The sequence below is a fragment of the Rhinoderma darwinii genome, chromosome 5, assembly GCF_050947455.1.
Source record: "Rhinoderma darwinii isolate aRhiDar2 chromosome 5, aRhiDar2.hap1, whole genome shotgun sequence".
NCBI classification, from domain to species: domain Eukaryota; kingdom Metazoa; phylum Chordata; class Amphibia; order Anura; family Rhinodermatidae; genus Rhinoderma; species Rhinoderma darwinii.
The window spans coordinates 153,494,512-153,560,722 of record NC_134691.1 but is presented as its reverse complement, the minus strand read 5'-3'; the positions used below and the strand labels follow the sequence as shown (position 1 = coordinate 153,560,722).

The 66,211-nt window shown below is 41.3% G+C and overlaps 1 protein-coding gene across 1 annotated transcript; it reads right to left on the bottom strand.

Annotated features, from left to right (window-relative positions):
* Positions 1 to 6,283: 6,283 nt before the first annotated feature.
* On the bottom strand, positions 6,284 to 21,946 carry EEF1E1 (eukaryotic translation elongation factor 1 epsilon 1). The gene is made up of 4 exons (XM_075828440.1): positions 21,777 to 21,946; positions 18,597 to 18,797; positions 12,699 to 12,794; positions 6,284 to 6,927 (listed from the first exon to the last, which is right to left on the bottom strand). The coding sequence occupies exons 1-4, from the start codon at positions 21,873 to 21,875 to the stop codon at positions 6,787 to 6,789; spliced, it is 537 nt and encodes a 178-aa protein (XP_075684555.1). The 5' UTR covers positions 21,876 to 21,946; the 3' UTR covers positions 6,284 to 6,786.
* Positions 21,947 to 66,211: the final 44,265 nt, after the last annotated feature.

Genomic DNA, 66,211 nt, shown 5'->3' with positions numbered 1-66,211 from the left:
TGATTGATCATGTGGGGACCTTGAGAAAACCCTCTATTAGATACAGCAAATATAATATGACCATCCATAATGTATGGAGGCCTTATATTTATATAGTAAATAAATGAAATGCCTTTTAAAGTAGTTTTATGTCATTGGCCTTCCTGGAAAGCTAAATTTTTTTTGAGATGCATGGAAAGAATTTCTATTTAGGGAACCTATGGGAGACATAAAAGGAAAGACAGATTTTCTGAACCCAGAGGCAAGATTTGTATGAACTGCAGTATATCCTAATTACTTACGCATTGTGGCAGATAGAAGGTCTTGCATTTGAACATCTGCGTATTTCTGCACAGTGAAAATCATATAGAATCTTTTAAATTAGCAATAAGGAATGTAACAACCATGAAATACGCAGGTGTTTTTACATATATCTGAAATATTTAAAGGGACATTTAACGTAAAGTTATCTTCTCTATGGAATCTATTGTTGGCTGTAAGCAGTTATTACAGGTGTAAAATGTCCTTCAATGGGTTTACTTTCTGGAAGTCCTCAAAGAAACGCCTGTTGTATGGTGACTATCCCTGCCACTCCTGTTGTCTCCTTTCTGGCTATAGCGATGTTACTGCTGCAGCTAGTGAACATCATCTTTTTTTTTTTTAATACCCAAACAAAACATTATTGTGGACTAAGGGTCTGTTCACATTGCACATGCAGCGCTATTTTGTCCTGCAAAATTACTGAAACCATGACGGAAACCCGGCAAAAAACATTAAAGTCAATGTATTCCGTCAGATGCCGTTGGTATACGTCACTTGACAGATCCGCCGCTTCCGTTTTATTCGTTATTCTGTTCCTATGATCGAACAGAATAACGGAAATTCGACTGCAAATATGAACAGCGCCTAAGAGAATACATGCTGATTGTTCCTTAAAATGTAGACACTGTGCAAATTCAAAAAAATAAACAAAAAGTAAATAGCTTTTGTCTGGATCAATTTTCCTAGACACCCTCAAAGTTTCTGTCACTGCACGGTGCCGTTGACCTGGTGCGGACCACGTATACATACTAGACCGGAGCTTCTCAAGTGAGATCTAATCGAGATCGTGGCTCTCCTGTGGTATTTAAAGGTCAGATCCTGGCTGTTGCACCTGGCTTTATTTTCTGGTGAAGAAGTAGATCACTTTATATGTTCCTGTCTTGGTCTAATGTTTCCTACGAGCCTGTTGTCTACTGTCTGTTGACAGATTACTCACACTTTTATTGTGAATAATTTTCCTCCATCAGCAGTTTCCCATGGACCTAAAGCTAGCCGTCCAGACAGTTTCACTTACCTATTTGCTATTAATCCACAGAATATCGCCAGCACCTTCTTGCAGTAGATGTCAGAGAACATCTGGAATTCCATATAGAAATGTATTCTCTTTGTGTGCATGGTTAATTCTTGTACTGCCTCAGGAATCCAGTAAATTAAATCACTAAGCATGCCAAATGGGTTTGGGTTTCTAATTTTGTAAACTGCTGGTGGTTTGACGTCACCAATGTGACCCGCTGACATGCTGGTATGATATCAGAATATCACTTTTGGGTGGATTTCCCCTTTACTATGAATTTAAAATAAACTTGGAAGCGGATGATAAGAAAGAAAAAGAGTTTCTCTGTGAACAGCTTAAGGGCTCATGCACACGACCGTAGCCATGTGCACGGCCGTGATTTTCGGGTCGGCCGTCAGCAGACTGTCAGCCGCGAGCCGCCCACAAATCGCGGGCCATGCACATGGCCACGGCCATTATTTTCAATGAGCCCGGACCACAGAAGACGGCCGTAATAAGACATGTCTGTTCTTTCTGTGGTGCGGGCTCCCGGGCCATGCACGGACCGTAAAAACTACAGTCGTGTGCATGGCCCTATAGAAATGAGTGGGGCCGCAATTCTCCCATGGATTTTCGGGGGAATTGCGGCCGCAAAAGCACGTTCGTGTGCATGGGGCCTAAGACATAGGTGGCCAGATATATATTTTTTTGCCATATTGTATGTGAGAAGCCCTTTATCTTCACGTGTATGGATGATCTCTGATCATGTTTTTCTGCAGATCAGGTCAATATTTAAAATGTCATAATTTATGGGATGTATATAAACGTCCTGTAAGATAATGGCTCTATAAAATAAATAATAAAAATAAAATGATGATGGTAAGGTTACCAAAATAATATATAAAGATACATTCTCATACATTGCTAAACCAAATTAACTTATACTTAATTATAATAGGTTAGCACTGCCTTGAATTAAAGTAGATAGCAAAATGTTTATCTCCATAGCCACTAATATAAGAATATTTATGTTAAGTTGAGAGTGTAAGGAACAACGCTCCATTCCATTGGGTTTCTATTGCTTTTTGTGCCAAGAATACCAATGTGCAGTGAAATTCTTGCCATAAAAAAATGGGGAAAAAAAAACAGAAAACAGACTAATCTATTATACACTATATGGCCTATAAGCATGTGGACATCTGACCATCACACCTATATGAGATTATTAGACATCCCTTTTCTAAACCATGGGCATTAATATGGAGTTGGGCCCCCTTTTGCAGATATAACATACTCCATTCTTCGGGCACTGATGTTGGACCAGAACGTCTGACTATAAATCGCCATTCCGGTTCATCCCAAAGGTATTTGATAGGGTCGAGATCAGAGCTCTGTGCTAATTCTGTTCTATTACTAGGTCATACATCGAGCAGGGAGCATACTGGGTGACACAGTTGCTCAGGGGCGGACACAGACTGCCCCTGTGCAAGAACAGTATATGGGTCCCTTGCTCTCCAGGGTCTCATCATAGTGCAACCCCATTGTGTCTCTCTAGTAATCTACCAAAAATGTAAGCTAGTGTCATTAGCTCAGTCCCTTTCATGTAATCTAAGACAGTAGGAAGCAGCTTTTCAGGTGGTAGTGGGCCAGCTGCACAAGTGGCACATAGAGTATGTCCTCCCCTGCAGTTGCTAAGGAAATTGTATGAAGCCTGGAGAGTCCTGTGCGAGGTCCTATTATAATCGATAGGACCTTGGCAACGGCTTCTCGCGTCTTCCCATGCATTCCATTGACGAACGGGATTAAAAGGGGTTGTCTCATGAAGACAACCCCTTATCGCCTGAGTAAGCAGCAGTTAGCCACATGTTTTCCCTACAATCCTTCTAATGCAGGGGTGGGCCGAGTCTGCCAGAGCGGGACCCCCCCCCCCTTTATGACGTCCATAAGCCTAATAAGGCATATGAACAGGGGTTGTCCTGATGGGATAACCCATATAAAAGGGTTCATCTTTAGAAGCAAAGTATTGTTCTATCTCTTATATGCTTATGTCAAGCGATTGTACTTTCCCCTGGAATAGATACTGTATGACAGGAAATTCCAAGATGTAAATGTATTTCACAAATATTTGCACCACTAAATTGTTCTAATTCTGTGAAATTGCCATACTTTTGTGTGATATATAGGATTCATACATAATATTACTAAAATATGCAATTATTATTATATACATCACAAAGCGTTCTTTAAGAGTGGAAGCGTTTAGCCTTGAACAATAGCATATGTCTTTATTGTGCATTTTCCTTTGATGGTATATCGAAGACTTGTCACTTTTGCGTTGTCGTGGACTGCAAACGATAGGATAACTATGCCACGTGCAGTTAGCATTTACTAGGCTCCGTACGGCAGCGCTTTCAGCCTTTGCTACCAAACCATGTCATTTTTCCACAGGCTGCTCAACAATGGTAATCCACTACAGCACTACTTCATCCAACTGGCGCAAATCCAAGTGAAACGCCGGCAATAGGCAGGGAGACCCAAACCTGTTGAGGCATTCTCTTCCTGGCAAAAGGAGATTAGGCTGACAGTTATTACAATAAAGATGTGGGGGAGGGAGAGCAACGCAACTTGTGTGAGCAGAATAAGTCCATAGGCTGCGTCTCTGATGGAAGATCAGGGCTGCTGCAGTCATGATAGCTAGAAGTTGTTGGGATGTTATGCTGATCTTGGTCAAAGCCGGCCCCGGGCTGCTATGTTTGGAATGGTGCCTTTTTTGATTATCCGTATGGCTACTGTGTTTGATGCCCAAACCGGACAGACAGGCCTGGCAGGCAGAAACTGCTCAGGCAGATGATGTCAGAGAAGACAAAAATTGTTTAGTGCAAGTCTAAGAAGACAGATGACACCCAGCAGGAACAGCAAGCCAAATCTGTAGAATACACAATACAGCTGGCTAGCCCCAGGGGGGATGCCTTTTTGGAGTGGAATAGACATCACCAATGAACTGTCAAATTAGCTCATAAGGCTGAAAAGTCTGCAGAGATTGAGTTCCTCCAACGGAGAAATAGTTTAATAGATAAAGAGTATACTAAATAGCTATGGTGTATAAAAAAAAAAAAAAAGGAAGAACGAGCTTGAAATATCTAGTAATCCAAAGGATTTTTTTTTTTTTTTATCAACATTTTTTTAGATTCCGAAACAAGGCAAGCCTGTAGGACAGTGAGCAACAAGTAATACTTTCATAGACGTATTTAATCTAATCTGCAATAAGATTCGGTATAACCCTAGAGCTTGACTTAAATTGCAATGGGTTAGTGTAATAAATCCAAGTTGTGAGACCAGAATTAGAAGGTACCTGTCTATCCAAAGGCTCAGTGCAACACTCAGATATATGGTCACATATTCGCCTCATCATTTTTGCTATAAAATCCACCTTCTGCCTGAAGAACTCTATAAATAAGTTTTAATAAATCAAGAATAACATTAGGCAAGGACAATATAGAGAAATGTTCCCTGGTAGAATTTATGGTATTTAGAGTTTTGTAATAAAGAGAAGAAGTCAGAATGTCTAAAAACAAATAGTGACAAATATTTGTCACGGAGGGTAGAAAAGTTAGGTTGCAAACGTGTACATATAAATAGATTATTAGGTTTGTATTTTGGTTTCACATGTTAAATTTAATTTTCAAGGCCAATTAGCCTTTTCACGGCGGTCATTAATGGGCTTTATTCCACGGCGCTGCGTTAGAATAAAGTAAACAGAGAAGGGAGCTGTCAAATCTCCCTGCTCTCAGCTGCCAAAGGCAGCTGAGGGCTGGGGGCGTCCCTGCTCTGCCGGGTGAGATCGATATTAGTATCGATCTCACCCGTTTAACCCCTCAGATGCGGTGCTGAATAGCGTGCACCGCATCTGAGTGGTTTTGGAGAGAGGGAGGGAGCTCCCTCTCTCTCCCACCGACACCCGGCGATAAGATCGCCGAGTGTCAGTGTCTCCGATGGCAGCCGGGGGCCTAATAAAGGCCCCCAGGTCTGCCTGTAATGAATGCCTGCTAGGCTATGCCAGAGGCATGACCTAGCAGATGCCTGTCCGTTTTAAACGGACAGGCAGTAATACACTGCAATACAAAAGTATTGCAGTGTATTATAATAGCGATCGGAGGATCGCATAGTGAAGTCCCCTAGTATGACAAGTAAAAAAAAAAGTTTAATAAAGTAAATTAAAAAAAAATGAAAAACACACTTTTTCCCCTTACAAAATGCTTTACTATTAAAAAAACACAATAAAGCAAAAAAGTTACACATATTTGGTATCGCCGCGTCCGTAACGACCCAGATTATAAAGCAGTTACATTATTTAACCCGCACGGTGAACTCTGTAACAATAAAATAAAAAACAATGGAAAAATTGCTGTTTTCTGTTAATCCTGACTTTAAAAAAAATGTGATAAAAAGTGATCAAAAAGTCTCATCTACTCCAAAATGGTACCAATAAAAACTACAAGTCTTCCCGCAAAAAACAAGCCCTCATACAACTGCATCGGCGGAATAATAAAATAGTTATAGCTCTTCGAATGGGACGATGGAAAAACTTAAAAAATGGCTTGGTCATTAGGGCCCAGAATGCAAGCAGGGGGAAGGGGTTAAAAATCACTGTGCCTTTGCTGTGATGCACCGACTTCCTGGTGAGCTTGTAATAGACTTGTGTTTACACCACAGACAATCTGAAGAGGCATAGCTGCAGTAGGGAGGGACAGAGCAGCAATCTTAACCAATGAGGAGGCAGGAGGTGTGTTTCAAACTACCTCAAACTCCATGTATGCACAGGAGCGAAGATCTAGTTATATATCGCAGCTTGGCAATAATGGAGTCGAGCTAGAAAGCAGCCTGGCACGGAGAAATAAAAAAGAAATATAGGATAGCATGATAGGATCTCTCTAGTGAGATCATGTCGTTTTTAAGAAAAAAAACCAAAAAAAAACACTCACCAACAGACATCTTTGCCTCTCTTTATTGGCACAGTGTTTTATAAAAACAGACAAAAACTGCAACACTAAAACAAATTGTTACATCATCTAGGTTAAACATAATACAACGATGAAGTATATTTTTTTTCTGCATTCTGTTGAATTTACAGAAGCTAAACGGTTTAAAATAAATAAGAAAATGGTGTTGTGGTCTTAAATGTTTTAAAAATACTTCAGGCTTTGTTCACATAGGAGTTCCGGTTTCCGTTGTTCTGCTACGTCACAGGGGCAGAACGGAAAAAACATAAGTGCCAGATCCATTGCATGACAGACACCAACGAAACCCATTGACTTTAATGGGTACCCTTGGTTTTTCATCATGGTGTCAATCTTTTTTCCAGCATTTTGGACTGGAACAGAGCCCCCGGCGCAGATGTGAACTGAGCCTTACGCTTGCCATATACAAATGAGGTATGGACATAAATGAGGAAGGGGAAAACACATCTGTGCCTGCAGTTGGGAGCTGATTAGCTAGTGGATATTATTATAGATTCTGTTCTTAATGAAGACCAGGCTTGGGAGATGCTGACGAACGCCTGGGTAATGCTGTATATGACTGAACCAACGAGACACATTGATGTAATTCTCCTTTTCCTGGATTGAAAGGTCAGCCTGGAAATAAAAAAAATAAAAAATAAAATATGAACTCCGCCAAGAAAGTTGTGCACTACATTAAAAGGCGGACTCCATTTGTAAAACCATGCTTTTTACAAGGCTATTTACACTAGCATTATGGCTTCTAATAATGACCGAGGTATGAGGAACCGGTTTTCAAAAGGATTCCAGCGAAATCTGATGGTTCAATATGACTTATGCTGGAATCCCAACTGACACCCAATGGACTTTTACATTTAATAGCAAGAAGAGCGCTGTTAAATATACCTGATATAGCGCTAATGGCAAGAAGAGCGCTGTTAAATATACCTGATATAGCGCGAATGGCAAGAAGAGCGCTGTTAAATATACCTGCTATAGCGCTAATGGCAAGAAGAGCGCTGTTACATATACCTGCTATAGCGCTAATGGCAAGAAGAGCGCTGTTAAATATACCTGATATAGCGCTAATGGCAAGAAGAGCGCTGTTAAATATACCTGATATAGCGCGAATGGCAAGAAGAGCGCTGTTAAATATACCTGCTATAGCGCTAATGGCAAGAAGAGCGCTGTTACATATACCTGCTATAGCGCTAATGGCAAGAAGAGCGCTGTTAAATATACCTGATATAGCGCTAATGGCAAGAAGAGCGCTGTTACATATACCTGCTATAGCGCTAATGGCAAGAAGAGCGCTGTTAAATATACCTGATATAGCGCTAATGGCAAGAAGAGCGCTGTTACATATACCTGCTATAGCGCTAATGGCAAGAAGAGCGCTGTTAAATATACCTGCTATAGCGCTAATGGCAAGAAGAGCGCTGTTAAATATACCTGCTATAGCGCTAATGGCAAGAAGAGCGCTGTTAAATATACCTGATATAGCGCGAATGGCAAGAAGAGCGCTGTTAAATATACCTGCTATAGCGCTAATGGCAAGAAGAGAGCTGTTAAATATACCTGATATAGCGCGAATGGCAAGAAGAGCGCTGTTAAATATACCTGCTATAGCGCTAATGGCAAGAAGAGCGCTGTTACATATACCCGATATAGCGCTAATGGCAAGAAGAGCGCTGTTAAATATACCTGCTATAGCGCTAATGGCAAGAAGAGCGCTGTTACATATACCTGCTATAGCGCTAATGGCAAGAAGAGCGCTGTTAAATATACCTGATATAGCGCGAATGGCAAGAAGAGCGCTGTTAAATATACCTGCTATAGCGCTAATGGCAAGAAGAGCGCTGTTACATATACCTGCTATAGCGCTAATGGCAAGAAGAGCGCTGTTAAATATACCTGCTATAGCGCTAATGGCAAGAAGAGCGCTGTTAAATATACCTGATATAGCGCGAATGGCAAGAAGAGCGCTGTTAAATATACCTGCTATAGCGCTAATGGCAAGAAGAGCGCTGTTAAATATACCTGATATAGCGCGAATGGCAAGAAGAGCGCTGTTAAATATACCTGCTATAGCGCTAATGGCAAGAAGAGCGCTGTTACATATACCCGATATAGCGCTAATGGCAAGAAGAGCGCTGTTAAATATACCTGCTATAGCGCTAATGGCAAGAAGAGCGCTGTTACATATACCCGATATAGCGCTAATGGCAAGAAGAGCGCTGTTACATATACCCGATATAGCGCTAATGGCAAGAAGAGCGCTGTTAAATATACCTGCTATAGCGCTAATGGCAAGAAGAGCGCTGTTACATATACCCGATATAGCGCTAATGGCAAGAAGAGCGCTGTTAAATATACCTGATATAGCGCTAATGGCAAGAAGAGCGCTGTTAAATATACCTGATATAGCGCTAATGGCAAGAAGAGCGCTGTTACATATACCCGATATAGCGCTAATGGCAAGAAGAGCGCTGTTACATATACCCGATATAGCGCTAATGGCAAGAAGAGCGCTGTTACATATACCCGATATAGCGCTAATGGCAAGAAGAGCGCTGTTACATATACCCGATATAGCGCTAATGGCAAGAAGAGCGCTGTTAAATGTACCTGATATAGCGCTAATGACAAGAAGAGCGCTGTTACATATACCCGATATAGCGCTAATGGCAAGAAGAGCGCTGTTACATATACCCGATATAGCGCTAATGGCAAGAAGAGCGCTGTTAAATATACCTGCTATAGCGCTAATGGCAAGAAGAGCGCTGTTAAATATACCTGCTATAGCGCTAATGGCAAGAAGAGCGCTGTTAAATATACCCGATATAGCGCTAATGGCAAGAAGAGCGCTGTTAAATATACCTGCTATAGCGCTAATGGCAAGAAGAGCGCTGTTACATATACCCGATATAGCGCTAATGGCAAGAAGAGCGCTGTTACATATACCCGATATAGCGCTAATGGCAAGAAGAGCGCTGTTAAATGTACCTGATATAGCGCTAATGACAAGAAGAGCGCTGTTACATATACCCGATATAGCGCTAATGGCAAGAAGAGCGCTGTTACATATACCCGATATAGCGCTAATGGCAAGAAGAGCGCTGTTAAATATACCTGCTATAGCGCTAATGGCAAGAAGAGCGCTGTTAAATATACCTGCTATAGCGCTAATGGCAAGAAGAGCGCTGTTAAATATACCTGCTATAGCGCTAATGGCAAGTGGAAACCTTAACAGTAAACAGAGCTAAATGACAAAACGTTGCTGTACATTTACCGCTCAGATCCCCCTATTTGCGTGTTCTAATGCCTCTTCTCCCCAGCTGTCAATGGCTTCCTGTATCGTGACCATGCTGTTCATCAATGTAATAGGCACAATAGCTCTGTTCACTGATAGTTATGCAGACCAGCCCAGAGGACCATAAGGGACATGGGCAGGGACGGACTGCACATCTGGCAAATGTCACCCAGCTTTTGCAATCTCCCCTTTTGTTCCTACTCGGTAGACTCCTCCAGCACCCCCCACCCCCACGTGACCTCTCTCTCTGCATGCTGAGGTGTGCGCTGACTGATGGGAGAGATGGCCACTCTATATCCCACCCTGAAGTCCATCCCCAGCGCAGTCAAGCTGCTGAGAAATCCTGAAGTCTGCCCTCCTCTACCGCCTACTCCGGTGACCATACATCTGCCCTAGGCTAGGGGAGTCCTGCGGTTCTACTCTGCATTTATTCATCAATAGGTTATGCTGGGACTTGTAGTTAGGAGTGGGATTCGGCTGGTCTCTCCAGTTCTTCCAAACTGGTTGTTAAAATAATAGTCGGCTCTGCGAACTGGGGAGGATCCCAACTTAATTTCCCCCGGATTTAATTGTATCCACGTCCTTATGTAGGCGTTGTTTGCACCCTGCAGGAGCCAGCAGAGGAGGCCAGGCTGCCATCTCTAGATGGCAGAGCGGGAACAGGTTCGTATCTTTTACTTGGGTGGGGACACTCATTTTAAGGGGGCACTGTGTATAGATTTTTTTTATTTCATGTATGGTGTTTATTTCAGGGGGCACCGTGTAGTATATTATTTATTTTAGAAGGCACAGTGTATCGTATTATTTTTTTTCTAGGGGCACCATTTATAGAATTATTTCAGCAGCCACGGTGTATTGTATTATTCTTTAACGGGCACAGTGTATTTTATCATTTATTTATGGGGCACAGTGTATAGTATTTATTTCAATGGGCAGAGTGTATACAATTATTTATTTCATTGGGCAGAGTGTATGGTACTAATCTATTCCAGGGCACATTATATAATATTTATTTCACGAGAACCACGTATAGTATTATTTATTCCAGGGGGAACCGTGTATTGTGCTACTTATTTTAGTGGTATCAGCGTTATTAATTTCACGGGGCATAGTGTATTGTATTATTATTGATGGGGGGGGGGTTATGCCATGCATTATTTTGTCTTTGTAACAATGCACCTCGGTACTGTCTATTAAAAGTGCCTAAAATACATTTTAGAATTACATTCAAATTCCAATAAATTTTGATTGCCATTTACAGCAGACAGGGCCATATTTGTAATCCTCCACCTGGGGAAGTGGGTGTGGGGAGGCAGCATGTGCTCGATTGTTCTTTGACAGGATGGAATAGAGACCATAGGGATCTCAATTAGAAATATAGCCCTGCCTCCTGTCAAGAGCAATCAAAATTTTTATGGAGGGAAATTCAAGTTTCACATGGTATTACCCTGGTTTTGTCTACAGATGACGGAGTGCAGTTTGTATTCTGTAAATGTGATAAACATCCTGATCATCTATGAGCCACAAGCACAGAAACATATTTTACATTCACCATACAAGTAAGCCGGTGTGCTTTCAAATTCCAAGACTGAATATGAGTCCCAGTCCTAGGGGTGCTCGGGTCATTGCATTAGCTGGGAGGACAGGTACTGAAGGTAGGCAGGAGAAGAATTAGTTAAAAAGTTAGGTTTAAATGCCATGGACACAATGGTGCGGATTTATTAATACGGTCTTAAAGTTATACAGCTAAGAACTAGACTACATTTTTATCACAGTAGCTCATCTTTAGACACCTCTTACTTAGTTTACTTTAGACCAACTTTTTGCGCCAATGTTGCACATTTTAGGCCATACCTACTTTTCATCTAAAATATGCCCCGTTTATCGAGCGAGGTGCAAAATATGCCTCAAACAGTTACCAAATGTGGAGCACGACATGTAACTTTTGAATGGTAAATCGGCCCCTATGTTCCTAAGGGCTTATTTAGACAAACGTGATATACGTCCATGCAATGCGCGTGATTTTCACGCGCCTCGCACGGACCTATGTTAGCCAATGGGGCTGTTCAGACAGTCAGTGATTTTTACGCAGCATGTGTCCGCTGCGTAAAACTCACGACATGTCCTATATTTGTGCGTTTCTCGCGCATCACGCACCCATTGAAGTCAATGGGTGTGTGAAAATCACGCGCAGCACACGGAACCACTTCCGTGTGACGCGCCTGATTCGCGCAACAGCAGTATAAACTATGAATGAAAACAGAAAAGCACCACGCGCTTTTCTGTTTACAAACAGAGTGTCATAATGATGGCGGCTGCACGAAAATCACGCAGCCGCACATCATATGCTGCTGACACACGGAGCTGTTATGTACGCTTGTGTGAATCCGGCCCAACGCTGATGTTTCCACGTGCCAATAGGAGGCCTTTACAGTTATGTTTACTAAGGTCATGTTTACACGGCGTAATTTGGAGGCTGAAAAAAATTATTCATAATACACGTCAAAAGCGCATCCTTTAAACATTGTTTTTGAATACGTGGATTTTGATTTGTTTTTGGACGCATTTATTTCATGAGTTCAACGGGAGGCAGAAGACGCAAAAGAATACACGATACATAAAACAAGTCAAGAATTGACAGGCCGCTTTTACACTATTCTTACTTCAGTTACACACGTGTAAAGAAAAAATAAATAAAATGCAGCGTATGTACGAAAGGCGTATTTTCCCATTGAGGTCAATTGGAAGCTTTAGACAGGCGTTTTTAGCGTGTGTTTTGGCACGTAAAGCATGCGGAAATACACGCTGAAGTAACGACACGTGACTGGGGCCCAATGCCGATTTAACATTCCTCAAGATGGCACTTTGGGTCCCGAGGCTGACGAGCAGCAATGGAGGTTATTCAGCTACAAAAGACCCACTACCCGGCAAGGTAAGCTAATTCTTGGCCTATTCTACTTGCTACGTAAATGTACAACGCAAACTTTGAACTGCAAAATGTGATAACTTTATTAAATTAAAACTAGCACAAACATTTTTAAAAAATAGGTGACAGGTTTACTTTAAATAAGATTTTTTCTTGAAAAATACTTACTATAATCGGATGCAACCCGTAATAAGTTAAGATATCAGCCAAAGTGATTTTATTTCCTGCCATGTATACTTTATCCTCCAAATAGGAATTTAGATCCTAGAAAACAAAATATAGTAACAGAGAAATCAATAATGAGCACCTAATAATCGCACATTGAACAATCACATATTACATAAACACACCTTATCTACAGGTAGCAAAAGAAAGTCAAAGGCTATGTACACCTTTCATGGGCATTTTTTTTTTTTTTAATAAACAGGTCAGTGTGTTTGGTGTAACTTTTTACTTAGTTTTTATTTAAAATGAATCTTACTTTTTTAGATGGAGCTGCTCTGTATACAGAGCAGCTGTATGTAGCACTAAATCCTGTTCCAGTCAGGTCCGCAAAGTTCACTGGTTCAGTGCCAGCGGGTCCTGCGTGTCTCTGACATGCAGGTTCCACTTGTTATTCATCACATCTAAGGTTCACAACATAGATGTGATAGATTACAGGTGGATCCCCACTGACACTGTACCCGTCAGGTCCACGGGACTGATGGATGCAGGTCTTTTTTACAATTTTTGCTGTATTTTTATTTTCTTCCATATGGTATAATTTGACATGTTTTCCTATGTTGGCAACCAGAGGGAGCACTTCCCAGAATTACAGGAAGGTGAATAAGGCAAAGCAACCGTAAATGTGGGAGGGAATCTCACCCCCCCCCCCCCCTACAAGCCAGGAAAAGGTGTCTTCAAATTGCTAAGCAGTGTCCGGCTGCCATTTTGGGTGTGATTGTTGAAATGCAGCTGGCAGAAGCTATAGGACACACCAAAAGGCTAAGGCCGGATTCACACTGACATGTCCGTTTTGCACGCGCAAAAGTTCCGTATGTCATCAGCATATGGTGCGCGGCTGCGTGATTTTCGCGCAGCCGGCATCATGATGACACTCTGGTTTTATGTTTCCAAACAGAAAAGCACGTGGTGCTTTTCTGTTTTCATTCATTTATTTTACTGCTGTTGCGTGAATCACGCGCGGCACCCGGAAGTGCTTCCGTGTGCCGAGCGCGATTTGCACGCACCCATTGACTTCAATGGGTGCGTGCAGCGCGAAACACGGGCAAATATAGGACATGTCATGAGTTTCAAGCAGCGGACATACGCCGAATGAAATTCACTGACAGTCTGAACGGCCCCATTCATTAACACAGGTCCATGCGACGTGCGTGAAAATCACACGTGTAGCACGGACGTATTATACGTTCGTGTGAATAAGGCCTAAGGGTATGTTACCACAAAATTTTAAACATATTTGCTGTTAAAGCAAACAAAAGCCCTATTTTACGGCTAGCTGCATTAGTGTAGGCTAAAATATAACTTTTATTAATTATTCCTAAAAGGACAATGCAAGGAAAACACACACACTTTTAAAAGTTCGCCAATGTTCACTGACAGTGAGAGGACGGATTGACACGTTGCTATAAAGCACTCGCTCAGTGCGGACTAAGTGTCAGAGTGAGGACAGCGCCTGCAGAAACGCTGTATTGTTACAGTTAAACAGGAGGTATCACTGACTGCCGATGGAACATTGAATTAAAAATTGAAGAGAAGCCCCCCCCGACATGTTTCGCTACGAACGTAGCGTCCTCAGGGGTTCAAATGGGGCTACTGGCCAGAAGGGTCTTTCTGGCTTTAGTAAGGGTATGTTCACACGCTTACTAAACAAAAAGGGAAAACAGCTCCTGATTTTCAGCCATTTTTTTAATCCAACTCGCGTTTTTTACGGCCGTTTTTGGAGCTGTTTTTCTATAGAGAATGTAAAACCGCTCCAAAAACGTCCCAAGAAGTGATATGCACTTCTTTTTGGCGGGCGTCTTTTTACGTGCCGTTTTTGGAAAATGGGCGCGTAAAAAATGGTCCCGTCAGAACAGAACGCCGTAGTTCCCATTGAAACGGGCAGACGTTTGTAGACTTTCTGCTTCCGATTTTTCAGCCGTTTTTCGGGACGTTTACGGCCCGAAAAACGGCTGAAAACACTGCGTGCGAACATACCCTTAGAATGATGAAAGTGAAGTGAATGACTTTTCAGTTCACAGGTTCACATGGCGTGTATTTGACACGTTTTTTTTTGCACATTATACATGCCTCTCCTGCCTGCTAAATGTCTTTATCCCTCCATCCTGCTCACAGTCTCCTCCAGCGTCACCATACAATCTTGCTGACAGTCTCCTCCGCAGTGGAGGAGACTGTCACACCACTCTGTGATAAGAATAACCATCTGCTGCTGACAGTCTCCTACCCGACCTCCTGCTAACGGATACCTCACCTCCTCACCCGATCACAGTCCGCACACACAATACATCTAGCGTCGGGGGGGGGGGGGGGGGGTCACGAGAGCGGGCGTCTGTGAGAGAGAGGGACAGACAGACACAGACACACCTTACCTGCAGTGCAGCCAGTCCTCATAATGGCGCCTGCTATCTCCCTACAAAGCAGCTTCCCTGCTGTGTGACTCTGAACTGCGGCTGCACAGTACAGAGCCAGGTGCAATGAACGGCTCACGTTCATTGTGTCCTATGCCCTGTAGCTGCCGTATTCCATCTGTGTATGTGTCGTTAAGAGACACATACACACATGAAATAAAACATGGCAGCCCCCAGTACAGTAAGAAAGTGTCAAAAAAAACAAAACTTTGTGTGTGAAAAATGTAATAGTCAATATATTTTATTAAATAAAAAAACATTAATTAAAAAAAATAAAAATAAATGACACTGTTCCTTTAAACACAATGAATTACTAGAATGTTATGTTACCACACAATACCTTTCACTACTTGTAGAAATCATTTTGTAAATAAAACAATTGGTTTCTTTGCGGCTATTGGTATGAAAATCTATTTGATTTGTATTTCAACAGTTCCAAATGCAACTTACTCCTTCAACCACAGCCAATGAATTCATTGAAAACAAGTCAACAGTTAAAGGGGTTGTTTGCTTAAAAGGGTCCCCCAACAATTAGATGATCACAGGGTATACCCCCCCCCCCCCCCAGCAGTCTGCTGTAATCTGCAGTGGAACCTGGCAGCAAGTGTTGAATTCTCCTTCAGTGCCATCACAGAGAAAAATTAAATGGTCACTAACTCTTCAGCAATAGTCATTAATCAATAGTACAAGCGAATAATATTTTTTTTAAATGTATCTTTAGAGAAAAAAAGCCTTGTTCTCCAATTATTAGGCTCCTATCCTCTCCCTCCTAACAACTGAGGGTATGTGCACACGTAGTGACCAAAAACGTCTGAAAATACGGAGCTGTTTTCAAGGGAAAACAGCCCCTGATTTTCAGACGTTTTTTGAGCAACTCACATTTTTCGCGGCGTTTTTTACGTCTGTTTTTGGAGCTCTTTTCATTGGAGTCTATGAGAAAACGGCTCTAAAAACGTCCAAAGAAGTGTCCTGCACTTCTTTTGACGAGGCTGTATTTTTACGCGTCGTCGTTTTACAGCTGTCAAACGACGACACGTAAATTACAGGTTGTCTGCACAGTACGTCGGCAAACCCATTCAAATGAATGGGCAGATGTTTGCCGACGTATTGTAGCCCTATTTTCAGGCGTAAAACGAGGCATAATACGCCTCGTATACGTCTGAAAATAGGTTGTGTGAACCCAGCCTAACTCATACTAAATTTACTGCTAAAATCCGTCTCCTCAAGACAAGACTGACTCCGCTCACTGAAGGATCAGGTTACAACTGCCCATAGAAGTCTATGGAATGGTAAGTGAAGGAGGAGGAAGGAGCAGGGATAGAGAGAGCTGCAGCAACTTTTAGCAAGGAGCCCCACACACGAGCGTGTTCAGTCCGTGATATACGGTCCGTATGTCGGCCGCATTTCCCGAACTGAACACACTGCAGGGAGCCGGGCTCCTAGCATCATAGTTATCTATGACGCTACGTGTCACTGCCTTGCTGCGGAAAACTGTCCCGTACTGAAAACAGGATTACAGTACAGGACAGTTTTCCCGCAACGAGGCAGGGACTCGTAGCGTCATAGATAACTATGATGCTAGGAGCCCGGCTCCCTGCAGTGTGTTCAGTCCGGGAAATGCGGCCGACATACGGACCGTATATCACGGACTGAACACGCTTGTGTGAATCCGGCTTTAGTGTTACATTTTACCCCAGTGCTGGATTCACAGCTGCGCATTACTGCCCCACCCAGTAGCTCAGGGTAAACGAAACCGCGAGACAGCCGTTAAAACAACGGCCACCACACGGACACATTTATTTCAATGGGTCCGTTCACAAGCCCGTTGTTTTAATGGACCGTGTGAAGCAGCCGTTGAAAAATAGAACATGTCCTATTTTCTTCTGTTTTCATGGATCCCCTGATAGACTATGAGGGATCCGTGAAAACGGGTCCCGCACAGGTGCAACTCGGACGTGAAAAACTGCCATTTTTCATGTCCGAGTTTGCACTCATTCGTCTGAATAAGCTCTTAGAGATCGAGCCTGCAGAAGGGAAAACTGCTAAAAAAAAATAAAAAAATGCAGAATACAAAATCATATAATGACCAGAAACAGTTAGTTATTCCTTAAGTACTCTCGTACGCTTATTCTAAAAAGCCACCTGAAAAATTAGGTACATTTTAAAGACTACGCACACTTCTTTTTAGCAAATATTTTTTATTAAATGAATGTATTTAGTCTGTCTACCCGTTTCCCTTAGTTCACCTAAGTTAACTTTGAGAGAACTGAAAGTGTACATAACTTTTCAGGTGACTTCAGAATAAGCTAAAAAAGAAAATATTTGAAGCAGCACAAATCCTGATATCAGGAGCGGTGTCACGCTGTAAGATCAGACAAACCCAGTCTGACGTAATGTAATCTTCAGAAAAAGCGTGGTGAACAGCAGCCTTGGGAGACGTGTGCTGCTGTTCACCATGCTTTTTCAGAATAAGCTGTCATATGTGTGTACATGAGTAAGAATTTCTGACCATTATAAGACTTGTATTCTGCATTTTTTTTTCAGCAGCTTTCCCCATAGCAGGCTCTAATTCTCACTTGTCTCCGAGCTACTGGGTGAAACCTGACAGACAACTTCTAGTTACAAACTACACACAAAAAAAAAAGTTCGATTTTTTTTTTTTTTTTTTTATATACACTTCTTTATGCATCTAGTACTGTTCTTGATGTACCACCCAAATTCACAATTCTGATAGTTGCTATAGGAAACAGTCGACAGGCAGATCCTATAATGCAATGCTTCTTGCTGCACTGCATTCTGGGAGAGCGAGTTTTCCTTACTAGTTTTATTCGATAACTGCACAGTGCTTCATAAAATTCCCAAAATGCAAGTCACCACAGCAAGCTCTGTGTCAACATATACATTATACATTATATATACAAGATCGCTCAGCAGAGGCACTAGTAAAGCAGCATTATGGACTGCTTGGCTACAGGAGCATGTTTAGCCTTTCAGAAAATAGAATTAGTACCCCTTCCTCAATTTTAACATGAGACGGTGGCACTAGCCCCACATAACAAGGGTTTTCAGAGGTAAGCAACGTTCTACTCTGGTCACATATATAAAACCACCTCCATGGTCAAGCCCTCAGAAGACTTCCGTAGTCGCTAGTGTGTCAGACTCATTGTAAAGCCCATAGTAAAACGCAACATACTTACCTGTTCCTTGTATTAGCAGCTGTTGTATTGTATTATATTGTATTGTATTATATTGTATTGTATTGGCACATAAAGAAGATCCCTCCACTATTAGGTAACCAAAGCTTCAACTAAATGACCCCAATTGAGGTGTCTGAAATTCTTTATCCGCTTCCATTTATACAAGCAACAAAAACCCAATGGACGGACAATTCTAATAGAACACAAAACATAACATGAAATAAATTCTCATTTCTGACCTTGAGTGCAGTTCTGACCTCTTCCCTGGAGGTTAATCTGTCGATGTGTGTGGTTCGGTATTCCAGCCATTGCTGCACAATTGCCTTCTCTTCAATAGAAACACCCAAGAGTTCCTCTTTCTTGGCCTGCGTAGCTAAATGGGAAGCAATGGTGGCAAGGCCTGCAAAGATGGGACCCTTATTGGTCTGAAGGACAGGAATCTGCCGAGAAATAAAAAGAAAAATACGTTTATAATAAAATCTGAAAGATGGCCTACCAAGGAGAAACCTATGGGCGGGCTCACGAGACTGCTGTTAGGCCTCATGCACGCGACCGTAGATTTTGTCCGTAATTCATTTTTATGGTCGACGGACACCTTCCCGTATATTTACGGGAAGGTGTTCGTGCCGTAGAAACCTTCTGCAAAAAACAGGACGTCCTATTTTATAATTTTACGGACCGTGCTACCAGCAAGGCCCGCAAATGCAGACGGCTGTCCGTGCCCGTAGTCATGGACCGTGATTACTGACACGATCGTGTGCCCCATGCCTTACTCCTGCCTGCAGAAGATTGAAGGGTGTGGATGCAGCCACGGACAAGGGATTTGTCTGGTGACAGATGGCCTTTAGAAAAATTTGTCCGCCCTTGAACAAAAGAGGAGGAAACGCGGTGGAAAGCTGGCCTTTGTGTCAGGGTTGCCAACCGTCCGTAAATTTACAGACAGTTCGTAAAAAACTAGTGTGTTTTTTTTCTGCCATCCGTAGTGTCCGGCAGAAAAAAACACCGTTCGGGATTTTTTTTCACTTCCCCTGAATCCCCACAGAAAATGTGCACTGCACATGCACCATAATTTACATGCGCACTTGCGCAGTGCAATGGGGAAAGGCTCTCTGTCTGACTGAGGTCGGGTGGGGACCGGTCACCTTACCTCACAATAGGCCGAGACCAGTGGGGGACCTGGTAGGGGTGGAGGGAGTGTGTGGGACTCCCCAATAACAGCCCCGCTAGCAGCACTCCCGCTCTAAATGGGAAAGCTGCAAGCGGGGCTGTGATTGGCGAGTCCCACCACAAGCAGCAGCCAGAAGTGGAGTGTTCACCTGGCGGTACCTGACCCGCAACCAACACCGTGACCGACTGTCTCTTTCTGGCTCGAGCCGGTGGGAGACAAAGGCCTAATTCACACGACCGTGTTTGGTCCGTGATATACGGTCCGCATGTCTTTAGTATTTCCCGGCCCGAACACAGTGCAGAAAGGAACAGTACTAGCATCATAGTTATGTACGATGCCAGAAGTCCCTGCCTCGCTGCGGGAAAACTGTCCCGTACTGTAATCATGTTTTTAGCACGAGACAGTAAGTAGTTCCGCGGAGAGGCAGGGACACCTAGCGTTATACACGACTATGATGCTAGGAACTTGGCCCCCTGCAAGGTTTTTGGCCCTGGAAATACTGCCGACATGCGGACTGTATATCAATGACCGAACACGGTCATGTGAATTAGGCCTAATAGAGTGAGTGCTTAACTGACTTACTAGTTGGAAAGTTTATAGAACACTGTCAAGGAGTATTGAATATCAGGGTCTCACATTAGCCTTACATGAGAAAGGTCCCTGGTTCAAAGCCGGGCAGAAGTTTTTGTTCATCATCATATCACTTTAATCGTTTTTTTTTAAATTCAACTTGAGTTGTGCCCGTACTCATCTTTTTATCCCACTTGTGTGATCACTTATAAAAAGGTGTTACTCATGCTCTTTATTATCACTTAGGCCTCATGCACATAACCGTCCTTTTGATCCGCAATTACGGATCCGTAATTGGGTATCAAAATACGGATCCATGCATTTCTATGGCCCACATACACCTTCCTGTATATTTACGGGTAAGTGTCTGGGCCGTAGAAATGACCCGCAAAAAATAGGAAATGTTATTTATTTATTTTTTTTAATTTGCAGACCGTGCTCCTATACAAATGCGGGTGACTGTTCGATATGTACGGATGCCTCTTGTAGGGGTAGCTTATAGGGTATGGAGTCATCTGTATTCGCCTATGCACTGGTTCCATAGAGAGTCATATGTAATCAGGATAGGAAACTACATCTCTCCGATCCGCTCTTTCCACTGTCATCGGCGTCTTACAGTTTCAACCATTTGAGGGACCGAGACTGCCTTATCTCCACCCAGGGAAGCTCCAGTGATAACTGTCCAGTTGGTGGAGATAAAATTGTCAGAGTCCCCCAAATGTTTGCATGAGATGCCAATGCCTGCAGAGAGAGAAGATTCGAGAACCAGCGAGTGCCCTGCTTCCTGTTGCTGAGGGAGAGAACTTTGCACCCGCTATCTAGGTCCTTCTGCAAGTGGCAGTAGAGGCAACTCACCAGCAGGTGGGGGAAAGAGGACAGACACATTTGGAGATGTGCACTTTAAGGAAGTGGTGGGGCAGTAGAGGCGAGGTCCTGGCTGGACTACGGGCGCTCTCTGAATTTTGATGCTCTGCTCTGGACTCTGGCTGCATCTCCAGTGATATGGACAGTTACGTTATTGGAGGTTTACAACGTATACGTTTAACGGAGGCCTGTGATGGATGTCACACAGTGGCATTCATCACCCATGAGCTCTCATGTTAAAACAAAAAAAATTTGACTTTTTTTTAACTGGATACCATTTTTTTGGAATAGTGTAACTACAATATTTCATACTGTTTTTTTTTTTTTTTTTGCAGTATACACACGAATATTGCGCAGAAGCCAAATAGAAACGTTTTGTGCTTTCGTACGGCTAATGTAATCCATATGGCCACATCTAGCGATGTGATCAGGACCTCAGTATCAGGTCATGCGATTTCAGACTATTAATTTAACCATATACAAGAAATAGTAGTTGGTTAAACTGGCAGAAGTGACTGTACCAGTCACATGATCACATTATGCCAAGGCCAGCGTTTACACAGCAAGTGGGGCATATATCATTTTTTTTCTCTCAAACTCCTATTGAAATGCCCTCGGCCATAAGGACAGGCGATATAAGTGTTTCAGGAGTCCATTGCTTGACAGCTGTCCTTACTCTATCTATACAGATTGCCACCACCTGAAAGCGTTACATAGAAGGGTCTGACTGCTGTCTTCCCCCGAACTCGCCGGATTTATAACATAAGACCATCAATAGTCTCATACATAAGAGTTCTCTGCGCCCGTGCGAGCTCACCTTGCTGCTCCCGAGGGCACGGCTGCTGTACTTTCCTGCCTTTAGCCCGAGACATTTCTCCAACGCGGTCAGCTCCTCCACCGCCATCTTGGTTGGCATGTCACAAAGACAGCACACGCTGCCAACCACACAGCTGAGGCGTTTACCGCCCCTCCGTAAACCGCTCCTTCTAATTGGTCAGAATAAAGGCAGTGGCCTTGTCCAACGTACATCCCTTGCGATGATTGGTCAACATTACCAACTGTAGAATCATAGAGTTGGAAGAACGCGAGAATCATTTGCAGCGTTTCCACTTCCTAGTTTACAGCGTTCTAGATTTGGTGATTCCTCCAAGAGAGTGGGCGTTCATTTTTGCGCAATTGTCTCATAAGTGCTGGACCTGCTGTTAGTCCTGGCGCTGGTGCTGGTGCTGGTCACATCTTCACATGATTGTTATAGGATGCAGCCGTTCCTATCATTTTTATTATGTTTAATCCTGGATGCTGGATTACATTTTATAAATGAATATCTCTTTTCATTGGGGTGCAGGAAAAGTTAACTACCTGTGGCAACGGTGATTTTAAGGGGCTGTCTGGGAATTTGGGAGGGGGTTTCAGGAACCTGTGTGAAACAAAATAATAAAAACAACAAACTTTCTAAAGACTTCGGCTCTGTACATCTGTGTAGTTGTTTCTGTCACAAAAGGAAACCACCACACTGCTGGATCCCTCACATGACCGACGGATCCCATTGACTTATAATGGGGGTTGTCAGATTCCGCCACGTTGATTGTCATTTTGACAGGAATAATAACGGAGCCTCTGATGCAGATGTGAACAGAGCTTTATTATTTGCATGCTTCCTCTGTCCCCCACCGCTGTTTCCCACAGACAAGTTTTGTCCATAGCGTCTTGCAGAAGTTATTGGATAATTCATTCATGGACAGAATGTGGGAGATTTATCAAAAGTGTATAAACGTACGAATTGGTGGAAATGGCGTAAATAGGGCCAATTTTATCAAAGTGGCGCATGTGGCATGATACATTTGACTCCGCTTGCTAGACATGTTAAACCCTTTTCATTGCCTTGTGCCTTATATTACGAAACTCAATTCAGAGCCTTTCTGCTTATTACAGAGTACAGGCGGCTGTATAAACAGCCATAGTCTGCTCATGGATTTACTGGGCAGCAGTCAGAAATTTGACCTAGTCCTAAATGTCTAACAATGGAAGGCTCCTGTGGCAGTTCAGGAGTAGAATACATAAAACATTTTGTATTTGTAAAGTATTAGTAACTCTTGCCACATCTTAACCTGGTTTTGTTATTTAGTTAGAGTACTTTCCCCCACGTATTTTATGACATATCCATTGGCCCTAAGTGGCTCTATTCTGCACAGTAATAATTTTGGCGGTCTTTCCCTGTGACTCCCATCTAATACCTGTGCTTTGTTTCCTTTGCAGATAAGTAGTCCCAAAGGTGTTTGGCAGCAACTTACATCCCAATCACTAATAACATGCACTTCAAAATGCTGGAGAGACTAGTTTCTACTGGACACGCATGACACCGCTGATCTCCATATGATACATGATCAAGTAGCTAAAATTCAACCCTGCGTACTGTTTCCACATAATATAGGCCCATAGACCACCATAGTGGGGTCGTCCCTGTTCAGGACCACCTCTTATACTCAAAGAAGAGATCCTCTACTAACAACGGCTGTTGCTATGGGTGGACTCAGCACGTTAATGAAATACTTTGGACGCCATGTAATCCTTTATTCCTCTTCACTATTACTTTGCTTTAAGGATGCGTTCACACCTGAGTCAGGGCTCCTCACAAGCTTTCCGTCTGAGCTTTCCGTCAAGGGAACCCGTGAACGGAGCCCTGACTGAAACAAACGGAAATTATAGGTTTCCGTTTGCATCACCATTGTTTTCAATGGTGACGGATCCGGTGCAAATGGTTTCCGTTTGTCTCCATTGTGCAAGGATTCCGTCATTTTGACGGAATGAATAGCGTAGTCGACTACTACTACTCTCGGCAACAGGATCCCCTTTGGTTCCAGAGTACCTTAGGGGACCTGCTCACACAAAAGAGTTGTTCAAAGTGGACAACCCCTTTAAAAATGGTTAACTCTAATTCATATTTTGTGCTCCACTTCCTGATATTTTTTATTTCTTATATTTTGTTTATTTAAAAGTGTTTTGAGTGTATTGAAATATGTAATAATGTAGCAAAACAAAGCCGCAAATATCTACTGCTATCAAAGTCAATGTTGCAACACTAACAACCCTGGGATATGTTATACATCACATACAATCATCTTGGCACATGAATCATAAAGGAGATAAATGTCCCTGGGTATTGCCTGACAGGCTAGAGCACGTCACATTCAGATCTCCTGGCATGAGCTGTGCTTGTCAGTAAGATTAGACAGTGTCAGATATTACTTGGCGGGAGCTTTACTTTTATCAGAAAAACCTTAATACTTAAAATAATTTGTCCCCAGTGTTATTGAAATCTGGCAGAATGTTGCTTTTAGGTTTGGAAACCATACATCTCCGCACCTCCAACTCCACATCAGCGTCTTTATCTGAAATGATGTGATGCACATTGAAACTGTCAATGTGTATTTTGGGATCTATCATTCCTGAAATTGGGGCAACAGCACAAGATGTTAGAGGTTTTGGAAACTCACAGTAGATAATAACACTGACCAAAGACTTTTCTGAAGAAAAGGAATTTTAAAAAAAGATGTAGAATTAATATTATTCTGAAAAGTCCACGGTACTGTCACCTTTATGTGGGGTATGAGCAGCCAAACATAGTTATTAAATTCATCAGTTACCAATCTGTCCCTAGTCTGTTAGTAAATGTCATTTATTTGCTGTTATTTATGTAGCATAAACATAATCTGTAGCTCTGTACACAAATTGTATCCATTCACAAGAGTCCCCAGTAGAGCTCACAAATTCAGATACACACGCACGCACGCGCGCGCACATGGGCCATATTAAAGCTATAAAGTTTTAGGAACTTCTGTGTCTCATGTTCACACCTAAAGTGTACCTCCAGTTATTGAAAACGTATGTTAAGTTATAGAGACATGTCAAAAGTTTTAGTCTGTGTTGGTCTGGGCTTTGATACTTTCTATGGTTCACTAGAACAAAACTGCTCAAGCGCTTATTAGGACTCATAGCAGTTTTGGCTCCAATCGTCTTTTCCTGGCAGAAGATGGCCCATAGGGTATAATGCAAGTCTATTGCCCGTCTTCACCTCTCCCCAGTAAGACCAGTAGAAGCTGACGGGAGTATACATTGCTGTATGCTTTAATGAGTGCAGCTACATTCTAGAGAACGGTGGGATCTCAGAGCCTGGCCCCCCCACCGATGAAAGCTTCTGATATGTTACGTTACTATGACATATCAGAAGTGTTCTGTAATAGGAGGTACGCTTTAAGTACTCTAGAGTCAAGTTTATGTGACTGGATATCTATTGTAAACCATCATTTCTTCACCGTAACTTGTAAATAAAAAAAACACAGTTTCGTTTTTTAAAAATACACTACCGTTCAAAAGTTTGGGGTCACCCAGACAATTTTGTGTTTTCCATAAAAACTCACACTTATATTTATCAAATGAGTTGCAAAATGACTAGAAAATATAGTCAAGACATTGACAAGGTTAGAAATAATGATTTTTATTTGAAATAATAATTTTCTCCTTCAAACTTTGCTTTCGTCAAAGAATGCTCCATTTGCAGCAATTACAGCATTGCAGACCTTTGGCATTCTAGCTGTTAATTTGCTGAGGTAATCGGGAGAAATTTCACCTCATGCTTCCAGAAGGCCCTCCCACAAGTTGGATTGGCTTGATGGGCACTTCTTACGTACCATACGGTCAAGCTGCTCCCACAACAGCTCTATGGGGTTGAGATCTGGTGACTGCGCTGGCCACTCCATTACAGATAGAATACCAGCTGCCTGCTTCTTCCCTAAATAGTTCTTGCATAATTTGGAGGTGTGCTTTGGGTCATTGTCCTGTTGTAGGATGAAATTGGCTCCAACCAAGCGCTGTCCACAGGGTATGGCATGGCGTTGCAAAATGGAGTGATAGCCTTCCTTATTCAAAATCCCTTTTACCTTGTACAAATCTCTCACTTTACCAGCACCAAAGCAACCCCAGACCATCACATTACCTCCACCATGCTTGACAGATGGCGTCAGGCACTCTTCCAGCATCTTTTCAGTTGTTCTACATCTCACAAATGTTCTTCTGTGTGATCCAAACACCTCAAACTTCGATTCGTCTGTCCATAACACTTTTTTCCAATCTTCCTCTGTCCAATGTCTGTGTGCTTTTGCCCATATTAATCTTTTCCTTTTATTAGCCAGTCTCAGATATGGCTTTTTCTTTGCCACTCTGCCCTGAAGGCCAGCATCCCGGAGTCGCCGCTTCACTGTAGACGTTGACACTGGCGTTTTGCGGGTACTATTTAATGAAGCTGCCAGTTGAGGACCTGTGAGGGGTCTATTTCTCAAACTAGAGACTCTAATGTACTTGTCTTGTTGCTCAGTTGTGCAGCGGGGCCTCCCACTTCTCTTTCTACTCTGGTTATAGCCTGTTTGTGCTGTTCTCTGAAGGGAGTAGTACACACCGTTGTAGGAAATCTTCAGTTTCTTGTCAATTTCTCGCATGGAATAGCCTTCATTTCTAAGAACAAGAATAGACTGTCGAGTTTCACATGAAAGCTCTCTTTTTCTAGCCATTTTGAGAGTTTAATCGAACCCACAAATGTAATGCTCCAGATTCTCAACTAGCTCAAAGGAAGGTCAGTTTTATAGCTCCTCTAAACAGCAAAACTGTTTACAGCGGTGCTAACATAATTGCACAAGGGTTTTCAAGTGTTTTCTAATCATCCATTAGCCTTCTAACACAGTTAGCAAACACAATGTACCATTAGAACACTGGAGTGATGGTTGCTGGAAATGGGTCTCTATACACCTATGTAGATATTGCATTAAAAACCAGACGTTTGCAGCTAGAATAGTCATTTAACACATTAACAATGTATAGAGTGTATTTCTGATTAATTTAATGTTATCTTCATTGAAAAAAACTGTGCTTTTATTTAAAAAATAAGGAAATTTCTAAGTGACCCTAAACTTTTGAACGGTAGTGTATGCCCCAGGACCCTCACTACCTTCCCAAATACTCACAGCAAAACCTAACAACAAGTCCTTGCTGCTATATGATATAGGATTTAGCCTAGGTCCTGTACCTGTAATACGGTTTAGTTTTTAGAAAAAATATGCCCCAGGACCCTCACTACCTTCCCAAATACTCACAGCAATACCTAACAACAAGTCCTTGCTGCTATAGGATATAGCCTAGGTCCTGTACCTGTAGTACCCTGGGGTTTCATGCCATGTCTGTAATGGGTACTTGTACTGCCCTAATGCAGTGCTTTTATTGTACAGCACAGGTAAATGATCATTGCCTTGGGAGTCCTTTAATGTAATTGATTTGAGTTATGGGGTACTTACATAGTTACATAGTTAGTACGGTCGAAAAAAGACATATGTCCATCAAGTTCAACCAAGGGATGGGAGAAAGGGAAAGCATGGGAAACACAAAGAAACACTGAGACACTGGAACAAGCTAGTGCAGGGGTCAACAACTCCCAGCCTGCCCTGACAGCCTTTGGCTGAAACTCCACACTCTCAAACTCTTTCGCCCATTCTCCCTCCGAGTAGCAATAGTCTACCGTCCCCTGGGCTCACCAAGTCAATTCCCGGATCATTTTGCTGCCTGTCTTCCACAATTCCTATCATCTGAAACATCAACTCTCATCATGGGTGACTTTTACATCCCCATTTTAGATCCCCTCATCTGCCTCCCAGTTTCTATCTTTAACCTCCTCACTAGGTCTGTCACAAATTACTAACTCTCCTACACATGAAGACGGGCATTCACCTTACCTGGTCTTCTTCTGTCTCTGCTCAGTTTCTGACTTTAATAATTCTCCTCTCCCGCTCTCTGATCACAACCTCATCTCCTTTACTTTCACAAATGCTCTGCCACCTAAAAACATTCCTACCCATTAGACATACAGAAATCTACATGCCATTAACACTCAGCAACTCATAGACAGTCTACATTGTCCCCCATCTCTTCCCTCTTTTGTCCCAATCTGGCCATCAAACATTACAATAACACTCTGAAAAATGCTTTGGATGAAGCAGCCCCCCCCTACACTCCGAACCACCCGGCAAAGACGTCCACAACCCTGGCAGACGCCCCAATCCCGATTTCTTCAGTGGTGCTCGAGATGTGCCGAACGTCTATGGAGAAAATTGCACTTGTCAACAGACTTTCTCCATTACAAATTTATGCTGAGAACTTACAACTCTGCACTTCACAGAGCCAAACAAGTCTATTTCACCTCTCTCATCTCCACACTATCTAATAATCCAAAACGCCTCTTTGATACTTTTCACTCCCTCCTTAGTCCTAAAGTGCAGACACCGATCACAGATCTCAGTGCTGAAAACCTGGCCATTATAAACTCATTAATGAAAAAAACAACTCTTGACCCATCCAGCCTTGCTAACTACTGACCTGTCTCTAATCTCCCCTTCATCTCCAAACTCCTGGAACACTTGGTCTACTCTTGCCTTATCCGCTATCTCTCTGCTAACTCCATTCTTGACCTTACAATCTGGTTTCTGCACTCTACACTCCACAGAGACTGTCCTTACTAAATTCTTAAACTATCTCTTGGCGGCTAAATCTAATGGCAAATACTTTCTCCTGATTCTTCTGGATCTCTCTGCAGCCTCTGACACTGTAGACCACAAACTCCTACTTAACAGTCTCCACTCTATTGGCCTTGAAGACATGGCTCTTTCTTGGTTTTCTTCCTATCTCTCTGACCGCTCGTTCAGTGTGTCATTTGCTGGTTCTACTTCTCCTCTTCCCCTTGATATCGGGGTTCCTCAGGTATCAGTCCTAGGTCCGCTTCTCTTTTCTCTCTACACAGCTCCTATTGGACAAACCATCAGCAGATTTGGCTTCCAGTACCATTTCTACGCTGATGACACCCAACTATATGCCTCTTCCCATGACATCACCCCTGCTCTAATACAAAACACCAGTGATTGTCTGTTCTCTGTCTCTAACATCATGTCCTCTCTCTATCTGAAACTGAATCTTTCTAAAACGGAGCTCCTTATGTTCCCACCATCTACTAACCTATCTAAACCTGATGTCTCCATCCCAGTGGGTGGCACTACCATAACTCCCAGGCAGCCAAATCTCTCATTGTCGCTCTGATTCACTCTCGTCTTGATTACTGTAACTCATTACTAATCGGTCTTCCATTCACTAAACTCTCCCCTTTCCAATCTATCCTTAATTCAGCAGCCAGGCTCATCTTTCTGACCAACCACTACATCAACGCCTCTACCCTCTGCCAGTCACTGCACTGGTTGCCCATACCATTCAGAATTAAATTCAAACTTATTACTCTCACCCACAAAGCTCTCCACAGTGCTGCACCTCCTTACATCTCCTCCCTCATCTCTGTCTACCACCCTACTCGCGCTCTACGTTCTGCCAACGACCTTAGATTAACATCCACCATAATCCGAACCTCCCACTCCCATCTCCAAGATTTCTCTCGTGCTGCAACAGTTCCCTGGAATGTGCTACCCTAGACAATCAGATTAATTCCCAACATTCACAGTTTTAAACGTGCCCTAATAACACATCTTTTTAGACAGGCCTATAGCATTCCCTAATCTGACTCCTTTCCCTGGCCCCCCTTTTACAATAGTCATGAGAACTTGACCCCTTCATTCAGCCGTATCCCACATACTCCTTGCACCCTAATACACTTCATGTCTGTCATACACAGACACCGGACCATGCAGCTTTATTTGTACTACCCCATATGTATAAAAGATGGCTGGACCATTGTACTTAACAAGCATTTTTCACATTTTGTCTCTCCCTTATTTCCTCATAGATTGTAAGCTCTTGCGAGCAGGGTCCTCACTCCTCTTGTTTGAATTGTAAATTAGTTTTGTCACTACGTAATGTCTGATATTGTCTGTGCAATGTACCACCTGAATTGTAAAGTGTTGCGGAATATGTTGGCGCTATATAAATAAAGATTATTATTATTATTATTGTTAATAATAAATAATGAGGCCTCTGGCTGTCAGTGCATTCTGGGAGTTGTAGTTTCACAACAGAGCTCTATGTTATGTGCTATTTGGCCATATAGAGCTGTTACATTGGCCACTCCATAACAATGTTATGTAAGTACTGTAAAGTATAAACCTTATTTGGTCACTGTATGGCACCATTTTTGTGACACTGTTTTGTAATATGTGGATACTGGATGGTGGTATTTGGACACAGCGTGGATCTATTGTTTGTTCACTATATAGTAGTTTATGTAGGCACACTTGTGATTTGTATACATTTTATATACACACAGTTGTGTGTTTGCAAACTTTTAATATGATGTGACTACAGCTTTCTTTAATTGTTTTAGTGTAAAACATATGTGGAATACACTGGGTATAACGCAACAAATATCCCACTAACTGATGCATAACAAGGAGCAGTGTTATTCACCAAGTCCGGTTTCTGCGATGGGTCCCAGTGGGTGGCCATGATTTTGGACGCAACAGGACACTTTCTCCTCTCCTGTGACAGCCTCTATCTTCCGCTTGGATGGCGGCATTGGGTTGCCAAGGCAACCAGCACATGAAGATGACTTCAGGCTCGGTGGAATATTTAAAGAGGACTCCGGTTTGTGCTCCTTGCCTGCAGATTAAGGTACATCCCTGATCTGGCTATGGATCCTGTGCTCATTGACTCTGTTCTTGAACTCGGCCTTGTTCCTGGTTTACGCTCCTGTCTCGCCCTTTGGATTTGTGGCTTGGTACCTGTGGTTCTACTCCTAGTATCGAATCCTGGCCTGACTCCTAACTATGCTTCTATCTCATGCTCCGGCTTGCTTTATTCTATCCACTTATCTATTGGCGACCCCTGGCTACATTCCTGACTTCGCTATAGCGCACCCGGTGCCAATTTGTGACTAATCTGGGAGACGCAACTTGGGAATCCAACACGGAAACTACTTGCGGAGGTCAAGGTTAAAGAACGGCGAGTTTCCTCAGACTCCACACCCCAGTCTAGCCAGCACCGAACCGATTTTGGCTTAGTGGATCCATTACTCTGGTGAAAAACGTAATTAGCTGTAAATAAAGGAACACTGTGAGGGTATGTTCACACGTAGTCAACCAAAACGTCTGAAAATCCAGAGCTGTTTTCAAGGGAAAACAGACCCTGCTTTTCAGACGTTTTTTACCAACTCGCATTTTTACCAACTCATTTTTTTACCAACTCGTTTTTGGAGCTGTTTTCATTGGAGTCTATGAGAAAACAGCTCCAAAAACGTCTGAAAGAAGTGTCCTGCACTTCTTTTGACGAGGCTGTATTTTTACGAGTCGTCGTTTGACAGCTGTCAAACGACGACTCGTAAATAACAGGTCGTCTGCACAGTACGTCGGCAAACCCATTCAAATGAATGGGCAGATGTTTGCCGACGTATTGTAGCCATATTTTCAGACGTAAAACGAGGCATAATACGCCTCGTATACGTCTGAAATTTGGCCGTGTGAACATACCCTTAGGGTGCATTTACATACAGCGTTTCTAGTAGCACTTTATCTGGCAAGATGTTCGCTTAAAGTCAATGGGGAAATATAAAACTTTTTTGGGTTAGTAGCGTTTTTCCAAAATCGCAGCAAGCCTGGCTTTGGCGGTTTTTTTTTTTTTGCATCATCTAGTGACGTTTTTGTCCTATAGACCTCTATAGGTTTTTTTTCCTTTTTAAAAAAATGCAAGTCTCAATTTGTGTTGCATTTTTTTAATGGAATTTTTGTTTTTTCATTAAAAAGCATATGTTGCAAAGAGGAGTCTTTGCATTACATGATCTGAACCGCAGGTAGTAAAATACACTAAACGCATGTACCATTTTACTAAAAGAAACAAGTTTTTTTTAGATGCGCTTTTTTTGGCCAAAAAACACCGCACAAGAAGTGTGTATGTGAAGGAGGCCTTATACAGCTATTGTGGGTCCCAGGATCAGTAAGGGTATGTTCGCACGCTAAACAAAAATGTCTGTAAAATACAGAGCTGTTTTCGAGGGAAAACAGCCTCTGGTTTTCAGACATTTTTGAAGCATCAAACGTTTTTTGAGACCATTTTTGGAGCTGTTTTTCTATTGACACAATGAAAAACGGCTCCAAAAACGGCTCAAGAAGTGACATGCACTTTTTAGGGGGCGTTTTTTTACGTTTCAGTTTTTCAAACAGCCGTGTAAAAAAACGCCCCGTTAGAACGAAAGTGTGTGTGTTATGCGATTCTGAACTAAGGTCCGGGTACCATAGCTGAATTATGGTCGGGGACTGCATATATGCATATATAGTCAGCATGAGACTGATGACATCACAGACAGGAAGTGGTAGATTTTTTGGTGGCGGACAATGGTAAAGTGTGGCTTGAAGTATTTGGTACAATTATGTTATTGTTATCTAATGCGACTATGGGATGTCTTGACAGTCTGAGGATATAGCCTGGAATAAATACAATTGCAACAAAACAGCTGGGAGAAGTATGGATTTGCATCCTCTCAAGTTTAACACGCTGTAGGGCCAGGTTCACACTGCAACTAGGGAGTTGTGGGCCTGGCCTTACACAACATTTGAGGTTTTGACCCACCCAATAGTCAGAATAGACTTTCTTGTAGGAGTAAGGCCGGATTTAAACGAGGCATTTTGCGCGTGCAAAAGGCACTTAACAGATCTGTGTGTCAGCTGCCTATGATGCATGGCTACGTGATTTTCGCGCAGCCGCCATCATTATGACACTGTGTTTGTATGTTTGTAAACAGAAAAGCACGTGGTGCTTTTCTGTTTTCATTCATACTTTTTACTGCTGTTGCGCGAATCACGAGCGTCACATGCAAGTGCTTCCGTGTGCTGCGCGTGATTTTCACGCACCCATTGACTTCAATGGGTGTGTGATGCGCGAACAACGCACACATAACGGACATGTCGTGAGTTTTACGCAGCGGACACACGCTGCGTGAAACTCACGGACAGTCTGCATGGCCCCATAGACTAACATAGGTCCGTGCGAGGCGCGTGAAAATCACACGCGTTGCACGTACGTATATCCCGTTCGTCTAAATTTAAGCATATGTTGTCCTGCTCCCTTTTAGTAGTTACTAATAGCCCAGCAGTCGCAGCAGCCCCCCCGCACTTACTGACTAATCACAGCATCCTCCCCAATAGTCACAGTAGCCCCCCGCACTTCCTCAGTAATAACAGAACCTTCCCCAATAGTCACAGTAGCCCCCTCCTCCCTGTGTAATTTGATAATACAACTCTCACGGATGCCGGTTTAAAGACATTTTACTGTATACATAGTTTAGGCTAAGCTAACACATTTGTTTTTATGTGTAAAAAAAATAAAATAATTGTGAATGAATTGATTCAAATTGATGTATATTTTTACACCAGTTTAGATTCCAGAAAAATAAATCTGAAAGGATAAAATCTTTTTCATTTTTTTTACAAAATGTGTGTAACCCCCCCCCCCCCAAAAAAAAACAAACCAAAAACAACGGCCAAACAATAGAATGAACTAAGTTTCAATCATTCTTTTAAATGGGGTCATGGCCTGGGTTGTGACATGGCCATGGCTTATTGGTTAGAGCTGTGCCACATATCAATCTATGTATTTGATCTAAAAAAACTGAATTTAGTCTTGCAAAAGTAAAGCAAATGTATTATAAAATATTATACTTATAAGAGAAGGAAAAAGTTCATTAACCTCTAAACCCTTATTTCCAGGAACACTACCACGTAGCATCCTTGGGAATTTCTCTTGTTAGAACATCATTATTTTTGTGGATATGGCACCTATTGATGGGACAGAGGGGCACTTTTACAAACAATGGGGGAGATTTACAAAAGCTATACGCGCCAGAATTCTGTCTGAAATTGCGCCAAAAATGTGGAAAACATTCTGTGCTCCAAATCTATTATGTGTTCAGACACTTTTCACACCCCAGTCGACTGTTTTAAAAAGTTACTAGAAAAGGGGAGTGTCTCCGAGGACTCGTAAAATGCGGCAGATTTATTAATTGGTGCAAAATATTAGTGTAAAGACCGCCTGCCATATGGTAGCGTAAAGTTAAAAACTTTCTAACACATCTAGCAACATGTGCCAAATTTATTATACCGCATGTGCCACTATGATTAATTTGGCGCAGTTTCACCTTTGAGACAGTACTAGTAAATCTTCACCAGTATTTTTTTTATACCTACTACGGGATTAGTTGACAAGTATACAAGCAGGTAAATAGATCAGTGTAAAGTTGATACAGTTTTCAGTGTATGTTGATATTGTATCTAGGATTTTCTGCAATAGTTATTTTTACTTACATAAACCTTGTACCTGTTTAGAGGATTTGTATAAAAGTAGCGTTGATTATTACCTTTCTGATCCGTCATAGACTTGAAAGCTGAGTGGCCGCACTCTAGATTAGGATGACAGCACGGCAGCAATGTTTGAGATGATTGAACTAATTGGGACAGATTATACAATGATCTAAACTGTCACACGCTCCTGTTTTAACCCTTTTCATTTTTAGTATCGCTGAAATAATTAACCTGATATTTCCCAGCTTGTTCAAATATATAGGATGAGATGGAAACATTTAGTGCTCAATTAGTGTAATATGGATTTTAACGTGGTTTTAAATTTGGTATTTATTTCACATGATTTAGAATGGATACATTAATCTTAGGGGTGGGTCATGCATTTCACATCTTAATGTAGCAAATGATATCATGCCCCTTTCATCACATATACAAATACTATACAAGAATGTACACAATCAGGACTATGCATAGTATGTGCTCATTCATTGTTGTAGTCAACATTTAACCATAGCTTATGCTATCCATGTTTGGCAGTCCGCAAAAAAAAAAAATGGAAGGAAATTGTCACTATTTTGTCCCCACCTCCCCGGAAATACCCATAGGAAGGTCTCGTGATCTCCCTGTGAGGGGATTTCCTAGGCGCTTCCTAACAACGTGTCTGTAAAATGCTGACAGCACACAGATATGGTTTCCGTCTGTTATTTTTGCGGACCCATAGACTTGAAAAGGCGGCACGGGCCCTCAAAAATAGACAGGAAAAGGACACTGATGTGTGCATGGTCCCATAGAAATGAATGGGTCAGTGTGCTATCTGCAAAAAATGCGGAAAAAGCACACTTAAGAAAAACACAGTTGTGTGCATGAGGTCTAATTACGCATGAAGTTTTTGATGCTGTTTTTTTTTAGCCAAACACAGGAGTGGAAACAAAAGATAAAAAAGTGTAATTTTTTACTTTATATACTTAGGCTTTGTTCACACAGGGCGGATATGCTGCAAAAAACAGACATCGTATCCACCCTGTGCACTGCAGGGAATTCCGGCCAAAAAAACGCACCAAATGTGGTGCAGTTTTTCGGCTGGAACGTCCGCTGCGGAAAACTGCACATAGAAAAAAAAGTTTCATACTTTTGTAGCCATGGTAACGCGTTCCTCTGACATCCTGCAGGCCGGCCTCCTGGGATGACGTTTCATCTTATGTGACCACTGCAGCCTGTGATTGGCTGCAGTGGTCACTTGGGATGAAACGTCATCCTAGGAGGCTGACCTGGATAAAGAAACACATAATTCTGGGTAAGTATAAGATTTTTATTTTATTTTTTTGCGTCAGAATCGCTGCTTTTCCGCTGCAGAAAACGCAACATCTGCTATTTGTTGTGGGTTTTACCTCCCCATTGAATTCAATCGGAAAAACCTGCAGCAAATAAGCAGCGATTACGCAAATACAGATGACATGCTGCGAATTTTAAAAAATGCACCGCAGGTCAATTTATGAACAGTTTTTCGGCGCAGTTTTTGCACAGCGTGTGGATGAAATCTCATCCACTTTGCACCTACTGTATTAATTATGCTGCGGATTTTCCGTTGCGGAAAATCTGCAGTATTTACACTACGTGTGAACTTACCGTTATACTTCCTTTTGGATCAACTTCCAGCTTTGGCTTAAAAAAACGGCATCATATGTGATTCCAGCCTAAGGGCTGATACACATGGCAGTATTACGGCTCAGAGCATGAGCCATATATAGTGCCAAGGACAGGATTGGTGATATTAAGTACCAACCTCGAAGTACTTATTATTAGTATTCCAAATTTTGCTGGCTTATCCATAAATAGCAGATATATTTATGATCCAAAGTGGTCAGCCTCATCCACAGTCTCTGTACAAGTTAAAGTTAAATTCGCACATTTTGTACCATGATTTTACCGATCTGATTTTCCTTTTGAAGAAGCAGTTGCTAGAAATGTCCTTCTATTTATTCACCTTTGACTCAGTATCATACTAGCTTGGAAGAATTCCACAAATCCTCACCAGTTCCTCGTTCAGAGTTGCTTGTCTAAGGGCTTTTTCACACAAGCGTAGTATACGTCCGTTTGACGTCCGTTAAAACCACACGCATGTATTTCAATGGGGCCGTTCACACAGCCGTTGTTTCAACGGACCGTGTGAAGGGTCCGTTAAAAAATAGACTATGTCCTAATTTCTTCCATTTTCACTGATCCCTCGATAGACTCAAGTCTATGGGGATCTGTGAAAACGGGACCCGCACGGGTGCAACTCGGACTTGAAAAACTGCTGTTTTTCAGATCAGAGTTTGCACTCGTTCGTGTAAATGTGTAAATCTAGCCTAAGTTCTTGTTTTTTCAATTGTGTTCATTGTATCCCTCCAGTTTTTGGTGTTCTCTATTATTAGTTAGCCCATGTTACAGGAATGGGACCAGGTTCTGAAATGAAGCAGGGACTTTCTCATAGAGAAGCCAGTGAGACATAAATAGGACTGCTGGACTTAGAAAAAGATGAATATTTCATAAAGTGTATTTCACTATAAATAGGAAATTGCATACAAACTGTTAACCAAAAGAATCACACAAGTCAATAGGACTGGAGGTTTTACCACAGTGTAGATATACATATTCTATACAAATGACGATTATTGTACAATGACAGCCCATATCCTCCATCCCGCTAAATTGGACATCTGGATGACACACCACTGCAGCTCTCCCCTATTCAGCATCACCAAAGACTTTTATGCCTGTGGCCAGCTTCAGTGATATCATCATTTTAACCCCTTAATGACCAAGCCATTTTTTACGTTTTTCCACCGACTCATTCAAAGAGCTATACACTTTTTATTTTTGTGTCGACATAGCTGTGTAAGGACTTGTTTTTTGCGGGACAAGTTGTACTTTTTAATAGCACCATTTTGGGGTACATAGAATTTATTGATTAACTTTTATTAACTTTTTCTGGGGGGGAATAGAAAAAAACCCCGCAATTTCGCCACACTTTTTTGCGTCCTAAATTTACGCCGTTTACCGTGTAGTATAAATAACACAATAACTTTATTCAGCGGGTTGTTGCGATTGCAACGATACCAAATTTGTATAGTTTTTGTATGTTTTACTACTTTTACACAGTGAAAACACTTTTTTTGCAAAATTATTTGTTTTCGTGTCTCCATATTTGAAGAGCCATAACGTTTTCATTTTTTCGCCGATGCAATTGTAGGAAGGTTTTTTTTTGCAGGACGACTTGTAGTTTTTATCGGTACCATTTTGGAGTAGATGCGACTTTTTGATTTCTTTTTATCAAATTTTTTTTGTCTGGATTCAAAGAAAACAGCAATTTTTGCATGTTTTTTTATTTGATTTTTTACGACGTTCACCGTGCGGGTTAAATGATGTAATAAGTTTATAGTTGGGGTCCTTACAGACGCGGCGATACCAAATATGTGTAACTTTTTTACTTTATTTTGTTTTTTAATAATAAAGCAGTTTGTAAGGGGGAAAAGTGGGTTTTTCATTTTTTTCACCTTTTTGTTTTCACTTTTTCACTTTTTTACTAGTCCCACTAGGGGACTTCACTATGCGATAATCCGATCGCATTTATAATACACTGCAATACTTCTGTATTGCAGTGTATTACTGCCTGTCCGTGTAATGACCGGCATGACCTAGCAGGCATTTACCACAGGCAGACCTGGGGACCTTTATTAGGCCCCCAGCTGCCATCGGAGACACAGATACTCGGCGATCTTATCGCCGGGTGTCAGTGGGATGAGAGGGAGCTCCCTCCCTCTCTCAAACTACTTAGATGCGGTGCACGCTATTGTGCACCGCATCTGAGGGGTTAAACGGGTGAGATTGATACTAATATCGATCTCACCCGCAGAGCAGGGACGCCCCCAGCCCTCACCTACCTCTGGCAGCTGAGAGCAGGGAGATTTGACAGCTCCCTGCTCTGTTTACTTATTCCGATGCCGCGACGTAAAAAGTCTATGGCATTGGAATAAGGCACGTTAGTGACCAACGTAGAAACACTATGGGTCGGTCACTAACGGGTTAAGATGTCAGCTCTCCGGACTTGTCTGTATTAGTAAATGCTTATATTCTGCATTCAATAACAATTCTGGATCATCTTTTCTATCACACTGTGACTTTCCCTCTGTTATTCCTACTGGAAATGTATGAATCAATTGTCAACTGGGTGTTACCATTCCCCTTGCGAATGGGGTTTGCACTTACACAGTCAATACAGATTGGACAATGTCACACTGTGTATAGACAAGGGGAATGGTAACACCCAGATGTCAATTTATTCATACATTTCAAGGAGAAATAAAAGTGGAAAGGCATTTCGCAGTGTGATAAAAAAAAAAAAAGAAAGATGATCCACAATTGTTATTTCATGGGGGATACGAGCATTAAGAGGGTTTTACCAAACGGGGAAGCGACGCTGAGGACTCCAACTGCGCTGTGCTTACAGGACGGCGCTACTGCGCAGACGCAGTATAGCTAAGCTCCGATACCCACATTGAATCAAGGGAACTCATCTGCACATGCTCGTCCTGCAAAATAGGAACTACTGCAGTGGCAACTTGATCCAAATACTGTCAGGAATTGGGATACTTGGGACAAAGATTTTTTTATGACCAGTGCCATTTAGGGCCTGTTCACATCCACATTCGGGTTCCATTCATTGGCTCCATTCAATCTTTTCGGCAGAGGAACTGATGAAGGGAAAACTACCTCTTCCGTTTGTATTACCTTTGAATTCAATGGTAATGCTTCAGTTTCAGTTGGCTTCAGTTTGTTTCCGTTCTGTAAAGTTTCCGTCTTTTTCACGGAAACAATAGTGCTGTTGACTACGCTATTGTTTCCGTGAAAAAACAAACTTTACGGAACAAAAAAAAACAAACCAACTGAAACAGAATCATTACCATTGAAATCAATGGTAATGCAAATGGAAGCAATAGTTTTCCGTTCGTTGGTTTCTCTGACGGAAAGGTTTAACAGAACCGATGAATGAAACTCGAACACTGATGTGAACAGGCCCTTAGGTAATTGACGTTAATTACAAATATTATACATTTTTAAGCTATTACTTATTAATACCTGATCATCATTGTGGGAATACCCCTTTAACTAAAACAGACATGTCAGGAGAGGTGACAGGTCCTCTTTAAAAAGAACCTGCTAGTAAATAGATTGTATTACAGTAAATTACAGCATTGGCTTCCAAAATGTGATGAACCACCTAAAAGCTTACATGATCTAAAGCTGACATGATTCACTTATTTTAAAATATGCACTAAAATAGTGTAGTCAATATAAAGCATTGTTGAAGCTGCTTCCTCATCTGATCCTACTCAAGTCAGTGCTGCAATTGTAAATGGTGGGTTTGTTAGGACTAAGCAATGCAGCGATAATTTGTTTATATGGTCTGTTATATGATGACTGTCCACCAGGGGACACTATGGTATTGCATATTTTGTAGTTTACATGACTAGCTTGGAGGAGCGAGTGGCTTATGATTCCAGAGGTGAATGCAGTGTGAATTCCAGTTTTGTTAGTTGCAATGTAGTATACAAGAGTTATCTATAATTGTGTTGTATATCTTAAAAGCAAATATAAAACCACAGATTTTCCCTTAATATCACAACCAATAATAAAGCAAATGTACAGATCCATTTTTTATTTAATAAAGTATTAAATAAAAGCATTGTATCTATCGTGGGAAACAGAGCTTGTCTGAAAGTTCAGGCACATTATCTGCATCAAATTTATAATGTGTGTTTAGACAATTTTTTGGGCACAGTTTCGTCCTCCGACACCCCTGCATGTATGGGGTATGGCTTTGTGTGTTCTACAGTTTTCTTTTGTTTTTTTTTTTATGATAGAAATGTTTCATATGATATATACCAGCGATAGTAGTGGCAGCTGTGCAGAGGAAAGGAGCATGCGATGATAGCATGAGTGTTCATTTTTTGTTGCGTGCGATAATTTAAAATAACTGATTTCCTTCAAATAACATTTTCTCAATTAAAAATGTCATTGTAAGAATTATTCTTTTGAATTATTGCTAAATATTTAATTTGAAGCGTTTGTTCACCTTCAAACACCATTTTACGGTTTACAGAGAGAATTACTCTACATAAAAGGTTTAGTAGTTTCTAAATGTATTGCACTATTTATCTTGTACTGATCCTAAGTTACAGACTATGTTATAGTCCAGAGCTGAATTTACAATTCTGCAGGCTACAGAGTTGAAATCTCCATTCCTTGCTGACTCAATGTCTGCAAACGGCTTGCTCTGGTGATTTAAATTCTGGGAAGTTTCATTTTTACACTAGGAAATATACAACAATCTGATGTAGGATATACTAACTTTCCCAATAGATTATATGATCTCAGCTAAGCTGTTAGGGGTAAGACTGTCGGCAAGCTTGCCAACTGTTTCTTATAATGAGCAGCAGAAAAGTGAATGCAGCTCTGAAGTATAAAGGTGGATTCACACGGAGCATATTTTGTTGGAGAAATTTCTGTGAGTGGAAATCTGTACTATTCATCTGAATGTGGTTGTTTCTGCAGCAAGCACATGGATTTCTGTAAGTTCCATTCAGGTGAATAAGACAGTCGCATATATTTCTGCAATAAAATCTGCTGTGTGTGAATCCACCCTATTTCAATAATTTATATTCTATATCTAAGCTGTAATTTTTTAAAAGGACATGTTTGCCCGTATTAGGGAAAAAGTTGTGTTTGACGTGCTATTTACAGATCGTAATGCAACAAGTTTTTATGAATTTTCTGTATAAATGACAAAATGTGTGACATTTTGAAAGAGAAAACGACATCAGATAAATAAATGTTTCTATAAATGTCCCCCTATATGTATGTGTACGTCCACACAAAACAGAATTGAGGTATAGGTTGGGTTCACACAACCTATTTTTAGGCGTAAACGAGGCGTATTATGCCTCGATTTACGCCTGAAAATATGGCTCCAATACGTCGGCAAACATCTGCCCATTCATTTGAATGGGTTTGCCAACGTACTGTGCCGACGACCTGTCATTTACGTGTCGTCGTTTGACAGCTGTCAAACGACGACGCGTAAAAATACAGCCTCGTCAAAGAAGTGCAGGACACTTCTTTGGACGTAATTTGAGCCGTTTTTCATTGACTTCAATGAAGAACAGCTCAAGATTACGGGCGTCAAAGACGCCTCGCAAAATGCGAGTTCCAGCAATTACGTCTGAAAAGACGGAGCTGTTTTCTCCTGAAAACAGCTCCGTAATTTCAGCCGTAACGGAGGCTGCCGTGTGAACATACCCATACACATTGAGCATCGTAATAACATACATAGAGATAAAATAAATGTTCCAGCAATGACATATTAGAGTGTACCTGTAATAGAAAATGACTTAGTGAACCTAGTGGACTTATTTGACATATACACATACTCTAACTGGCAAACACTATTTTGAGTCGTCCAACAATAGATTCCCACAGTAATTCAAAATAAAAACCACTGTTGTTATCTACACAACAGCGCAAATTCCATTATGTAGGAGATAGGGCACTTATAATGTGGTGACAGAGCCTCTTTAAGGCTTCCATGTGTGAAGTCTTTCCATGGATTCTAGGCACAGACTGTTCTAAAACATGTCAACAGACACAGATCAGGAGCTTATGACTGTAATGGGTTTGCAGAGCAAGCTTAAAGGGGTTGTCCGAGATACCATCGTATTTTCAAAAACCCCTTTAATGCATGTAAGTTATAAATGCAAATACATTTGTAATATACTTACATTTTCCAAAGTGGCCCCGTTTCCAGATCCTGCAGCGGGGAACTTGACTGTTGACGTCTCTCTCTGCTCCGGCTCTGCTGCTTTGTTGATCTTGAATTCTTTGCCGGGTATACGACACGTCACTTGTGACATGGTGTATATCGACTTGTTCTGTTGTAACGCGCATGCGTGGCCCCTGCTGTTATATCGAGAACAGCAGGGACCGCGAGAACAGCAGTGACAGCGCATGCGCGTTACGGGCTGTGAAGCAGAACAAGCCGATCTACACCACGTGACAAGTGACGTGTCGTATACCATCTGAGGTCTCTCTGGTTCGAGACCATGTGATCGGGATACGACATGACAGTGGAGGAGGCTGAAAAGGTGACGTCAGAAGGAAGAAGCCAGAGCAACGAACAGAAGCAGGATTGCACGGGTAAGTATATTATACAATTGTAAATATGTGCAATGTGGTTTTAAATGTTAAAAAAAAAATAAAAAATCTCGGACAACCCCTTTAAGGATATGGAAACTTCATATAACCTTCAAATTATTGGAATGTGACTAGCATTGTGTGCACACGGTGCACTGTGGCACACAGACTGTAATAAGGGTCTACATGAACCTGTGTTTTTGTCCATGCGGTGCCACCTGTGTTTTAGTCTCTATGTGCCACAGTATTCTCTAGAAGCAATTCTAAAACCATGTGTAATCTGACAAGCGTTGGTTCATGAAAATTATTTATTTCTCATGGATTCCGGCCTCTGTGTACAACTAGTGGTACATAGATATGACATGGCTCCCGAATATGTTCGCATCCATGAGGAATGTTTCAGCTAAGATCATTATTTTAGGAAATTATTATTTATGCATCATCTTATCATAATCTTAACATGGTTCCAAACTTTCACTTTAACAATGACCTCATAATCAAACTGTAATTATATATTTTATGTAAAGTCAAGAGAAAAAATATATTCTCAATTGTCTGCACCTAACCAAAAACAAAAGTGGAAATTTATTGATCTTTTACGTTACAAACTATGTAGCATTGCTTTGTCTGAATCCATGTTTGTATATAGAAATGTGTATAATCAGTTTTATATTTAGCTCCTACTGTGTTCATGTCTTTGTTACTCCATGCCATCATCTCTCTCCTTTCTGCTACACCACCATGAACTACTGACAATATCTTGCATTTCTTGGGGCACTTGTTTTCTTAGGCAGTGCAGGAGCTCTTTGATCTACGAAGCACTGAATTTTTATCTCTGCCTGTGTTGTGTTGATTTTACAGAGTTTTACCAATGACGCACGACAAGCTGATCCCTCTGCTCTCACCAGTGACTGATGGCTGCTTTGTATCTGTATGTAAACACAACAGGCCGTCAGTCGGTTGTTAGAAAAATGATCGCTAAAAAAAAAGTGCAGGCCACTTCTTGGGACGTTTTTGGAGCTGTTTTTCATAGACTCTATTGAAAACAGCTCCAAAAACGGCTGCGAAAAACGCAGCGAAAATCGCGAGTGGCTTAAAAACATCTCAATATCAGGAGCTGTTTTCCCTTGAAAACAGCTCCGTATTTTCAGACGTTTTTAATCTAGTGTGTGAACATACCCTTAAAGGGACTTTTAAGGTTTTTTTGGAAATAAATTTAGCTTAATGATTGTGTAATGCAGAGTTATACTGTTTCAATTTTTCACCATTTCCACAGTTCTATCCAGTCAAAACAATCCTAAAACGTCAGCTGAAAAATCTCTCCTGTCCTAATTGCTTCCTACTGTAGGATGTATAAGTGCAGCTAATGTATCAATTAATGGATACACTGTAGCAAACGCTAAGCTGTGATTAGCTTGCAGCTCTGCCTTGATCACTTGCCCTGTGCACTACATACATAACAATAATGGTTCATTTCTTCTTACTAAATCATGGGCGTATATGAAACCGGAGTGAATTGGTTAAGGAGAAATTGCACTCTTGTTACTTGGTGTCTGGATACTGGATATTCCCTCAGTGGCACGGCACTGTATTACTGATTCGTTTGCTTCACTGTTGTGATCTGTGAACGTGTAATCTTATTTCTGAGAAGAACGTGTTTTTCTTCATTACACGAATAGAATTGATTTTTCTACACCATGTTATACTTGTAAATCCCAACTATAATCAAATCTTGCAACTCGTCTTCGTGCAATTAAAACAGTTTTGGCTGATATATTTGCAAAAATGTAAAATGTACCAAATTACAGATGAGTTTTTTAATTAAGTGCATATACAGCATATTGATACAGCAGATAAAATATTACATTGATGTAAGCACACGTTTAAATTAAAAACAAAGACAGTGTATAAATCGCTTAGCGTGGGTTAATATGGTATAACTTTGCGTACAATCTGATTAATTGCAACCGCATCTAGCGATAATCTCTGCATGTAAATGATCTAAAGTGACTGTTTTCAGTTGACAATAATTGCTGCCATCATAATTGAAATTAAAGAGGTTCTATGAGTTTAGATAAAGTGATCTGAGTTTTTTCCATAAACAGCGGCACGCTTGTCTATGGGTTGTACTGGTACTGTGTCTCTCAGCCCCATTCTCTTGAACCAGGCACAGCCCATGGACAAGAGTGCCTGGAATAAAAGCAAACCCTCTTTTCTAATCTCGGACAACCCCTTTTTAAGCTCCTATATGTGTCACTGGACAAGGCAAATTGGGGCAGTCACTACGTAAAAAAAAAACAAGCCTATGCTACTACCAAATGATGGAAGAGGCCAAGGTAATTACATTACCTATATATTGTCTATGTTTCCGATTTAACATATGATAATCTTCCTTTGATTACCAAACTATCACAATGTATGAGTAACATAGATATCATTGAATATAATCCCTAACACTGTAACATTATAAATAGTATTCCTATACACATTAAAATTAACTTAGTAAGTTTAAAAAATAGACTCAGGTCTTTTAAAGGCTATGTAAACCTTTGAAAAGCAATTTTTATTTTTAATAAAAAGGTTAGTCAGTGTGATTAGCGCAACTTTCTAAATGATTTTTATTAAAAATTCATTTTACTTTTTCAGATACAGATGCTCTGTATTCTCTATACAGAACAGCTGTATCTTTCACTATGACCTGAATCCGTCAGTCTCGTGGACCTGACAGGTTCAGTGTCAGCGGGTCAGACACGCAGAATCCTCCTGTAAACTATCACATCTAAGTTATGTGATGGATTCAGTCAATAGTGCTAGATACAGCTGCTATGTATAGAGAATACAGAGCAGCTGTATCTCAGAAAGTAAAAATAATTTTTAATAAAAAGTATTTATAAAGTTGCACCAAACACACTGGCTAACCTTTTTCTTAAAAAAAATAATAATAATAATATGCCTTTCAAAGTTTACATAGCCTTTAAATTTAACAATTGTTAATCCAGGGAATGGTGACAGCTACCCTTTTAGGTACTTATTTATTAACTTAATTTTAGGGGGTAATAATCCTTCGGGAAGGTCCTCTTACACCGGCCAATTTTGGCCAGTGCAACGAGCGCCGATCAACGAGACAAATCGTTGATCGGCGCTCGTTTGCTCCTGTCACAATGAGCTAGTATGGGGACGAGCGCAGTTTACTCAGATCGCTCATCCCCATACATTATTATCGTGTCAGTAGCGCGTCTCTCAGGGAAATACTCGTTCATCTGCTTATCGGCCAGTGTAAAAGGGCCTTTACTCTTTGACAATCAGAATGACTGGAGGAAAAAAGGTTCAATCTTCAGTAGAAAAAAAAATAGTTTTTTACTGAAAGACCTGTAAAAGAAGTAGAAAAGCGCCCACCTCAGGAACTGGTTTGATTGTTTCAAGATGCTTTCTCCTATAGGAATGTATATAAATATTTATTTGAAGGTTTATCTAGTTTGATTGTTACTTGGGTAAGAAAGGACATTTTTCTTCTACCTCTTAGGGCAAATTAGCCCATATCTCTATAGGGTTTTTCACCTTCTGGATAAACAAGGGTTAACTAGAGTTATTGTTTTTTCCCTTCCAACATCACTCACCTTTCCTTTCTTGAACATGATGGACATGTATTTTTCAACCATAATGACTACGTACCGTAACTATAAGAGGATATATGTTAACTGGTGATTTTTCTTCTGGTAGAAATGAACTTTAAATTAAAACTTGTAGCTTCCTTATCCTAATTTCTTCTGAACACTTGTAGACAGACATCAAGGTTTCTGCCTGTAATAGTTATATGAATGTGGGATTTTTTTCAGATCCTTATTTCACTCTCCATTGTTTTCTACGAAATAATCAGCACTATTTACTTCGACTATATAGCTCCCCATAGACAAATTCAGCAGTTTGTACAGTGGATGTTCTTTCACACAGGTTGTCTCCTTGTGATAACCCTTTTAAAGACTGAAGTCTACTTGGCAAAAAGATGATTTCATAGACATGTCAGAAGATCAAACTGATGGAGTCTTTGAGCTTAGACCACTGCCAATTTCCAACACTATTAAGTGCCCTTTTGGTAACATACACAGATTTACAGTGCCTTTCAAAAGTATTCACCCCCTTGGTGTTTTTCCTTTTTTTGTTGCATTAAAACCTGGGATTAAAATGGATTTTAAATTTGATTTGATATATTGGACCTGACAAAATAGTCTAAACTGTTACAGTAAAAAGAAAAAAAAAGTATTGTTTAAAGAAATGAAACACAAAAACTTAAAAGGTGTTTGTGCATATACTTCAGAAGTAACATAATGATTTGAATGTGGTCCCTGTGTACCATCAAAGTGTCATATGATCTGTCACATGATATCAGTATAAATACACCTGTTCTGAAAGGCCCTGAGTCTACAACGACACTAAGCAAGAAACATGAAGACCAAGGAGCTCTCCAAACATGGCAGAGACAAAGTTAAACTCAGAGATCTGGCAAGGAGGGCATTACTCAGAGATTCAATGAAGACACCAATGATAACACTGATGGAGCTCCAAAGATCCACAGCGGAGATGAAAGTATCTCTCCATAGGACCACTATAAGCCGTACACTCCACAGAGTGGGGCTTTATGAAAGAGTGGCCAGAAAAAAAGCTATTGCTCAAAGAAAAACATAAGAAAACACATTTTGAGTGCGCCGAACAGCATTTGGCAGGCTCTCCACAGTTATGGAAGAAGGTTCTCTGGTGAGATTAGACTAATATTTAACTTGTTGGACATCATGGGAAAAGCTATGTGTGGTGCAAATCCAACATTTCCCATCACGCCAAGAATACCATTGCCACAGTGGAGCATGGTGGCGGCATGATCGTGCCGTGGCGATGCTTTTCATCGGCAGGGACTGGAAAACTGGTCAGGATTGAAGAAGAGATAGATGAAAGTAAATACAGGGCAATTTTTGAGTAAAACCTGTTTCAGTCTGACAGAGAATTGAGACTGGGGCGGAGGTTCACATTTCAGCCAAACAATGATCCTAAACATACTGTTAAAGTTACATTGAATTGTTTAAGGGGAAAAATGAAAATGTCCAGGAATGTTCGAGTCACCCCCCCCCCCCCACCCAGACCTCAATCCATTTGAGAATCTGGGGCATGACTTGAAGACTGCTGCACAGGGGGTGAACACTTATGTACATTAAAGTTCTCTGTTTTTGGTCTTAATTTTGTTTGCCCACAAATGGTACAAACCACCCTAAAAAACATTTTAATTCAAGGTTGTAATGCCACCAAACAGGAAAAGACCAAGAGGATGTGAATACTTATGCAAGGCACTGAACGTTACAGGAATTCTTTCAGTAGTATCAATGAGACTTGCAAGTTCTGTACAGCACTGCAGCACCTGCATTTTGGAAATGTGGTGGATTGAGCTCACAAACTTCATTGATACCATCTTCCATTTTTGGCAGAACTTCCCCCTTAATTTTGCTTTCAAGATATTAAAGGGGTTGTCCGAGATTAAATGACTTTGTGTTAATGCTTGTAACTTATAAATGTAAATACATTTGTAATATACTTACATTTTCCAAAGTGGATAACATAACTAATTAATCTCCTTTTCTCAATGTGATGACATGTGAGAAGTGATCAAGATTTTATGCATGTAAACAATTATTTTCTTAACTAATATAATAATAACAACAACAATCAGCTATATATACCTGATATTCATACCTGATATTAGATGTCTCATCAACGTGGTGGTATGCCATTCCTAACATTATATTACAAAGTCAGCAAACAACAAATATAAAATAACAAAACAAGCAACTTAAGCATTGTGTTGTATAAGTGCGCTTGTCATGAACAAAGCCGATCGTAGGCTAGACGAATACATTTTCTTAAGTGGATCTGACCTTGTCTTATTTAAACTGGATGTGTTGCTTTATTGACGTGAAAGTTTTTGATCATGCACCACTATAATTGTTGGTTCCTCCACTAAAGCACAAACCTGCAGACAATTCTGTCTGACATGTTTTTGCGCCATTTTCCACCAACTGATCATCGCAGCAAGTCAACCTGCAAATAAGTACAGTGGGGCACTTTAATGAGACCCTTATTTTTAGCCAACTTAAGACGATCTCACTATACTCCTGTAAAGCTCTCTCCTGTTGAATGGCAGAAACTCTATATAACCCTCCTATTACACACAATGCATCACTGTCAGGCATGTCAGGTTGAGGGGGAGTCAGGACTATGAAGCCACTTATTGCATCATTCTTCTGCTGTGCTAAGGTACAGTGCCTGGCACAGTGATTAGAGCAATTACTCAGGATCGCCTGTCACAGCCAATCAGATTTGTCCAGCCTGACTGTGGAATTGACCTAGACCTGCCTTCCTAGTAAGCTTTATTATTAGAGTTGGCTGTGCCTTTAGTGCCACATTGTACAATCACAACTTGGAAACACTGCCAAGCAAGCCGGCTTCCTAGCAATTATTTTGCTTCTCATTTTTTATGTGCTACAATTATTTGTAGCTTATTTTTCTCTTTTGCCTCAGCATTTTGATGTGTCGGTTATTCTGCGGCAGCCAACACTGATGTTTGAAGAAATAGGCATGTTCAGCCTAGTAAATAAATGTACACTAATAGGCAAGATATATTATAAATGTGCACGAACAACAGCACTGTGTAAGTCCTATTATAAATGCCCAAAAAATAGGCAATATATATTCTAAACACAGCTTCATGGCCACGTGCTTTAATAGTGGCACATAGTATCACAGTACTAGTAGTTTATTTTATTTTTTTTTAAGTCTGGATTTACAATAATGTAATTCTACATATGCCTGGGATATACTGTAGTTGGGTTCCCGAGGACACAACTAGCCAGTGTACGGCTGAAAGCAATCATTGATGGATAAATCTTTCTATTTTCCCTGAATTGACTGATTGGTTTAATATCTTCACTACACTTTTTGTCACGGAAAGAAAAAATGGCTGTTGTATAAAAACTATTAATCACATCTTATAATGCATGATTTTAACATTCTCAGTACAGAAACAGATGCTTAGTAAAATGTAGGCTGTTACGCAGTGCAAATGAACTTTATAAAGCTCATTGCAGCCCACTGTATATGACAGTCTATCGATCTCTAAGGTTGTGCTCGTACCAAATTTGTAGGCTACATCAGAAGAATATGTTTTGTACCAAAACTCAGTATCCAGACATACACTGTGACATACCTAGACACTTATTTGGGTTAAACGTACATCTAAAGAGTATCTGGATATTTTTTTGTTGTATAGAACAATGTGGGCAGCTATGCTATTCAGTACTGCGAAAAAAAATAATATGGAGCCTACTTGTTTTAACCAGTTGCTGGGCGGTACTAGTTGTAGTTGTGCAACACAGTTAAAAAAACAACAACATTCTCTCTGATCATAATACCAATCTCTTACTGCCGTCTTGCATTCTCAAGGCCCATTTACACAAAGCCATCAACAATCATCTATCAACTTTACAAATAGTCTTGATTAAAAATATCCTACCATTTACTGGGTGTCTACAGTTTCTATGAAGAATGTGTCTCCATGGTAACAGACTACAAACAAACACACACACAAACCCTGTGTAGTCTGATCCTGCAGTCATAGTCCATTTCATCTGTCCCCATCTTCTTGCTAACCTGCATTCGATATGTTTTTGTTTTTTTAAATTAATATATTTTTGGACCTATGCTGTAATAAAATTAACTGGCCACATGGACTATATTCCTTTACTAATTGACAGTTATAGTGGTTGTCATTCTGTACCTTGCTATATGTCTGCTTTTTGCTACGACCTGAATTTAACCTAAATCGTTTGACATGCTATCAATTTGTGACCCCAATGTACCTTGACTGGATTGCTAACTTCTACATTTTCTGACCTTGTATTTGTTTGTTATAACTGTACTGCATTTGGCTTCTGTTTACCTCCATTCTAACGCTGGCAGGTTATGCACCAAAATGTTTGCATAATACTTTGGTGCTGTTCCGGTCTAGATGGTTTTGGTCCCTCCATTGCTATTAGCAACCCCCTGCTCCTTTTATATTCTGCTTACCCTGGTTCTTCTTCCCACTATCCAGAGCTAACCAATGCTCACTGAAGTCCTGTGGCCAACAGGGTACCAAGACCCTAAATGAAGTTGTGGGAAAAGGGATGCTATAGGTGATGTCCAGTATCATAGTATCTCAGAACCAGGTTTGTTACACAGGCACTGCTGTATTGAGTCTTTTGACTAATAGTGACGCCAGTGCCTTAGAGTAGGGTCAACAAACAAGCTGACTGTAAATCTTAGCTTATTACTTGAGCTATCAGCACTAACAAGTCTTTTGTAGTTGCGTTTGCAATTGAAAACAATGTGATAGAACAGATTGTTGGAAAAGTTTACAGTGAGAAAGTGCTCTCAATGGAAAATGTGTTTTACTTTTTGTGAGACGCATTAGTTAATTTTTTACCAAATTATTTAAAAGTATATTAACAGCTACTGTAATAAAAATTCTCAACCAGGAATTCTTGCTCAACATGTAATTTGAAAAGCTCAGAAGTGACATCAGGTTCCTGCACCTTCCTTTTAGATTTTACACTAGAAGGTCTTCATCACTATGTTTGCCTGTGATTTGTAATTGTTATAATGCCCTGTATGTTTTTCTTACTCCATAAAGCCCTGCGGGACATGTTGGCCTTATACAGAGCTATAATAATACTAATAATTGCAATCCTCAATGATACAGAACATACACAGCTCAATTCGCATAAATACGTAACATTTAGTAAATCCCTCTGCCTCAGAATTCAATTCATCCATGATTATTAACTATCCCCAAATGCTCATAAATCTTTAATTCAAACATGATTTTTAATTTCATGCCTCTCGGTTTTTCTGGATTATGCAGAGAATATGATTTTTATTTACAGAGACAGACAGACATTCTGAATTGTACTTTGGTTGATGCTACAGAAGGAGGGATATGCTAAATCTACTATATAGTTTGCAAACCCATAGTGTTATTAGTATTTTTATGTCGCTGTTTATTTCCCGCCAGTATAATTTATCTTTACTAATTGACTAATCACTGTAAAATATGATATGACCATTATTACATTTTTGTGATTTTACCCATTGACATATGCAGTGAATTGTGGCAGTACAGTGCTTTATCTGCACAAATTTTCTATTCTCATCTGTACATGTCCTTGACATTAGGGCATCTTTTATATATTCCTATATAACTGATCCAGTGCTAAGCAATCTCCTAAAGTGCCAAGAGGTTGGAAAATAGCTTTCCTAATAAGAATATACTGTATGATGTCTCCTTATCACACTTTGATCAGCCCCCAAGCCATTCAGCAGAGCCAGGAGGGGTTATGAAACATACTTCCCTTCTAATCCAATATAATCTAATATTTTCTTGGGGTGGGGCATGTAGTGCGTGAAATGGTGCCTCCCAGAGGGGTTTTTCGCTTTGCACAATCCCTACGTATTAGAAATATCCCATATTAATAAGCAAATCAAAAAGTGTCCCCTGCTGGGACCCCCAGAGATCAATCTGTGGGTACCCTGGTAGTAGGGGGAAATTACGGATTATACAGTGCCCAACTAAATCAATGGGTTGAATGTGTAATGCAGGATAGGACAGGTGCTCCAGAGGGAGACGTTCTCGACTCTGGCCAAGGGATGAACATCCTGAACAGGAGACCTCCTGTAGTAATTTGGAATTCCTTAATAAGGTATTTGAAAATGGGTTTTTAAAACTGGACAACATTTGTAATCAGTGGCGTAACTACCGCTTTAGCAGCCATAGCGGCTGCTACGGTGCACACTGCATGAGGGGGCCAGTGCTGCCAGCTGACACGGCCCCCATGCCCGGTGGCGCCGCTAGCAGCTGTTATGGCTGCTACTGTAGTAGCAGCGGCACAGGCCCCTCATGCCCGGTGGCGTTGCTAGCACCAGAGGGAGCCCCAGTGCTAGTGACAGCCACATTCACTTGTATCTGCATCCTCAGGACGCAGATACAATTGATCACTATAAGCTGCAGGCCATGTTAGGCCTGCAGCCTAGAAGGCGCTGGGAAGACTCCCTGCGCAGGCCGGCTTGATGATGTCACTGCATCATGCTGGCCTGCGCTTGTGTCCCACCCGGAGGATGTGCAGCGCTCTGTCCATCAAGGGAATGAGGCAAGGTAAATACAATATATACTATTTTGGGGGGGGGGGGGCTGTGTTGTAATATACAGGGGGGATTGCATTGTAGCGCTATATACAAGGGGGGGCAGGGTGGCACTACATACAAAGGAGGGGCGCTGTGTGGCACTATATACAAGGGAGTGGTGCTGTGTGACAGTATATACAAGGGAGGGGCTGTGTGGCACTATTTACAAGGGGGCTGTGTGGCACTTTATACAAAGGGGGGCTCTGAGCCACTATATACAAGGGGAGGGCTGTGTGGCACTATATACAAGGGGAGCGCTGTGTGACACTATATACAAGGGGAGGGCTGTGTGGCACTATACAAGGGGGCTGTGTGGCACTATATACAAGGGGGAGATGTGTAGCACTATATACAAGGGGGGCTGTATGGCACTATTTAGAAGGGGGAGGGCTGTGTGTGGCGCAATCTACAGGGGTCTGTGTGGCGCAATCTACAGGAGTCTGTGGCGCTATCTACAGGGATCTGTGTATGGCGCAATCTACAGGGGCCTGTATGTGGCGCTATCAAGGGGCGTGCTGTGTGGCACTATTTACAAGGGGGGGGGTTGTATAGCACTGTCTTCAGGGGAACTGTATGGCATAATCTACAGGGGGCTGCGTGTGGCATCTAGGGGAGGGGGGGCAGTCAAAAGTTTGCTATCGTGCCCAGTCTTTCCTAGTTATGCCCCTGTCTGTAACCTAGCTTTGGTAGAGTGTTGTACACACGACTAACCTAAACCAATTGGCACCTTTGTTGTAAAACCATAAAAAAAAATTAGGAGACAGGCTAGGTCTTTCTACTGATGCCTCACATTTTTACTACTACATGCATGCCCTTTGCTTCTGTTCATAACCTGCAGCAGGTCAACTGCATATCCCAGGCCCCTTATGCCAGGGCAGGTTCCTCTGATGGCATTATTATTTTCAGTTGGTAAAGGGAATCCTCTTGTGAGCTTTGTAGTGAAGAGTAGCATCTATTCATTTCATTATTCAATATTTAAGGCATTAAGAGAGCCGAATACTGTAACAAATGGCTACTGCTCATACCCTAATAAAAGATGACTTTATTAACTGAAAACATTATACCTATAAAACATAATATTTAATTAATTCACAACTATAAAAATAAAAGGTTTTAAGTTTAGAATTTTGTTATAAAAGTGTCCTACCAAAAAAGCGAAAAAAAAAAAAATTAAAAGCCCAGTGTCACAGGAAAGGCTACATTCACACCTTCGTCGGTGTGTTCCGTAACGGAGGCAATGGTTCCGATGCACGATGGATACCACCGACGGCCGACAGAACCCATTGACTTTAATGGTTCCGTTGGCTTTCCGTCGGGGTATCCGTCATTTTTCCTGGACACAATAGCGCAGCATGCTTCGCTATTGTCGACGGTAATCTCCGGTAATCTCTACCGGATCTTCGACAGAGGCCCCTAACGATGCCTCCAACACAGATGTGAATAAAGCTTAATTTTCGCATAACTGATATATAATAGTGCTAAATGGAGCATTACGAATATAAATAAATATGGATATTATGAATATTGTTGTGAATAAATGTAACTATTAGTCAAAAAACACTAGCTGTATAAAGTAAATGTTGCCAGTGTGTTTCTTTAAAAATATATAAAAAGTTGTGAATTAAGAAAAAAACACCAAAAAATTCCACAGCAACTCCACTAAAATCTTAGATAATAGAGGAATGTGCTACTGCAGCCATCACGGACCCTTCAGACCAGTGCTTCTCAAACTGCGGTAAGGCGCACCCAGGTATTGGTGAGGCGCAGCTGGGGAGACAGTTTTTAGGGAACTGATTATATACTACAAAGGACTTTCTCTGGCTGCACCAATATCTGGTTTAGCAACATAAGGGAGTCCTGGGTTCAGGAGACAAATGAAAGATACATTTAAGATACCTTTTAAATTTTGGCATGGACTTTGACCAATGGTGAGACCAAGGCATCACCATGGATGTATAGTAGGGCCCCTATAAGTGCCCTATTGCTACTCCATTACAAGTCATGTATTAGGCCTTAGACTAGTTAGAATAATAAAATCCATCTGACTAAGCCTGGTCCGGCCTGACTTTAGATGGTGCCCTGTGCAGTATACTCTGTTGGTGCCACCCATCAAATAGTGGCTAATTATAAGTACCATTCAGTTCCATATGTTGGCCAAAAAGGACTTCTATACAGTTGATTAAATAACAAAGCTATAAAGTGCAGTAACCACCATAATACACTGCAAAATAATGTACTGTATACTGCCAGTAGTGCTAAACAATGCCTAAGTAAATACCACCATACAGTGTTCAAATATCACCAACATGCAGTCACCAAATAACAGCTTTATGTGTAATATAATAACAGTGCTATACAGTTAATAAATTAATAGATTCAAGGTGATCACAAATACCCCTGAGGTGCCCCTAAGGCAGGGGTGGCTGATGCACCCTGTGTGACCAAACAGGGCACACATCCTTAAGCCGGCCGTTAACTAAGCCAAGGAGCAATAGATTTTATTATTCTCCTAAACAAAATACAACAAAAACATGGAAAGAAAAACACATACAAAACATGCACCAAAACGGCACTGAGTGAACAAATAATAGTTAATGGCAATATTTAGAGGAAAAAGACATGGACCGCACAATCCACAATGTATACGTTGATCTGAGCTGCTAGGCATCATTTCTAAACATGAACAAGAGGTTCTTAGTTAACATTTTGATCAAACTGTATAAGCCCACTTGCCACTACACGGCGACCTCTTTTAAAGTGGGTCCCTACTCTAGTGGTTGCAGCCAAATAATAGTTAATAATTACAATAGCTAAATAGTGAACTAGAGTTAATTTTCACAAATAGTTAATTTCACCTACATGTAAACATGGATGTAAAGGATCTGCCAGACACAACTTCTGTGTCGACGCCCATAGGTAATCAGTCTGCACCTGCTTCTATGTCTGTGAGACTGACTCCATCTTCCACCACCCAGGATGGCAGTCTTAGGAGTGGGAGAGCCTATCACAGCCTGGCCAGACGGAGCTAGCTCCCGCCCTCTGTCTATTTATACCTGCCATTCCTGTTCCTCCTTTGCTTGTGATTCTTCTCTGTTTGTTTCCTGGCCCTGCTGCAGCTTCTTGAACTACTGATCCTCTGCTTGTGATTGACCTTGGCTTTTCTGACCACTCTTCTGCTCTGCGTTTTTGTACCTCGCTCATCTCCTGTTTTGACTCGGCTCGTTCACCTCACTTGTTGCTCACGGTGTTCCCGTGGGCAACTTCCCCATTTCCCTGGCTTCTTTGTACCCTTGTATGTTTGTCTGTCGTGCACCTATTGAGTGTAGGGACCGTCGCCCAGTTGTACCCCGTCGCCTAGGGCGGATCGTTGCAAGTAGGCAGGGACTGAGTGGCGGGTAGATTAGGGCTCACTTGTCTCTTTCCCTACCCCGACATTACAATGGATTTGTAAAATAGCTGAATTAATAATAGTTTTTCTGATCCTTCATATATTTGAAAGCTGAGGCCTATGACATAACTCCACCATCACACAATCGACACCGGCCTATGACATAACTCCACCATCACACAATCGACACCAGCCCATGACATAACTTCTCCATCACACATTTGACACCAGCCTATGACATAACTCCACCATCACACAATCGACACCGGCCTATGACATAACTCCATCATCACACAATCGACACCGGCCTATAACATAACTCCACCATCACACAATCGACACCGGCCTATGACATAACTCCACCATCACACAATCGACACCTTTTGACACATTGGGTTTCATCCATTCTGCACTTTTGGGAAGTAGAATTTAAAGAGCAACTGTTCATAGGCAAAATTCAATTTTTCCTTATTTTTAAAGCTTTCAAGTAGTTATTTTACTTTTAAGATTATTTTCTGCCGTTTTTCTAGCATATATTAGCCAAACAACATTTTAATATTCATCATCTTTTTCTATCTTAGCATCTCATGTTACATGGTGAAGAACATAGCCATTAAAGTACATAGTTATATAGTCTACTCGTGTAGAACAGAAAGGCTCACTGCTGTGCATTACTAATGATGTGGGTAGGTTTCTCAGTAATGCACAGTGGTACATGTTTTATAGGATGACCAGAACTGATGAGAAAGCAGCAATAGCACATATCATTGAACTGAACTAATGCACGATATATATATATATATATATATATATATATATATATGTGTATGTATATATATATATATATATATATATATATATATGTGTATATATACACTACCGTTCAAAAGTTTGGGGTCACCCAGACAATTTTGTGTTTTCCATGAAAACTCACACTTATATTTATCAAATGAGTTGCAAAATGACTAGAAAATATAGTCAAGACATTGACAAGGTTAGAAATAATTATTTTTATTTGAAATAATTATTTTCTCCTTCAAACTTTGCTTTCATCAAAGAATGCTCCATTTGCAGCAATTACAGCATTGCAGACCTTTGGCATTCTAGCTGTTAATTTGCTGAGGTAATCGGGAGAAATTTCACCCCATGCTTCCAGAAGCCCCTCCCACAAGTTGGATTGGCTTGATGGGCACTTCTTGTGTACCACACGGTCAAGCTGCTCCCACAACAGCTCTATGGGGTTGAGATCTGGTGACTGCGCTGGCCACTCCATTACAGATAGAATACCAGCTGCCTGCTTCTTCCCTAAATAGTTCTTGCATAATTTGGAGATGTGCTTTGGGTAATTGTCCTGTTGTAGGATGAAATTGGCTCGAATCAAGCGCTGTCCACAGGGTATGGCGTTGCAAAATGGAGTGATAGCCTTTCCTATTCAAAATGCCTTTTACCTTGTACAAATCTCCCACTTTACCAGCACCAAAGCAACCCCAGACCATCACATTACCTCCACCATGCTTGACAGATGGTGTCAGGCACTCTTCCAGCATCTTTTCAGTTGTTCTACATCTCACAAATGTTCTTCTGTGTGATCCAAACACCTCAAAGTTCGATTCGTCTGTCCATAACACTTTTTTCCAATCTTCCTCTGTCCAATGTCTGTGTGCTTTTGCCCATATTAATGTTTTCCTTTTATTAGCCAGTCTCAGATATGGCTTTTTCTTTGCCACTCTGCCCTGAAGGCCAGCATCCCGGAGTCGCCTCTTCACTGTAGACGTTGACACTGGCGTTTTGCGGGTACTATTTAATGAAGCTGCCAGTTGAGGACCTGTGAGGCGTCTATTTCTCAAACTTGAGACTCTAATGTACTTGTATTGTTGCTCAGTTGTGCAGCGGGGCCTCCCACTTCTCTTTCTACTCTGGTTATAGCCTGTTTGTGCTGTTCTCTGAAGGGAGTAGTACACACCGTTGTAGGAAATCTTCAGTTTCTTGGCAATTTCTTGCATGGAATAGCCTTCATTTCTAAGAACAAGTATAGACTGTCGAGTTTCACATGAAAGCTCTCTTTTTCTAGCCATTTTGAGAGTTTAATCGAACCCACAAATGTAATGCTCCAGATTCTCAACTAGCACAAAGGAAGGTCAGTTTTATAGCTCCTCTAAACAGCAAAACTGTTTACAGCGGTGCTAACATAATTGCACAAGGGTTTTCAAGTGTTTTCTAATCATCCATTAGCCTTCTAACACAGTTAGCAAACACAATGTACCATTAGAACACTGGAGTGATGGTTGCTGGAAATGGGCCTCTATACACCTATGTAGATATTGCATTAAAAACCAGACGTTTGAAGCTAGAATAGTCATTTAGCACATTAACAATGTATAGAGTGTATTTCTGATTAATTTAATGTTATCTTCATTGGAAAAAAACTGTGCTTTTCTTTAAAAAATAAGGAAATTTCTAAGTGACCCTAAACTTTTGAACGGTAGTGTAATTATATATAAAACGACAATAGAACAAAATAATGCCACCAGGACTTCAGAGTAGATGAAACAGGGTGGATTTATTCACCTCAAGTGAGCGACGTTTCGGTTCGTCACAGAAACTTTCTCAAGCTACTCTCTGTCTCTCTGTCTCTCTGTCTGTCTCTCTCTCTCTATGTGTGTATATATATATATATATATATATATATATATATATATATATATATATATATAGACACACACACACACACACACACACACATAGTGTAAACTGATATTGGACTCTCCAATTCATAAATTTCTTATATGAATTAAATCAATTCGATCTACATATGCAGCTTTGCCTGTGTTGCCTTTCATAAGGTGCAGATCTTCTGTTTCTTTTGGCTACTCTTTATTTAAAACATCCAGCGTTTACACAATTTTTTTTACATAGTCTCTATAGTGTAAAAAAAGTTAAATGGTAAAAACAATAAACTATTATAAATATATTTAGATATTTTATTTATTTACCATATTTTTCTGACTATAAGACGCACCCAGGTTTTAGACAACAGAAAATAGGAAAAAAATTATTTGTTAAAAAATAATTTATTCTGTTTCACCACATTCTGAGAGCCAAAACTTTTTTTATATTTTTTTTGTTGATTGAGCGGTGTGAGGGCTTATTTTGTTGTGGGACGAAATTATTTTATTTTTTACATTTTGCTCGGTGAAAAATGGGAAAAGGTTTTTTTCTTTACACTCCTAAAAATGTATGTAACATTTTTATTTTTGTTTTACACATTTTATTAGTACTCCTAGGGGACTTGAACCAGCGGCCACTTGGTTACATGTGGAGTTACTGAAACAGCGTAACTGCGCTGTATCCCTAACTCCCATAGTAGTGAATGGCAGTTACGGAAGCAGCGTAGCATGCGAGCTACGCTGTTTCCGTAACTACTGTTCAGTCCTATGGGAGTTACGCTGTTTCAGTAACTCCACATGTAATCAAGTGGCCAGGAGAGCACAGAAAGCTAGAACGGGGTTTAGGGGGGACCCACAATAGGTTCCAGAGGTGGGACCCACATCTATCTGACATTTATGACATATCCTGTGGATATGTCACAAATGTCCTTCATATGTCCTTCAAATGTCCTTCATAGAAAAACCCCTATAAATGCCATGGTCGCTATTGACCACGGCATTTAACTAGTTAAAGGGGTTTGCTATAAAACACATGTATCCCCTATCCACAGAATAGGGGCTACATGTGAGATCGCTTGGGGTCCGACCGCTGGGACCCCCAGCAATAAGCAGAACAGGGGAGCGAAAGTAACCAAAAGCGCTACATGAAAAGCCTGGACTTCCGGGTTCTGTGTCCGGCTTATCTGTTCCGCAGCTCCATAGAGATCTATGGAGAGCCGCTCGCGCATGCCCAGAAGAATCCCATTGATCTCTATGAAGCTGCCGGACACAGAACACGTAAGTCACATCTTCTCATGCATTGCTCCTGGTAACTTTCGGTCCCCGTTCTACTTATCGACCCGCATGTATCCCTCATCCTGTGGATAGGGGATACATGTGTTTTATGGCACAAACCCTTTAAACTGCCAGGAACAGCAAAATTGCTGTTCCTAGCCGTTATAGCAGCGTGTCAGAAGCTGACACCTGCAGTGTATGGAGCAGGCTCAGCGCGTGAGCCCGCTCCATACATCACCCCCCTCCAGCTCCATGATGTGTCGGCACGTCACGGGTCGGGAAGGGGTTAAGTAATGAAGCGGTCATGGGGCCCGGCGACGCCGGGTCCCTTGACTGCGGACTATAAGACGCAGGGACTTTTTAGCAAGATTTATTCTTGCTAAAAACTGCGTCTTATAGTCCGAAAAATACGGTATATAAAAGCTATAAATATAAATCACACACAGCCAAATTCTGCCCACGCAACCTCCATAAATTGACCTCTGTATTTACTATATTTATAACCCGGAAAATGCTTATAACATTTCTTATATGATATATTGTACACCTTGCTATTAGTTATACTGAGGAGTTCTGTGACCACAGGCCGAGTGTTTATATACAGGTTATTGAACGGTTGCAGGCACAGTAGCCCCATTACAACTGCATCCACAAAGCCCCATAACAAATGTACCTGCCACTACCCCATAGCTCTGCCAGCTACAGTGGCCCCTTTAACTATTGCAGCCACAGTCACTCTATAGCAATTGCAACCACAGTACCGCCATAACAGTTGTATACACAATTCCACCATAAGAGTTGCACCCACAGTGCCCCATTACCTCTGCAGCAGTCCTGTGCTGCTTTCCTCTAGCAGGCAGTTACATGTGAGTCACCAATCAGTGGTAATTTACTGTAAATTCCATGATCGAATATTTCCATGACTATATAAACGTGCAAGGCCACAGGTGCAGTGTTTTTTTACATGTCATGGATTTCGATAGATTTCTATATATTTAACAATTTGTAGTAGGACATTTTTCCTTTTTACTACACATCAGCTCTACTGCAGAACCTTGTTTTGAAGAGGAAGGGAAAATGTCATGTCCATCATTTAAAGAAATAAGTCTACAACAACTGAGGTGTGTATTATGATGTTCTGCAGCAGCTGGGAAACGCTATTGTACTATTGTCCTTTTAAAAAGCGGAAATACTTAATGTCAGGTATTTAGTCCTTTCCACAGGAGTGGTTGGTACAGGAAAATAAATTTTGTGCAAAAGTTATCTGTGACACACTAGTTCTGTAGGCCGAAATAAGTAGTGTATGTAGCGTCACTCAGCACGGTATAATCATCAGGTTCTGACATCACAATGAGATGATTATACAAACGTTTACAAATTTCCTTTGCCATGTATCACAAATACATAGTACACTACTAATACTACAGGACCCTAACCTACTAATCTCAATATTCTGAACATTGATGCTTTCACATTTGTATAATATAATCATTGGATCATCATTATATCCTCACTACTTAACCGCCCCCATCATTTCTAGGCATGCATGAATTAGGAGCCAAATCACCTATAGAAATATTAGAATATAATGCAGGATTTTCAGGTTTCTACACAGGTGATGCTGCTGTCCAACACCCTATGGTCGGTGAATGTCGGTGTGCAGTATATACTGTGTTGTTTGATATAAATATATGAAAATCTATCCATCTCTCCACCCATCTATCTGTCTTTCTATCCATTTCCCATATTACATTATGTGAGACATGCCATCTGAGGTTTTTGTCCCACTGTGAAAAGATTCATGCCTCCAAATAACTGGTTCTAGTGGCTAAGCATATGTGCTAGATGACAGATAAAGCAGTTTAAGGACATATCCTCCCCACATGTTTTGTTAAATGGATGGCCTTGGATGTATTCCCCCCCCATGGATGATGCACTGCCCATAGAGTGTTTCAATATGGCCTCTCTGTGCATGTGCCGTGCAATTAGACATCTACTCAGGAATGGCTGTGCTTGTGGGAGCACCTGGTATATATCACTGTCACTGCCACACTACAGGGAGTAGCAGGGTCACTGCATGAGCACAGCATCAGACAGATGAACGGAAAGATTCTCAGGCTATAGCTGCTGAGAAGAAATGTTACTCACTATGGAATGAACACACCTCCCGCATCATGTTGAACAGAACTGCTAAGTCTACTGGAATGGTCATTAGAAATTATAATCACAAATACCAAATAGAAAAGAATACTAAATTAAGTACAATGAACACAGGAGGAAACTGCCCTGAATTGTTATATACAAATTCAGTAAAAAAGTAAAAAAAATCCTACTGAGACATAACTTATTTTAGAAATAGAATCCATAATCTTATTTTTATCACATGTTGTTTGGACCAAGTGATTTGTATCTCAGCAATAGCTGGATCGCTGCATTTTTCTGCATCTAGTATTTGAGCACACTGTGTGGACCCTTTGTTGTAGGGCAGGTACATTTATACACAACTTCTATAGCAAAGCCATGTTGTCACGAAGGGTCTGTGGACCCACTGGGCCGTACCGCCTTGGCGGTAAGGCAGCTGGCCAACAGGGAGCAGGTGAATGTCTATAGTTCTATAGGTACCTGTGGCAGCTCAGACAGCAGCGGGGCAGGCTCGGCTGGGACTAGGTAGCAGGCGGACGTCAGGCGAGGTGAAGCAGGTCAGACGTGGATGCAGCACGGCATGACTTTGGCACAGCACAGTGCTAGACCAGGAAGGTATGGATTGCTAGGAACTGGAAACAGGTATAGGTACAGGGACTGGAACAAGAAACACACTAGGAGGCCATCACATAAACAAACTAGGGAACACAGCAACACTCAGGCATAGAACTAGGGGGCTGGACCCCTCTTATAGTCCAGGGTACTCACGGGTCAAAGTTCATCAACGAGGTCCCTACGGGATCTGGCTGAGGTGAGTGAACATGAGCGCTGGCGTCTCCTGAGGAGGAGGCTGGGGCCAGCGCTTGCCGACTCGTGGCTGCGGCTGTCAGGGGGAGGTTGGAGCTGACAGCCCGCAGCCACAGACATTACACATGTACTGATAGACTGACCTCCGACTAGGGTCTAGGATGGAGGTCCCCAACTTTTTGGACATTGTGAGCTGCATTAAACTTCGAATGATGGTCATGAGCCACATTCCAAACATGGAGAAAGATGTGGCGTTATTGAAAAAAGTGGTACAAGTGGTATTGCATGTTTTAAGTGGTACATGCAGGAGAAAAGTTGTATTATACAATCCAAATTGGCACAGTTCAGAGGTTAGGATATGTCTCTATGGCCATAATTCAAGTATCCTATCGCAAGCCAAACAACTGGAGGTCACGAGCCACATGTGTCTCCCGAGCCACTGGTTGGGGATCCCTGTTCTAAGATATTCTAAGATATTGTTTCAGGCCCTTTGGTGCTAAACTATCAATGGAAAACCTTATCATTTAGGGTTCAAAAAGACCCAAGAGTACACATACTAATCACTGTTGGTGTCTGGGTCTCTGAAAATTGTGAGATTTATTATGAGTTAAAATGTAAGAAAAATTAAACCTACTATTCTGTCCCATTTTTTTCCAGAAGGAAGACCTTCCAATTAGAAATGTATGACTCCTGTATCTTGGAGAGCCACTTTTTTTATTAGTCAGGGAAAGTAAATGACAAGTGACCACAAGATGCCACGTACACATGTATCATATAAGTTACAGATTGTCCATGCAGATTCAGCCCTCTGCAACTGGCTGGGGCTTTTGTTTATAATTAGCCTCTCAATCCAACCTGACCTAGAACAGAAGCTTGACATCAAGGATTTAATTTTTTATACCATTATGAATTTTTTATCCCAACAGCATAGACACAGTTAACCAACTACAAGTAACACAGAGGTGGTTAACTATGATTAAGGCTTGCCATAAATATTAGATAAAATGTGCCCAAACCCGCAATCAGCCGACGATCTAATGTGTATGAGGACTTCTTAACCATTCCCGATGGCAGATGTCAGGATAAAGAAGGATCAGGTATGTTGGATTTCAACATGCTCAATCCTTTGTTCCCGCAGGAGATAAGCCGCTGCAAGGATTATTCCCCTCTCACCATTGAAATAAAGAAGCACGCTTATCGAGCATGTATGATTATGGTGGAGTTGGGTGAACAGCTATTGAATGTTTATGGCCAACGTAAAGAAGCACTCCCAGAAAAAATGTTTTGGTACCCCATATTTGTAATTGAGGTGGCATAAACAATAGTGTGGTTAGAAAACTCACTGATGGCTTTATCTTGTATTTTCCTCCGTTCCCAGCCGCCGTTCGGCCACGTGACCCTTGATCTGAATAGCCGAATCCTACAGCATTGTTGACTGTATGAAACAGAAGTAAGTCTCTGTACTCTATGAGAGGCTTAATATGAGTCTCATAGGAATGAATAGACAGACTGTCTTCTGGTCCATACAGCAGACATGAGTGGCGGTCGAGCATGCATCTGACGCTCTATTCAATGGCTATGAGAATGACAGAAACGGCCGGTTGTTACCATCATTCCTATAGTATTTGAATATAGTAAAAGCGCGTATACTTGAGCGCCGTTCCATTTAATGTCCACCTCACTGCGGTCAAGCAGTGAGGAGGAACGGGAGGTTCGGGAGCCCTGTTCTCACGGTTCCAGTGGTGAGGCCCCCCAGTGTTCAGACAATTATCACCTATCTTGTGGTTAGATGATCATTTTGGATTTTGGTCCAAACCCTTTAAATGCTTAAATACTTTGTGTAATCAGAAGAAAAAATATCTGCTTTATTCATATATTTTTAAATATTTGAGTGTATCCACATTAAATTCTTAAATTGTAAAATCCATAACTTTTTCTAACTAATAGTTCTCCTTGACCTCACAAAAAATTGCTTTTCCAACTTAATTTAGGAATACAAACAGAAAAAATGGGACATAAAGATCATCAAAACCACAAAAAAGGCCATACTCACTAGGTAGGTGGGTGGGTAAAAACCCGTTCCCATCAGGACGCAGACGGGTCAAAGAATGCTGCAGAAGGAGTGTGCATTAAATAGTGATAGCCCCTCCCACTAGTCTTGAGGGGAGTGGCGGACTAAGTGCTCAAAGGTGTGCGATAAATGAGTGTCAGTGTAGTGCTAGGGTGTGAATGGATGGTAAAAAATAAATATGTATGTATGAAAGTGTCAGAACTGTGTAATAATGTAATAAAAATAAATAAATAAATAAATGTGATGAATAGGGGTCAGTGCTGTGAATAGTACATGGGGTGTCAGTACTATGTGTAATACGTGGAGGGATAATGTGCTGGTCGTCAGGCATGGCGTATCTTGCCGAATAACAGCCTATTTGTAACGCCGCTAGTGTTAGCTAAAGCGGGCTGCTCTGCATTCCAAACCAAACGCCAGCACATCATGCCCTCCCAGCATATAAGACCCGGCTGCGTCCTGAAAAAAAGTATAGTATACGTAGTAAGAAATATCCATGAAACATGGGGTATTAGTTGTTATTTTGGCCAAAATACGCAAAGCTCGCAACCCAACGTCAAGGGTCCCCAGTGCCTTGCGAGTCCCTAACCAGAACTTTTCGTTCCTAATTTAAAAACACAAACAGAAAAAATGGGACATAAAGATCATCAAAACCACAAAAAAGGCCATACTCACTAGGTAGGTGGGTGGGTAAAAACCCGTTCCCATCAGGACGCAGACGGGTCAAAGAATGCTGCAGAAGGAGTGTGCATTAAATAGTGATAGCCCCTCCCACTAGTCTTGAGGGGAGTGGCGGACTAAGTGCTCAAAGGTGTGCGATAAATGAGTGTCAGTATCACTATTTAATGCACACTCCTTCTGCAGCATTCTTTGACCCGTCTGCGTCCTGATGGGAACGGGTTTTTACCCACCCACCTACCTAGTGAGTATGGCCTTTTTTGTGGTTTTAATTTAGGAATATCCAATGCTCTGATGCTAACCTATAGATTTTGTGTACTGACTGTACCAAAGGCGGTGTGAACTCTTGTCACCAGTGGAATTGCTCAGCTTGCCCACAGCCTTAGATACTTGTCTGCTTGCATTCCTCATTGTCCTAAT

Excerpts from the sequence above, each read along its gene's own strand:
- EEF1E1 (XM_075828440.1), bottom strand. The coding sequence starts at position 21,875 with ATGCCAACCAAGATGGCGGTGGAGGAGCTGACCGCGTTGGAGAAATGT. Across the intron at positions 18,798-21,776 it reads GTGCCCTCGGGAGCAGCAAG|ATTCCTGTCCTTCAGACCAA; the intron begins GTGAGCTCGCAC and ends ATTTCTCGGCAG. Across the intron at positions 6,928-12,698 it reads ACGGGTTGCATCCGATTATA|GCTGACCTTTCAATCCAGGA; the intron begins GTAAGTATTTTT and ends TTTTATTTCCAG.